This window comes from Mya arenaria, chromosome 15 (assembly GCF_026914265.1).
Source record: "Mya arenaria isolate MELC-2E11 chromosome 15, ASM2691426v1".
Classification (NCBI taxonomy): Eukaryota; Metazoa; Mollusca; class Bivalvia; order Myida; family Myidae; genus Mya; species Mya arenaria.
The window spans coordinates 19,269,911-19,341,999 of NC_069136.1; the positions used below are offsets into that span (position 1 = coordinate 19,269,911).

Genomic DNA, 72,089 nt, shown 5'->3' on the forward strand with positions numbered 1-72,089 from the left:
GTGACCCTCGTACGCAGTCCAGTACTGCTGATTACTAGGGACCGCTGCGGATTATGATTCTAAGTTTAAATACGTTTGTGACCTTTTGATGGATTGTGTACTTAGTGAACATTCTAGATGTTTTTAATTTTCGTGACATTGTGTACATTCGTGGTCGGGATAACATGTTTGGGCAAGCTACGTCCCCGTATCCCACTGTCCTTAAAAAAAAACGTGCACTCTTCTACCAACACATGAGATTAAACAACATTCATTTAAAGACATTATCAATGTGTTTAATGTTAATATTTAATTAGATAATTATATGCGCAGACTTTTATTACTTGATTGATAATATATTGTGGTGTATAAAGCTAATTTAATTAATTCATACTGTGGTGTAACGTGAACAGTTCAGCGTCTAGAAACCTAATCTGAAGCCGTTGGGCAAATCATATAACAGGTACCATTAACAGTAGGCAAAAGACGCCCGTCAATAATTTGAACTTGCATGATGTATGTCGATCAATTTGGTAACGGCTTTACGTAACTTGTTTGTGACCTACGCAAAATTTACCAAAATAATTGATGACGTCATTTGTGTTTCCTTTCCGAAACTCCCTCAAAGGGTAACACATAATTTCCTCCTCCAAAACTCACACCACCCGCCCAATGCCCCTAGAGTTAGTTTTATTTATAACATAACATACGGCGCAGGAGTGATATAACCCCATGCAATATTTTTCATATATCACTAGTGTAATAACTATGCAAATTAGGTAACAGGCATCATAATGCTAGGCATCACAGAAAAATGTATTCATACGTGCTGTCAAAAAATGTAAACAAACATTAGAAACGATGTTTCAAAAGAAATCATGTCGGTGTCAACAAACTCAATTCCACGAAGAAACAAATGGTGAATGAGGCTGGGCTAAATCCAAACAAACACCTCCCTGATCACAGCACCAGACAATATCTTGTCCAGAAATTTAATCATTATATGAATGACAACAATGTTTCTGCGAACCAGATTATGCAAACATCGGCACACAAGAACATTGCATGTATAAACGACGATAGCAACATAAATCCAAATTAACACAAGGAAATGTCTAGCATCCTGTACTCCAGTGAAAATTAACTGTCGTGCAAAATGCTCATTCTAGGCTGTTCAAGCAATTCTCAAGTTCACACACTGTCACAGTCATTGATTCAACATGAAATCCAACTTTTTCTGGTGGTTTTTACAACATTTATGTAGCTCGAATTCACGGAAGAAATGTCCTTGTGCACACCCGTTAAAATGACAAAAATCCATGCTGTAATCAGCTACAAAGCGCACTATTGAAAGCGACTGTGACGCTGGCTTATGTTCTTTACAAACTTCAACCGCCAAATGGCATGTACACACTCGCGTGATTACTTGTGACGTCACGCAGTCATGACATTGGTATCATTATTGATTTGTTTAATTTAAATGGTTTGAAATATGTATTTTAGTTGTTTTTAAGTGGAACCTTTGAAATTCGGTTTATAATTGTGACATGATTTATGTTTTATATTGCTAATAAAATGTTTTTATGTCGGGCTATTTTCTTTCCTGCGAATGAAGCATCCTAGTAACAACAATGTAAATTATTCTACATTCTTATTAGACAAGAGAAGTGTATTGAAGAAACTTTGACGAGACTTTAAAGATTTCACATAGTTAGGAAACCATCTTAAGCAGACCGGTACCACTGGTTACCAGAGTCCGATGTGGACGGTGATTCGTAGTTTAAATTTGTTTGTTACTTTGTGATTGGTTGTGTATTTCGTAAACATTCGTGACTTTGCGAATGTTTATGATTTATGAACTTCCGTGATAGGAATGACATGAATGGCCAAGCTATGACCCAATCTATCACTGTTCTTAAAACGCCGTGCCTGGTTTTGTCAACACTTGAATTAAATAACGTTCAAATATAGGCATTGTCAATTTGTGTAGATAGTTAATATGTGTAACCTTTTATAACTTAACTATTAAGAGATTGTTATGTGCAAAGTACAAGCTGTGGTGTTACATAAACATTCCTGATTCCTACAGTGTTCATTGTTTAACAACCTAATCTGCAGCCTTTGTCAAACCATATATCCGGGACAATCAATACCTCTGTATTTTAGTTTATATTTAGCTTGCTCGCAGACTTGTCCATTTAGAATCAGTGGCCAGAAAGCAGAACGCATGTTTCTACCAATGGCTTTCCGCAAAGAAGTTTTCACTATTCCAACAAGACGTTCATAAAAACTGCCCATCCACGGTGCGCGTTCGACTATGACATTCCACTTTATGTTTGTATTTGATGTATATCTTTGCACTTCGTCATTTGTTGTCACTGATTTCCACACTAGATCCAACACATATTTTGCACTTTTAAATTGTAATGCGTTATCACTGGTATTTTGTACAGGTGTATCGCGTTGAGACACATATCTTTTGAAACCTTTCAATGTGAATAGCCCGTGCCACGAGACAGGTACATCGGCACACCCACAGCGTTGTTGATTCACCTCTGTATTTGATGAACACGGGGCCAAAGTAATCCAGCCCTGTAAAATAGAACGTCTCGCAGATACACTTAATTCAGCATGTACAAGGCGACACGCACAGCGAAGTATTCCTTGTTCATCTAGGTATGATCCACTTGTCGTTGTAAATTTGTTGTTTGACCAGTTTTGATAGATTGAATCACGTCGGCATAGTGTTGGTTTTGCACGAACCTGACCCATATAGTTTCTTCTTTTTGATTTCTTCGCATCTCAAGGAACCTCTTCGGTTTTCAATTTTCCTCAAACATTAAATGAAACAAAGAACGTATGCGGTCACTCTTATAAGTGATTTAGAATCAGGGGCTGATATTTGGTGAAAGTTTTTAATTGCTTTTGATAAACGTTTGATTATTTTTCTTTTGAAATGCTTTAAACTATCTTTATGCAAAATAATCTATGTTATTTGGAGACTTGTTTTAGAAGCCAATCAGGCCAGTACCTTTGTTTACATATGGGCTATAACTATCTATGTACATAAAGCCCTGCATGTCTGAGAGCAGCACTCTGCAGCTGATATCCGCCTGATAAAAGCGCTTTACTCTCAGACCCAACTCAACATGATTTTTTACAACACTTAATGACATTTGGCAACCTAAATAACGCTACAAGAATAACTTAAAGAGAAGATCAACTTAATAAGAATACTACAAGCAGCAGCCTAGAAGAAGATAACTTACTACAAGCATCAGCCTAGAAGAAGATAAGTTACTACAAGCAGCAGCCTAGAAGAAGATAATTTAACTACAAGCAGCAGCCTAGAACAAGATAACTTTACTACAAGCAGCAGCTTAGAACAAGATAACTTTACTACAAGCAGCAGCCTAGAAGAAGGTAATTTACTACAAGCAGCAGCCTAGAACAAGATAACTTTACTACAAGCAGCAGCCTAGAAGAATATAATTTACTACAAGCAGCAGCCTAGAACAAGATAATTTAACTACAGGCAGCATCCTAGAACAAGATAATTTTACTACAAGCAGCAGCCTAGAACAAGATAATTTAACTAGAAGAATATAACTTTACCAGAAGAAAAACAACAACTAGGTCTTCAACAGCTTCCTGCTTCAGAACAATTATGTTTCAAATTGTCTACTATCGAGTGTTCTATTCGAGATCATTCCAGGTAGTCGTGTTCACCCAATTTGGTCAACGGTGGTACAGATGATCGATGACAAAAGTCTTAATATTAAACCCTTAACATCAGTAGAACACCAGTTTCAATAACGTCTAAAACTGCATAAGCATGTGGCACTTGGCATTGCACTGTCTTCATTTACATGTGTATGTCACTCTAGTTACATTTGGCTTGCTTAGTTTAGAGATTTACTGTCAATTACATCACATAGTTTTGTCTTAGTTTCATTTGCTGTTTTGAGAATCCATATTTATGATGTATATTTTTGACTCTTTTGAATAAATGAACAGTATATTTTAAAAAAAATCCATTGTTTTTCACTTTTAGGAATTTGTTTGTGTTCTCCCTGATTCTTTGGCCAGTCTTACTATATTGGGTCAGTAGGATGAAATATTAAGCAATGAATAAAGTAAAAGTTCAATTCCGCACTGTTACGCCGCATAACAGCATCGCCGCATAAACGAAATCGACCACGTTTATGCGGTGATTGTCAACATATAAACAGGACTTTCTTATGTGGCAAAAAGGAACACTTTTGCCGCATAAAAAACATTTGAAACACATACTAGTACAATAGTGGTTGATAAAGTTTCATCAAGATCGGCGTTTTTTGTGTCCACTTAACCAAGCTTTGAACTAGACTTTTTGGGATGTAAACAACATCGTCATTTGGGACAATCAGAAAATTGAATCGTCGTATGACGTAACATATATTCTCACCTTTTTGTCAGACTAAAAATATATACCCTTGACAATGCACACTTTCAACGTCACTTCAAACGTTTCTAGAAAAGTCAATTGTTTACGAAGGACAAACAACAGCAATCTAACAATCATAACAGCTCCAAATGTGCTCTTTATGCTCATATGAGCTAAGAATTATTTTAATGTCAAGAACCACTAGCTGGTAATTGTGCGATTGTGAATGTATTCCCGTCTAGCGTATATCTCTGGTTACCAGGGCAACGAAAGGAATACTTTTGAAATGATATTGTTTCCAAAAATGTCAACACATTAGTTTTGGGCACTTGAGGACTCAGATGACTGATATAGGGTCATCATGGACGTCTTTCTTTCATTGATTGTGTTTTAATGCACTAGTCATTGATGTCGCCGTGCGAATCAAAACGATTTCCTTTTAATTGGGTTTTGATTGTCGGAAAGATGGCAAAATCAAAAGGTGCTAAATCTGAGTAATATGGTGGGTGGGAAATTGTCTCGAATCCGAGGACCCCGTTCTCTTAACGTGTCGGCTGTGCAGTATGGGACGATGCCTTGTCCATAATTATGTAAAATACAGTTCTCGAGGGGAATGCCCGTCCTCTTTTTCTGAGAGCGTGCACAAGGTTTCGGCGGATTACCTATTCAAGTGATATAGACATTACGCCCCGCTCATGTGATACTATGTGTGACAAGAAACGATTCGTTAAAGGCTACCTACAAAATTACGTTAGATAAAAATATGGTATCACATACTTTAAAATAACACATAAGTTTTGTTCATTTAAATGTCATAATCGGTACATAAAGTGCTAAATATATAGTAATTTAATAGTGTTTACTTCATACATAAAGAAATATTTGAACAACATAGTCATATTTATATCAAACATATAACATTAAGTGGTGTTGAATATTACGATGGTACTAAAAGGATATTGACTGCGGTCTACTATATTTATAAGTGCCAATAATTTTAAAACAAAAAACAATATTTCTAATATAAAAAGCGTCGATGATGACAAAGATGAAACATAGTAAAATGTAATGACATTTTAAAAAATAAAAATATCTTTATAAAAACGTCGATAAGCTCCTCATTTTCAAAACCAGAGTTAAAATAGCTTACCCTGTTGCTGAAAGTTTCAGTATTCATGGTATCCTCTCTGTCGGGGACCCTCCAACACCCCAAAGGCGCGACTTCCGGTGTACACAGGCCCGGTTCGATGTATATGGACTCCTCGCCTGAGTTAGGATCAAGGAATAAGAACCCATCCTTCCCACCGCCTTGATTAAACCGGATGGCAACAAACACAGCTCCGATAGCTAACATACAACATAGCACAAATGTCCTATCCATTTTGTTTAAATGATGATAACTTAACAGTACTTTACCAGTCAGATATGTTCTTGATTGTTATTGGCTATAGGTTAACATAAAATAGCGATTATCCAAAACGCACAACTTTTTATCACCCTAAACTCTATAAACTCGCTAGCTACAAGTAAAATATCAACTCGATCCAGTTCAAGTATTCTAGATGTAAAATATTAGCTCAGCCATAACAATTATACAAAAAAGAAAATGGAGCATATCATGGGGTATGAAATAAAATATATAGAGTTTATACTTCTGTAGTGAAACATAACTTAAGTGAAGCATAACCGTCTCCGTTGCCTAGTGGCTAAGCGTCCGCCTACGGAGCGGGAGGTCGTGGGTTCGATCTCTGGCCGCGTCATACCAAAAGACGTTAAAAGTTGGTACAAGTAGCTCCCTTGCCTGGCGCTCGGCATTTAAAGGGTAGTGCTTGGAAAAGTGGTGTACTCAGTACTGGTTTAACCCAGGAAAGTAGTACCCCGTGTGTCGGTGCTTTACACCGAGCACGTAAAAGAACCAAGGGGTCTCTTCGAAAAAGAGCTAGAGTATCGCACCCGGACTTCATTGTAACCCACCACTGTCTCTTCAGCGTGCTATCCCTTCATCAAAAACAAAGGACCCCGTTGGAAATAAGTGCTTGCACTTTCACGGGTTATCCATGACCGCAAGGTCTAAAGAAATACATACATACATACATACATATATACATACAAACCTCACTTAGTTTGATGTATTGACTTTAATGTTCTTTAAAGACATTTGACAGTCATAATTGGGAGTAAAACGTTAACTGTTAACATGGCAGATGCATCAGAGTTTAAAGTTACGCGTTGATCGTAGTTATTCCCTTGGTATGTATCTCGTTTTAACGATTAGGTGTCTTGCTTTAACGGACTTTTGTCTCAATATAACGACTTCGTATCCCGTTTAACGATTATCGTTAACGCCTGTCAAGCAAACATCTCACGCCAATACCGTAGTACTAAACTATTTAACTCTCTCTCTCTCTCTCTCTACTGTGTTTGTTCTTAAACTTGTAGTTATTACTGTTCATTCGTTCCATCAGTTCATATATATATATATATACTCGCTAGTTGCTGGATTCTTGATGTTAACCCCCTTTTCTCTGCACCAACGGGTATTCGTTCAAACATCAAGTCGCAGGGTAATATCTTTTTTGTCTTACGAGGGATGCAATTGTAGGCAAACAATAATAAAGCTATGTACCTTTGTACCAGCCCTGTTTCTATTAAAGCTCTTATGTCCCTGTTATGTCAAGGAAGGTCATATTCATTTTCTTTGTCTGACAATCTATATTTGCTTATACATATCTCCCCTCTCTACTATCAAATTATTTAAATGCCTCCTCATTGCTATATCACCCCTATTCCTCCATTTCTCTCTTACTTGGACTGTCTCTGACTTCCCTTAACTTCTTCTGAGCTAGCGTCTGTCCAGGTTCTTATAATGTTTCTACTAGGTTGATGTTCATAATTGATCTCATTTGTGCTGTTCCGTATGACCTGTCTGATTCTTCAGCAAGCGTCTCCTCCTCCTTGTCTGTCTATGGATATCTGCTCAAGCTGTTCGGGTTCTTCCTTATGCCGATGTCAATATGTAGCTTGTCGAATCTGAATTTCCAAATCTAATTCTTCACAACCTTCATATGGTAAAGTATTGCCATCGACACATTATATTTAAAATATGTTACTAAGGGGCTAAATCTCTGTATCTGCTTAGTTGTCTTAGTTATCTGTTCATCAGCTCCACAACATGAATCTTGTTCCTAACTATGTTCACCTTCTTTAACTTGTTAAATTCCTATTATAATTCAAGTTCTAAGATAAAATCGTCATACACATTCATTTTGTCGAACTCAAATCTTGCCATATATCTGATCTCTTTCCTCAATTCACTTTATAATACATGTTGTAAAGTGTCTGTATCTGAAAATTAAAAACCTCCTAGCTGCAATAACTTTCTGAACAATAAATCAAACTTAAGTTTGGCTTATTGAGTAAACTGTTTTAAAATATATTCCCTCGACTCAGGACTTACAAAACAACTCTTAACTGTGTTCCAAATCTGTCGCAGAGTAGCTTTTGTTCCAAGTCTTCTTGAAGCATCATGTGCAGTGCCATTCACAGCCTTTAAAGCACCTACTTTAACCACATCCTGACTAAATTCTTTACAATTAAACAATATCTCCACATCAAATTTAAATGTGTCCCATCTCACTTCATCTTGTTCGCTATTCTCATAAAAGTGAAATCCGTGGGCAAAGATATATATTCCTACTCAAATTCACTAACTTCTGAATATTCGGCCATAACAACAAACACTTTTAACAGCACCACATCATATCACCATCTAATCATATACATTAAATCAACTCATTTTTTGATATCACTCTACACTCACAACCTCATACCAGTCATGCATATATCTTAAAGACTAGGATGTAAATCAGAAGCAAAATGTTCTGATATCAAGTCCAAATTTTTGTCCTCTTCAATTCACCCTCACTGTCTTAAAATGACACACATATTACTCAGATAAATATGAATTTCACAACGTCTGTAACACTGCAATTTGTTCATCCAAGGTCAAAATTATCAACCGAACTACATGTGTATTATATTGAGAAATTTAATCAGCATGTAAAATATACTGTATCTAAATCAATTCTTAAAGGGTCTGTACTCCGTATAATAAATAGCGGGAAAAAAAAGAAAATTGTCGAAACCTGACATAAACTTGGTATTTATATGAGTAATGCATTGAAACTTACTAACTGAAGTACCACATAGTTTACAATTAATTAAAAACAAATCGCAGTTTTTTGGTATTTTTTCTTTGAAAAGATTACTGGGTATGTCTACCTGGTAGAATTTATTCCTTATGCGTGATTGGCTAGTCGATGTTATCACGTGATATCATCAAGTTAGGTATGAATAACATCATGTATTTGCATCTAATAAATAAACCACATAAGTAATTGCACAACAACTTTATAAGCGTCAACAATTCACAGTACATGTATTGCAAATTATCTAAGTACCAACACTTTATTTGCATAAATATCTATGCAATCTAACTTTTTTCTATTGCACGTGTCACGATTCACTATAAACAGCTCAGTTAAGGTTCCGTTTTACTAGTAACTGCCCAAACAATAATAAGTCACCCAAAATCAGTTATCAATTTACAGCTTTTCATATACTCCCCAATCAACACAAGTATCAATTTCATGAATTGACATTCAAAGTTTCAAACTCCTCAAGTTCCTAATGGTAATTAAATACCAATACTGAATAAAAAATATAAATGAAAGAAAATGAAAGTTGCATTATTCGAGATATCTGACAGGTTAAATAAGATTCATTTTGAAAAAATCTTACCATATTTTCTATTTTTAAATACTTGAGTTTTAAGTCAAATTAGCTGTAAAAATTAAAATTGTTTTTAGAGTTTTTTGCAGTAAGCTTATGCTTTCAACAAAATTAAAAGGAGATTGTAAATGACAACTTCATTATTCACAGCTCTTTTCAAAGATATTCTAAGTTTAATTAGTTCAATGCACGACTAAATTTAGTTTTGCATAAGTTGTTCGTACGAATTACTCTTCTAAATATAACAAATACACTAAGCCACACATCTAGTATGCAGGTTAGGCCAAATGGCATTAATTCGTACTTATACCGTTCAGACGGAGTACTGAATGTCGTAAGTTATGACGACTGCTCATCATATTTGATTGACCAGTACGCATGTGTAACGCCAAGAACACTAAATTGTTGTGCACCGTCTAACCGACTAGTGGCGTCGTCAAATGTGCACATAGGTAAACGGGGTCATTTGATCGCCTCATTAAGGTGCTCGGGGTCTAGACACACCTGTATCTTGCCAGTTTTTGGCTTCTCAAATACAACTAAGGTATTACCCAAGTCACAATGCCCCCCCCCCCTTTCCATACGATCCAGTTCGGACATAGAATGCATTGACCAGGCATGGTGTCTATACCATTGCCATTTAAGACTGTTCGCTAGTCAATGTCATCCTTCTCAACAGAAAATGTCAGTTTGAAAAAACTACGGTCTGTGCATGAATTAAGACTTAACAATGGGGAAACGGGGCTGTCGACAACATTAAATTCTTTGTCAATTACTTTTTACTAGTTGTGGCATGCTAATTTGAGTTTACCCACTATTTGTAATATATTGCCAGTGTAGCTTGGGAGAGATTGCCCAGGTGCTTGATTTAAACATATTTTATTCAACATATACAAACAAACTACTCAGAATATGAACACACACACAAGTTGTGTATAATATTGAAATAGATTCGAACGAAAACATAGCTTATAAAGTTCTTTTTCCGTAGGAATAAAATTTAACTCATTTACCAGAAAAATGCGTTTAATTGGCGATGAGACGATATATATGTTTTATGCGATAAAATTTGTTACTAATGCTAAAAAATAGAACTAGGGAGTGTGTGTTTAGATATAGGTTTGATAGTTCAAACACGATATAAATTAGATACAATATAAGCACAAGTGATTGTATAAAGGATATATAAATAGGGTGTGGACAGATATTCAGGAAGAATAGAAGTTGGGTACATACCATACTGGGAAAATTTGCCAGTCAGGTAATGATTAGAAACGTTTCGAGTCTTGTATGAATTTATAAACAGTATCAAATATTTTGGAGTTGTTCTCGTTGTTTTGGGTTGGATTGCCATAGAGAATGAAACCAATGTTAATTTCTGTCCAAGTGCTTGCAATTTATGTTAAATACCAAGTTTCTTGAAACATGTCAGAAGAAAAACATTTACTACAGAACCAGTGTCGATTTTAAACTGGATGTTCAAATTTGATGGACCAATTTAAATATTAATAAAGGCACGATCTGGCAAAGCAATACTTACCACATCAACATTTTGTTAAATTTGATTTGCATTGTAACATGTATTATGGGCTGGATGCCTTTTATTGAATAAACTTTCGTTCGTTCGTTCATCAACACAAAAAATGGTCACTATAATCCGAGTCGTCCTGTTCTGCCATGGTAACGTTGTGCACCAGTTTCACGTTGCTAGCATCTGAAAGACAACTCTTGGCAAAGTGGTTAAGTTCTTTTGCATGAGTGACACGTTTTGCCGTGGGCAGGGCATTTGTCCTTTTGCCTGTCGTGTATTTCGCCACAGTTTGTACACGTCCGTGCTTGTGACTTCCACAAGGCTTGAGGCCGTTGTTGCTGTTTCTTGTCTTTTTCATTATCATACGTTCTGTTTGTTACAATACTCATGTGAAAAACTACAGAAACAAGCTCAGTAGCAAAACGTTTAAACATAAACCCGGTTCAATGGCACTGGGTAAATGCCAAAGACATATAACACAACAACAAAAATCACGAACAAGAAACATGAAAGAACAGCACAAAACTCCACAAACAGCACAGTGCATACATATGATATATATATATAAAAACTATGTATGTTAATCAAGGATTGTTAGGTACCGCCTTGGGACGGTCAGTAAAATATAAATTTACTAGGGTTTTACACCAGTTTACGTGCACAAACCTCACTTTTATCCCAACAATCCTAAATAAAGAAAAAAAACGTAAAAGATAAATCTTATCAAAGTATGCATTAACTTGAGGAAACTTAATAATAAATCAAATAATGATAAAACTTATAGGTAAACCCCAAGTACTTCAATGATTAGAGATCTCAACTCTATCTGCAGACAAGATTAATGTTCTGGCCCCAATTTCTCGAAACTTCTTAAGTCCCTTATAACAGGATTAAGCTAATCTCACTATTTTTGTTGTTCTATAAACTGTGTTATATTAACTTCTTCAAGATTTTTTTTAGAAATTATGTAGAAATAATCTGTATTATTATCAGAATAACCATTTTTCATTTATCAAAATCCATTTTCAGTATGCATTTTGGCTAAATGAAATAAGCGACTTAAGCCTGTTAAGCTTAAGAAGTTTCGAGAAATTAGGGCCTGGCTTTTATGCTCCATCGTCTGCATCTGCTGTCTATTGTATTCCTCAGATTAGGCAATTTGAATAGTCTTGTCATGGGTAAGTTGCTTTTCTTCATTGATCAATTTCCAACGTATTTTGGATGAATTGGTGCCAAACACCACCCTGTCTCTGATCATCCCATCAGTGTCTTGTTACTCGCAATCCCTTGCTATAAATCTCAGCCGTGTTAAAATTGATTCACAGTGCCATTTTCTTGTACTTGGTTTTAAAATTTGTAACTTGCGAATATCAAGTTGCATTTGGGTTGTTCATGATCTTTAAGCCGTTTCGTGTACGTCGCAAACTTGTTCCTTTCCTCAGCCGACAAAGTCCATGTTGCATGAACATCCCGGCCGATTTCTTCAACTCATATAATTAGATAACTGATTAGCTCTTCTTCAGATTTTACTTTAAAGCTGCACTCTCACAGATTGAACGTTTTGACAATTTTTTTTGTCTTGGAACGAGCCAATTTTAGCGAAAATCATAGGAAACCAGTTATTTAAGACTGCTGACAAAACATTAGATCGCAGATATTTATAGTTAAGTTCAAAAAATGATGTTATATGCATTTTTCATAAACCGTTAGTAACGGTTAAAGCGATAAAACATTAATTTTCGAACGGAGATGTGAACATCTGCGTTCTGATTTTTTGTCAGCAATCTTTTAGCATTGGTTTGTAGATATTTACGCAAAATTTGGCTTTAAGGGTCCAGTAAATATATGAAATTTACATGTCTTGCGAATTTCTCCAATGCATCAGCTGGGTTACTATCATCCCATCGCATAATGGGAGGTGCGATTCTCAATAATTCGCAGATGTATAATTTCAGATAAAATCACAATTGCCATATTTTTTTCTTCTGACACCATTTAATGATGATTGTAAAGTTATATAGTCATGTGACTATAAATTTACATCACAGATGAGGGGTTATAAATTCAATATAGAAATACTAGCTTTGTTGTGCTATCAAGAAAGGACTGTCTGCTAAGTCCATGCGGGCTGATATATATATATAAAAAAAAAAAAAATCGACAACGAATGAGAAAAATAGAGCCAAACATGTTCGAGCCAATGGGAATCGAATGTACATTGAATTGCTGCATGCATATCAATGTCATTGCAGCCATGCAGAAATTGTACTTACGACATGTAAAGTTGTGAACTTGAGAACTTGACATTAGGAATTCGCGTTCACAAATGAAGCCTCGACGGCATGTTCTAAAACCTGGCCTGGCCTGCTGACTCAGCATTTTATGCTGGGCCCTACCGGGCTAGGCCAGGCCATATTTTATGCATATTGAGAGCACAAACACTAAATATACTGGAACACAATGATATACATTGTCCACATTTCTTTGGAAATAAACTGCATGTTTAATGTAATGTATTTTGTGTGTGTGTTTTTAAAGAATGCATGGGGATAATGTTAATACTAATCGGATATTTTCTTGTTTTAAGTGCACAGAAATTAAGCCGGTTTACAAATCGAATCTTAAAATCAATGTGTTTAGACTCAAGTTTTACATACATAAATATTTTATTTTCTACATACATATGTATTTTATATGTGACATTTTTTATGTTTTGTCTTTATTTCAGATGTAGAAATTTTATCAAACAGTTTATTTTATCAAACTAGCCCGACACAAAATGCTGAGTCAGCAGGCCAGGCCAAGCCAGGTTTTTGAACATGCCAGCCTCGATGCCAGTTACAGAACAATATGTGACCGAACAACAACGGAAAACACTCCTTGCTTGTCAGCGTGGTGTTCCAGTTTTTAATTTAATGACAGTTTACGAATATATCGTGCAGCCTTCGGCCTTGACATATTAATTATTTTATCTGGCATGTTTGCGTGTACCATTTGGATCATTTAATACGGTTCAGATGTTTTCGGGTTAATATGCAATCGCTCCTTTTAAGCAAGGTTTATATGTTTAAACGAAAGGTTCTTGTGCAATTTGTACAAGTACATGTATGCTATCAAAAGATAATATAAAGTCAATGACTATCCGTTCGACGGTTTTTCAAACTGTGCAGGAGGTCAAATCCTTTCTCATCACTATTGTAACTGATAGGGCCATGAAACGAAAGCAATGATAAATTTAAATCTCGAACATTGAAGTTTTTGTTCAAAAGATGGTCCAAGACATTATGGTATAAAATTGAATGTGCAGCCAAAGCAGATTCTAAACTAATGACAAAAACTTAACACATGTCACATTTTAATCTGTTTGTTGTTGTTTTTTTTGTCTTTTCCATATGCCGTTTCCCCGATGGTTCATGCCCTTTAGGGTGATAGTGATGGATGGCTAGACGGCCATGGTTCAGAGCTGTGAATCATATGTGTACACGTATGTACTATGTATGGTATAAAAGGAATGATCAGGATTAAGAATTTCACCAGCCGACATCGTTGCTACTTTCCGTTTGACATCCACTGGTAAGATGAAATTTTATAATAGTTTTTGTATGTGTAAACACTATGTGGAATTTTGCGAGTGAATGGTTAAGTCTTTGAACGGTTGAACTTCAGAGTAATCTCTTTGATGTCATTTGTTTTTTCTAATTCACAAACTTGTGTTGCAATGTTTGCTTTTATCTCAGAAACAATGAAGGTCCTTGTACTGTGCGTTATTGTTGCTGCGGTTTTGGCGGGTATGTGTTTTGTATTCATTTAAATACAATAATAATAATAATAATAATAATAATAATAATAATAATAATAATAATTATGATAATTATGATAATTATTATGATAATAATAAAATAATATTAATAATAATAGTTATAATGAGGTGGCACTTAATGCTTAACAATGCTCGAAAAAGAATAGTAAATAGTGATACATTGCAAAAAAATACAGTGTTTTTTCTGTTTAATTTATAACATGTTTAAAACAGATGTCTCATTATAATATGAAAAATCATGCCGGCTAGATAGTTAGATTGATTTATTTCGGCAATGACTGCATAATATCTCACAAAGTTAAGTCTCAATTATACTTTCAAATTGTCTTTCGCAGGCATCAGTACAACAGTCAGTTTATTTTGTACTATTATTCCTTTATCAAATTATGAAGGAACATTCAATAGGGTTTGTTGTATTAGCTCGGAACAAAATGATAATTTTTCTCCGTCTACGTGAAAGAACTGGACACTTTCCAAGGAATATTCAGGTTACGCAAAATGCATAAAATAACACGTTTGATAATAATGATATTATATATAAACAAGCTTTACAAAAATAAATAAACATTTCTTTATCTGTATTGATTGACAGTTACCCAAGGCAGGAAAGAATGCGCATGTGCGCAAGTCTATGAGCCGGTTTGTGGGAGGAACGGAAAGAGCTATCCCAACGATTGTGTACGAAATTGCTCGTATGTACATGTAAACATCTTTATAAACTGCATATGTCTAAGTTGGACCTCCGGTGATATGGGATAATAAACATGTATACAGCTTTCTTCTTTTAAGAATACCCCTGGCAATACATCATATATTAATATGTTAGGGGCCGTTAAAATTCATTTTTTTTAATTTAATATATCATTCGATTCTATTCAGTTGCCCGAACCAGACTTTTCAATGATTGATAAAGCTCTAAATACCAGCGTGCACCTACCTTAGGGGTCAAAAACTATCGAATCGGGGCATTATTTAGCACCAGTTGGGACACTGCAAACATTTACATTAAGGCCGTATATTTAAGTTCATATTTTCAGAAATACACCAAAAAAATCTGACGGTCTGTGTCCAGAATGCGTTTGCATAATGAGTTATGACCCCGTATGTGGCAATGACGGGATCACCTATGGCAACGAGTGTATGATGAACTGCGTGTAAGTACCAAATGAAATTTAGTTTATATCCGGCCATAATATCACAAAATACTTCAGTAAAATCTCAATCTCAACTAATTGTTATCTAATATCAGCTTTAAAGTGATTCAAAATTCTATATGTTTCTCCCGTTATTAAAAGAGCATATTATACGAATATAGATTATTTTGATTAACATTTTTGGTCAATATATTATAGAAAGAAAAAAATATTTGAGAGCTAAAACTTTTCTTGAGTCAATGTAGTGTGTTTGAGTTTTACTCAAATACATTTGGTGCTATACAAATATTTCCTTTTAGAATATTGAGTAATGATTTTAATCAACATAATGCCCAAGAGAAAGAGCTTTAAAACTGCCCTCTCACAGATTGAACGTTTTGACAACTGTTGTTTGTTTTTTTGTCTTTGAACGAGCCAAGGTTTGCGAAAATCCATGGAAACCAGATACATAAGACTGCTGATAAAAACCCAGATCGCAGAGTTGTATATTTAAGTTAAAAAATAATGTTTTATGTATTTTTCTTAAACCGTTACTAACAGTTTAAGCCATAAAACATTAATTATGGAACGGAAATATGAAAATCTGATTTTTTTGTCAGCAATCTTATATCATTTGGTTTGCAGATATTAATGCAAAATTGTGTTCTTTCCAAGACAAAAATAAATAAATAAAAAGTTGTAAATATGGTATATCTGTGAGAGTGCAGCTTTAAACTAGTAAAACATGAGGCATTTTGAATAATGTCATACTGTAAAGTGGAAAACTGAGTAGAGAATAAGATTGAGATTTGACGTGAGTATTTTCGTGATATTTGGGCCGGGCTTATGTAATGATGTATACTCAGTAGTGAGTAATTCTTTACAATACATGCGTTATATGTGATGTAAGCTGTTATTTTACGATAAGTTATTCCGTATATTCTGTATTGTTTGAAGACTAATTTTTGAGAACTATTTAACCATATTTTCCCTATATAACTATGTTCGCTTCACTGGATTACTCCTAAGTTGGCAAAGAGCAATTGAGTATCTCTACTTTGTTCATTTATGATTAATTAAAGTCTTACTTAGTGGTGCATGCGAAGCAATGTATGCAAATATGCCACCAGATGATAGTCTAGTATATATATTAATACTGAAGGTTATTAATGAATCTACGAGCTGTTGATGTAATCAGTCATTGTTTCGCTTCCAGGGGAGTCGAGAAAGCCGGCGATGGAGAGTGTTAGTTATTGTTATTGAACGCCCTGATATGAACGCATAAAACTGAAATATATTAATAAAGTTTGAGCTTGAATCGCTGGACTTTTGTTTTCGTGGAATCATCAGTTAAAAAAGTTAAGCATCGTTTTCCCTGTCTCTGGGACAGTGGTAGAACTCACAGGCAACATTTTCACGGATTCAATTGGTGACCGTAAATTATTACAGAACCATTGAAATACAGTTGCTTAATTTACATGTACGACTTTGTCTTGGACAAACGTATATGCACATGCTAATTTGCTTATAGCATTACAATTCTATTCATCCATTTTCTCTCTGTCATTATCATCTATATACCCCAATTAGTAGACTTTTATTATAAGGACTTAGGCTTACAGAAATAAAAACCTGAAACATTCAAAATGTGAACAAAATGTGCTGATGGGAAATAGATATTACAGTGGTTTCAAAATACCGGAAAATACGCAGACTTATTGAGATCATTTAAAGCTTCCACGATATCTCAAACACTTGTTAATACTTTGAAATTAGGGTCTTTCACCGTGCAAATGTTGGTGAAAAGGCCAAACATTATAACGTTTTATGTTGTATTTAGTTATGATAAACTGTCATTTTCATAAACATACATTCATTGAAACATGTCTTGGGTTAATAAGGAGTTTACCAATTTTTAGGAAAGAAGATAATTATCAGATTTTGGATAAAAATTATTTTTTTTCGAAAATGTCCGTTAAATATTTGTTTGTATCAAACTGCACCGGATTAACCAGATCAACAATGCATTGCGGTTTACTGATGGTATATTTTCTAATAAGAAATATATCCAATGAAATAATGAACACCAGTGGAAAAAAACTCATTATAACGAAAATGCAAATATATTTCTTAAAATAGCTGCGATCACTACAGAACAACGAAACATCGTTAATCAGGTAGTGTTGACTATTTTTACACGAACACATATTCATTTTGTATAAAGATATTTTTTAAAAACTGTTTACGTTTTTTCATTCCAAAACTGATAAAATCTTCGTTTGATTTTTTTTGCTCAACTAATTAGTACACCAAAACAACAATGTATGTATTGTGCTTCATTACCAATAGCTTTAAACAACTTATGTTTTGGTGTTTCATTTATGTTTTGGTGTTTTAACGACATTTACACTCATGAAGGCCCTTAACGTAGGCACATTTTAGCACTTAACATTTGTAGCTTTACAAGTTTGTCAAATCCAAGACTATTTAACACTACTTTCAACGGCAGGCACCTTAGATTTGTCCGCGAACTAGACTATGACTTTTTGAAAAAAAAGTTTTATTGGTCAGAAAAAAACAGAATACAATAGTTTATAGCTTATGTTAAATGACATATATCTTATACTGTGTATAGGAGAGTGGCAACAATTTAAATTTGGTCAAATTAAGCGCTATATTATACTTTGTGCTTTTGAATATTTGATGCATGTTTCAATACACTTGTAGAAAAATTGTTAATCGGTAAATAATGCATCATCAGACTAAATGTATATAAATACAGAAAGACAACTGAGTAACAGACAAGCATGAGGAAATACACTTGGAATAAGAGTATAACAGCAATTGCAAACATTCGTTTTCTCTACCAAACACAGTTCATTATCGATACACTAGACCGACAATCCAATGGTCTATATGATCAATAAATTTTGCCATTTTTACTTTGCAAATCAGTCATAAACAAAATTTGATTACAAGCATTGCTGTTTGGCAAGTAATACATAACTCCATGGTGGCTAGTAGCGAAATAGATGAAGCCGGTAGCATAAATAAAAGTTTCACCTCTCTTCCCCTGGAAAAAAGGAAAACCGCTAAATTACGAACTAGAACACAAAAATATATTTTGACTGGAATCCGGCATATCATTTAATATACACATTGTGTAATACGGCCGAATATTGCTTGATGATTTTTATATTTTATTTTTGATAGCCCTCTAACCGTTTCCTCTTCAGATACCACCCATATTGAATCTGTATCGTATGTTTAACATTATTTATCAGACTATAAGTAATAGATACAGTACGAGTTTTTCTTCAAAAGTATCCTTTTACAGACGCAAGAAGTCGTTTTGCTAGGACGGACACCAATTTTGTCCGAGGCAAAAATGAAAGGAAGAAAACAACGAGTAACTGTATCTGACTTATACCACGATAAGTGTATTGCATATATTAGTTAAAAATAAATGCATTAATAAATAGATAAATACAGATTTATCTAATAGATAAATAGAAATATTTTTCCGAAAGGTAACATTAGATTAGTAGCATGGCCTTTCTAAATACCATGTGTCGGCTAAATGGAATATTTCCGTGCACAGTCCGCTTACAAGCGAAACAAGACACTTTTTCAATAGCTCTGCTTGGGTTATAGTCGTATAACTTTTAAATTCAGATGCTTCACAACAAAACTTTACTTAAGCTAAATGCAGACTATATCGTCAATGAGCTCCTATCATTTGACGACTTAAAGGGGCTGTAGTCCGTATGATAAAATAGCGAAAAAAAAAAAAGAAAATTGTCGAAAACTGACATAAACTTGGCATCGATGTGTACAATGCATTGAAACTTACTAACTGAAGTACCACATAGTTTACAATTTATTTACGTTTAGCAGTTATTTCGTATTTTTCCATAAAAAAAAAAGATTACTGGGTATGTATACCAGGTAGAATTCATTCCTTATGCGAGATTGGCTAGTCGGTGTTATCACGTGATATTACCGAGGTAGGTGTATAGCTTAAATATGTCACTCAATTAGAGTAAGCCGCCGTGGCACAGTGGAAACGACATTGGACTGCAATTTTGGCGATACGGTTTCAAACCCGGTCTCCGACACAATTTCTTTTTTACATTTTGGTACTTTTTTACAATTATGATATCAGAGCGTAACACATTTTATTAGATAATTGTCCTGAGATTCGTTACAGAAAAACACATTTTTGGTGCCAATCTGGTGTACAGTCCCTTTAAGGCACTGGCGACTCTGGATTGTTCAACGTTGTGTTCTTGTACAAGGGATTCTCTGCAAAAAGAAATAGAAAGGATCTAAAATTGTCTTTATCTCAAAACGTACCAATGCTACAATATCAGATCATTTAAGTTTCAATTACATTGAAGTTGTGATGTGTTTATTGTTCAGAGTTTTAAAACAGAAAAAGTCATTATTTTCAGTTGAATACACGTAAATATGGTGGGTATGCCAATTAAATAAACTTATAATTATACAGTCGAAAACTGTTATTTTAAATACTGGCTTGTTCTGTTCTTCCAAAGAGCTCCATTCAGATTGTAGTATACGTATATCCATGTCAAGAAGGTTAAACTGGACAAAGCAAACACGTTGCAGTAGATATTAACTAGTACATATGGGTCATCTACTCAACGAACGTACGACACACTAACGTAAGATCCCAAAATCCAGAAAGTGCGTGTCATAATTTAAATTGCACGTTTTAAAGATGCACTCTTACTCAATAAAAGATTTACCATATTTAATACAATTGTTTTAATATACGAAAAAGGAAGAATAAATGCCGAAATCAATGGTTTCTATAAAAGAATCCGATTTTAATTTGGAAGAAAGGTGCAGAAAGCACGGTATTTCTACTTTTGGAGACGATAGTAGATCACAGTAAATCTTTAAGCAGTCACCAATCTTTTAATATTTTTGAGTATTCAGCTATTAAACATACGTTGCAAATCTTGTTAAAGGTAATTTATATTTTCCATAAATGCATTATATAGGAAATAGTTAATGGTTTATTACTCATTACATGTGTATGTATAGATTTTGAATAAGAGTGTCACTCTTAACACAAAACCATATGTTCTTGGCCTAAACTGACCAATGGAGCTTTTTAATTTTTAAAGAAGTACCGAGATTTTTATTCGAAAACGCGATCGTACGATAACAAGTGATGTACCTCTGTTAACATACTCATAATAAGCATGTGACTTAGGATTGGAGTCCTCCAGCGGCATGTACACATGCGGATCCTCGTTTCTGAAGGGAATTCAAAACGTTGATAATGATCCATCTACGTAAAAGCTACTGAGCTTGTTTCTGTAGTTTTTCATATAAATTTTAATAAGATGTTAGTCAGCTAAAAATGATCTACTCAAATGGTTATATAGGTATTAGTGTTTTAACCAAGTTCTTAAGGTCTTATACTTTTGTATCTGTACTTTCTTACCCTTCCTTTCCATCCTCTGAAATCAAAGCAAATTACACATGAATTAATTGTTTCATGCTTCTGTTTATATTCTAATAAACCATAAATATACAGTTAAGACGTAAGCGTGCGATTGCAAATCCACATGAAACATGACTTTATTTAAAAATACAATTGTCTTTGACCGTGACCCTAACAACCCAAAACATAATTTTAAGATAGGTGCCATGTACTATTTCATTACAATACCTCGATAATTACTAAAGTGATAATCTTACTTTTCTGGTTACTTTTTCTATATTTAATTAATGTGACCAAAACTAAAGCAACTCCTTTTTTATTTATGAAATAAAAATGCTGCATCACTATATATTCCTTACACACGTTATTGAATTGACAACTCTTTTTAATTATAGAGTCCTTTATTTTGACACAGCGATCCAAACCGTAATCCAAAAGTACGTCTACTTAAAAGTATAAAACTGATACATACACATTTTCATAGGTAGAATCAATTCGAACCAAGACATTTCCTGGGGAACCATTCAAAATGTTCATTTAGAATAACACGTGTTTATAAAGTCTGGTTAAAAAGAAGAAATATTACTAACGTAAAGCATCGTAATCTGGCGTATCTTTTCTCGATGATACTACTTCGTACGTTACGGCAGCGTTATATCCCGGGTTGTCACCACCCTGGCTGAAAACACAATTGTTTTAATAATGCAAGTGTTGGATTCCCTGAAAACTTAAAATAATAATAATAATAATAATAATAATAATAATAATAATAATAATAATAATAATAATAATAATAATCATCGTCATCATCATAATAATCATACAAATAATACTACTTCTACTACTCCTACTACTACTCCTACTACTACTACTACTACTACTACTACTACTACTACTACTACTACTACTACTACTACTACTACTACTACTACTATACTACTACTACTACTACTACTACTACTACTACTACTACTACTACTACTACAACTACTACTACATATAGCGTTTGTGTAATTTAAGCAAATAAAGGTACATAACTCTGAAATGACTGCGTGGCTTGTTACCAAACTCGACCGATATATACTGCCGACGAACAGAGTGTCCAAGAGTGGTTATATTCGGACAAAAGCACACCTATTTCACAGCAGGACAACATAGAATGTGTATAATTTAAAATAATTCATTGTCAATTACTCTGTAACCTTGTCTACCTTGCTGGTTAACAACCAAGTGGCGCGGGCAGCTTGTCCGCTCTCAACAGGTGAATCCATTGTACATACCGTCTTAAAACGGTCGTACTAAAGATCTTACTCATGCAATTGGACATATTCAATGTTTAAATTATAATAATTATCGTCAAATCCTAGTATATCCACACATGAAAAAACACTTACCCAATGATACCCGAGTGTACATCTGAAAAGAAATTCAGAAAAGTGTTCAACAATTTATGTTGAAATTTCTCAGATATCAATTTGCCAAACGCAAGACTTTAAATAGACATTAACTGTGTTATTTGAACAATGTGTTTCTCTCGTTTATTGCATAAAAACCACGTCAATGGCTTGTCCCTGTAGTTTTCATTGCGTTTTAATTAGTACATGATTTCTCAAGGCTGTATTAAAGGTCGCTCTTACAAACAGTATTTTACCATAAGTTATTCATTTGAGATTCATTAAGTGGCATTATTGTAATGTCTAAGAACAATTACGAAACAAAAAATGTTGGAAAACGTTTGTCACCAACACATCATTGTTGTTTGAAACAAGGACCATACATGAAACAAACAATTCGAATTTCATTGTTGTACAATATATTTATTTAAAACGTGTTGTAAACGCGTTGCGTATTGCCATCGCAGTGGCTGGTTTATTTAACGACACAACAATATATATGCAAAAAGCTACAGAAACATGCTCAGTAGCAAAAAAATTAAACATAATCCCGGTTTAGTGGCAATGGGCAAACGCCAAAGCCATAGAGCACAAATTCACAAACAAGAAACATAGAACAGCACAAAACTCTACAAATAGCACAGTGCATAAATACTATATATATATATATATAAATAATTGGTATGTTTATCAAGAATTGTTAGGTACCGCCTTGGAACGGTCAGTAAAATGTTAATTTACTGGGGATTTAAACCAGTTTATGTGCACAAACCTCACTCTTATCCCAACAATTCTTAATAAAGATAAAACGCAAAAGGTAAATTTTATCAAAACACACATTAATACTGGGGCAACACAAGTATTACCTTTTTTCTTCGATAAAGAACAGTTCAATGTGTACTTTCGTCTCAGAATAATCACAATGACGATAACAGCAACAACAACTCCGAGACTTCCACCGACCACACCACCAATAACAGCAGCATGATTTGAAGTTAATATGTCTTCTGAAATAGAACGCCGTTATAACTTCTTACGTAAATTTATAATCGCTGAAAGTAAACAATCCCCACTATACATTAAGGTAATTTTAAGATTTTTGTTTTAATTTGTTAATATTATACATATGGTTGTAACTACAACTATGCATTTTACTAAAGAAAACTTGTATTTTATATTTTTGTTTGAAATTAAAAGGATATACATGTTTACTTTAAAAAAATATCTTTCGTCTTTTATATTGCATATCTACGCTACATATTTGATCTATATTTATCATACAATTCCTTTTTTTAAGATTTCTAAAGACAAAGTCTTGTGACTATAATTTTTTTTTACTTATGTAATTGAGTGCAAACTTTTCTTTTCCCATTTTTGAATAAGTGACCTTAACTCGGTGAAAACGAAATGAAAAAAAAAACAATTTGCGCCTCAAAGTGTGATTGTTACATACAAATTTTATCACTTTTCTTCACCAGCTAACTTGATTGTGCAGAAATCGTTTTATATTATTATTACTAGTAACGTTGACCTTAACCGCACATACCTGAAAACAATCCCAAAGTACGCCTGATGGTAGCATTACTATACGTTTTAACCAACTGAATGTATTGAGCGGGTTCAGTTTTGTAAAAATAAGAGACAGTGACTTTGACCTCACATACCCAAGTGCAATCCCAGTGTAAGTCTCAACGTAATCTTTTTCATTTCAAGTGCCATTACCTTGGGTCACTTCTAACCAAAGTTGATTTTATTTTTATGATAGTTACCTGAACCTTGACCCCACAAACCATAATTGTAGCCCAAGTGCGTTTCTTACATACACATTTATTGCATCCCAATACGTCACTTCAAATTTAAATTATTGGTTAGAAACCAGTGATCCGTATACATATCGGATATCACACGTTAAATGTTCATGCCAAATGTAACTTCTTTATTAACCATTAAGTGAAATAAGTATTAATTATTAATAATAATTATTAAGTAAATAAGAAAATCGGAAAAAAACATGTTATGTGTTGCCTTTTGGGATTATGGTCACTCACTTAGTTAGTTTAATTGTCAAGTTAATATAATTACAACAGGAGTTAACATTTTGACAATAACATAACAAATAAAGGACAAACATCAAATGCATAAATGCTTTAAACATTGCGGAGCTCGGCCATTTTGTGATATTGACCATAATGATCATAATTCCTCCGGCAACGCAAATGATCACGCAACGGTCCGGCTCTACCATTCATTAGTCTCTAAATAATGTCTTACCTTTTGTTGTAAATTCAAACAATCTCGTTTTTGAGCTTTCGCCACCTGCATTGACAGAAAACATCCGAAGGTAATACAAAGAGGCTGGAAGAAGTTCATCAATCGTCGTGTTTACCGGCGATGTGTCCTCAAGCGTCCCCTGAGGTAAGGAAAGCGTCGGCGTCCAACTGGTCCCATCTCGACTGGTTTCAACCTTGACAGTTTGATCAAATCCTCCATGGAAGCCCCTTGTCCATGTTATAAGGGCAGAACTCTTTGTGACGTAAGTAATTGATATGATATGTGGTGGGCTCGGTTCGCCTACAATTATATGTTGACAATTAAACGGTCATAACTCAAGAGTTGCCCAAGCGATCAAACAAGTTATCTGAATATGACAACGGTTAAGTAGGTTAGGTGAGTTTGAGCCAAGTAAAAGGGCATTCAAGGTCAATTTAGTCATATTATGATACTCAAACGATACTTAAGGAATCATATTGATTTTCTCACTTTTCCAAAATATCATGCCTATAAATATTACGACAAAGTCTGCTTCAGATGAGAAATGGAGCAATGGAGAGTGGGTAATATGTAACCACAACCACCTTCCCCTAATACGTCCGACTAGCCATCGTAAGCAATTGCACAAAACGACTCAATCCGTTTTAAGATCTCGTTTTTAAGATCGATTAGTAATGATACGGGTTGTAGAGATAATGTTAATATACTAATGTATGCATAAGTGTGTTGGCAATCGTGTATTCCTTGGCAAAGGTGAATATATGTATCAATATTATAAGTACAATCACTAACAAAGGTCCGATACTGGATGAGAAATACAACATACTTATACACACCTTATTTTTGAAACCAGAACAATTAAAAAATGTAGAATGACACACATCCATCCATCCATCCATCCACACATATAAAAAAATACTTTACACAAATTGCTTTACACTAATTTTTAAAGTACTTTTGACACAATGGCCATCTGTTACCGATGGCAAGTGTATGTAGTAAGTAAAAGTTTGATAATTCAAAGATTTATGTAATTCTCAAAAAAGTAAAATGCCTCATGATAAGAACATAGCATGTGCTCGTCCTGGGCAGATTATAGAATTTATTCTAATACAAGTTAATCAAGATTCTTTCATGATTTTAAGAGTAAAAGTTCACGCCTGAGAATTTAGGTATTTTTAATAATTCAAGTCTAATAATACATCTGGAGATACTGTCGCTATACACATGAAATATATTTTCACCGATAAATGGATTTGTTCCATACAGGTAATGACGGGGGGACCTGCTTTGTTTAAGTGTGTTTCTGACACAAATTAGAATAACCTTGCGCGTGCGTGCATCATTTGTTACATTGTGCTACATAGCAATGTTCAGAACTTACGTCTATTTAAGGGATGCAATTATAAAGTATTATGACTTCCTCTGGATGAACGACAACATATGATAAAGAATATGTTTGAACTTTTAAGTGCTCGCTACAACGTCCCGTAGCCAAGTTATGGACCATTATTTGGTCACTTTTACATAAGCGAAAGCAAAACATCTTAATGAGATATCTTAACCATTTCACATGATCTAAATTTACTACCAACTACCAGAGAATGTTCTTTAGAATACCCACCTTTCGGAACCAGATTAACTGCTCTCTTCTCGTATCCCACATCGTTTTCAATCACGATTTCATATATTCCTAAATCGTCTTGATCCATTACCATTATGTTAATCTTAGACATGAACCCCTCAGTCTGCACAGTTTTGCTAAACACTTCTACTCATATAATAGCTGGGGTAGTCGTCGTTGTGATTTGTGTAGATTTTGCCACTCTGTCTTTCGTTATTTTTTCAACGTTAATTGCGGTCCCAGGACTGTTTGAAACAAATTCCAATTCAATGGTCTTCACTTCACCAAGCTGCGCCGCCTTAAGAATCGTTTTGTTGCTGGTTGTTACAAAAGGACGTGCTGTAATGATGATTGAAATATATTAATCGATTTTGAACTGTAGCGCATTCCTTAAAACAAGACAATGCATTACTAACAAATATTAATTTGATTTTAAATATAAAGATCATGCTTACAAGTCATACAATGCCTAGCAGAAAAGGTCACATGCGACTGTACCATCCTTAAACCTAGATGATAGTTTATGGAGCTAGTTAAAACGTTTCATTAAATCAGTGCCTTGGTATTATTATACCCATAATGCAAAATGTTTTAAATGCCTTTAAAACACATTGTCGTTCTTTCAGTGATTCACTTGCATGAATGATTATTAAACGTCGAATAAAAATGTTTGTATATTAGATTCTATACCATGCAGTCTTTTGCCAATATTTATTATGAAAAAGGAAACTTATGTCAACTATAAAAACATGAAATATTTTTTTTTTGAAAAAGGCCTCTAAATCTAAGCCTAATATTTTAAATCTTCTACGAATACTACGTCATGAAGAGTAGGTTGACGTCAAAATGAGATATCAACAATAAACATATTAACTGCGAAGAGTCAAAACATAACAAAAGAAGTGTCGTCTAGGTTTTATAACCACACTTTATTTTGTAGAAAATTAATGAGTACGATTTTCGCAAGATCTATACACATCTTTAGCAATTTCAAAATATGCTAACTTTGATCAGTGTTCAAGTGTAGGCATGCAATATTTACCAATCAGACAGGTTTTAAGGCAATAAGAAATGGTTCTAAAACATAAATTACAACCATACACATGTAATTATCGATCAAAGCTCTTCATACAATGGGAAAAGGTGGCGTTCAATATCCAGTATTTCATTGAAATGTATAAAAAATCTTACAATATTTAGTAAGCGTTTAAATAATCTTCCTAACCATAGCCAGCAAAATTTCATATACCCACAACAAAGAGAAATTATGCGTAAGTGTTTTCGAGAGAACGTTGTTACTTTTATAGTTTTACAGACATGGCCTTATATATGAAATGTTGATGTATTGACAACCAAACGCCAATAATGAAGGCTTTTAGAATGCGAGCGGTCTTGTGACTCTGTAATGTTAACTACCGTCGGCAACCTGGTACATCAATAAATTATTACTGCAGTATTATTGTTGAAAAAATGACTGGTAAACTAACGAACTGAATTCGTTTATTAATGATAACGATAGTTCCCACTGATGCATAATTTTAAAAACAAGCAAGAAAAGATTACCTAGCTATACTAACATTTTACGACAAAGAAGCTCTGTCCCAAACCAGCACTTGGGTTCCTACTAAATTTCACGCCGTTTGTCACGCTGCACGTGTATATCCCGCTATGCTCGTACCTAAGATTACTCAATGTCAGAACCTCAGACCCCGGAAGTATCCTCAGAACATCACTAGATCCCGGCCACGTATGTTCCCAGGAGATGTAGGTGTAGGAGTCAGGTACACCATGTGGTACACAATGAAGCTCTGCTGTTGAGTTTTCCGTGGCGTTTTGAGCAATAATTGTCACATCTGGTTTGTCTTAAACATTTTAGAAATACTGTTACAACATAGAATTCGCTTAACATGTTGTTTTGTCTTGTGGCAATTGATAAAACAAGGGTCATACATTAAGTTTTTAAGACGTTATACGGCATTCCAAGTGCTAATTCACCATTAAAAAAAATAAAGTTGCACAATACAGATTCTTTTCTGGGGAACTAAGTGATGTTCAAATTGTCATGAAGACAAGCCTTATCACAAGGAAATTAAAGTTAACTCTTAAACAGACGACTTATTCGAAAAACGAAAATAATAGTACCAACGTAGTCTTGTTTAGATACCTTATAGACAGGTTTTCCTGGATTAACCAATGTAATGCGAACGGTTTGTGAGATTTAGGCAAAATATGTGTTAAACTATAGACGTTAAGTAAACAGGTCGTATATTCTTCCAATCTCCTTTCAATATTTTAGTTTTACCTATGGGCTTGGTACCGAACAAACAGCCACTTCTCATTTTATATGTACACAATTTATGTTTGTTATGCAGCTGCAAAGAATAACACGATTTAGAGGTCAAAATCTGAACGGTATTGGCCATTTCTACGTAGTCATTTTGAAATAGTGCCACCGTTTTACACTAATGTTCCTTGATTAACAAATGTAAAGCGAAAAATTGTATGGAATTTAAGTAAAAAAAATGAGTTGAAGTGTAAGTAACGTCAAAAGAAGAACATAAATACGGTTGATGTTTATTTGTACAATTCATTCATTTTATATGTTTTCATTCCTGAATAGTTTCTATCATGCTTCAGATATTCGTTGTGTGTATTGATACAAATGGCAATGAGCGAATATTAGTTTACTTTCATTAGACAACGGGATGGACGGTACAATAGTCATTACCCCCTAACCTCTATACATAATAACCAAAAAAGTTGACAACTAGATAGACGATACAAGAGTCGTCCCCTCTCATCGTGTTATTGACAAAATACCTGTAGGTCCCTCTATCAGATATAGATAAAGACAAACCAGACATTACAATGGACGAAACTAGAGTTATCACCTTCTATCACATTATTAGCTGTGGACTTGTACTTCCCTCTATCCCCTATCGATAATGTCAAGACAATACTTACAATGAATAACTAGCTGGACATAACGAAAGTCGTCCCTTCTTATCCCGTTATTAGCGGTACACTTGTGCGTCCTGATATCATCTATAAATAATATCACGACAATACTTACAATGAATAACTAGCTGGACATAACGAAAGTCGTCCCCTCTAATCCCGTTATAAGCGGTACACTTGTACGTCCCGATACTACCTATATATAATGACAAGAAAATACTTACAAAGAACTAACAACTGCATTGTACTGGAATTGTCTCCCCCAATCCCGTTATTGGCGGTACACTTATACGACCCGGCATCATCTCTGCTGACGGCTCGGAGGTGTAATTAAGGCTGTTGTTACCAGTCCCCTTTAGGACAAACATTTGTCCGTTATCAGTGCGGTACCATTCAATTGTAGCAGTTGGTTTGCCGGTTACCAAACATTGCAGTAAACCTGCCTCAGTTTCAGTTTCTAGTCTTGATACGATGGTGACCACGGGGGAATCTGCAAAAAAATATTCATAGAAGTACAAGAAAATTTCTGAATACATTTTTAATATAAAGACTCACCGTCTTGTATAAATATTTTCAATCAGAAAGGATACTTTTGTTAAAAGTCTTTTACATCAATTTTTTTTTAAATGTTCTCATTTTCATCTGATTTTGTCGAACATTCATACTGACCATAACGGTGATAATAAATTATAACAGAACCAGGTCAAGATTGTTATCAATATAAGCTTTAAACTACCATACCTTTCACTAACAATTACGTAGTCATTTGCATAGACAGTCTTAAGTGTTTAACTTATGTTCAGGGTTATATTTGATAAGGTGACAATATGTTCAATTAAAAATGCTAAGCAGCTAACGATACGTCTAGCAACTCATAATTATCGATGTTTTATGCATCCTGTTTGTAAAGAATTATAACAAAAACGAATAAAATAATAGTTTACTACTTAAATTTAAAGGGTTTACAAGTATAACCCGCATGACGTACATTTAACATCAAGAGACACCTGATGTTCCACATAACTACTCCCAGGCAGTCTGTTTCCTGCCCTACACTTGATCACGTGACCATCCATGCCTCTGGTAGGTGTTAGATTTAGCACCTGGGATATTACTTTCCCGCCAAACTGTCCATCACTTTCCTGGACTGGTTCACCACTGATGACTACTTGACCGTCTAGGTACTACGTAATGCTGGAGGCGGGGTTAGAGGACCCAGTAGTGCAGGTAAAAGTCACACTGTTTACACCGTTAGCAACTATGGATGGGTTTCCGGTTATCGTTGTGATTAATGTGGAAACTGAAAGAACGATTCAGTTTATAAATACATGTACGTTTATTTATCTATTATATATTAAAAACATATGGACAAAAGCTCTTCGTGATGTTAGTTTATATGTTTTAAGTATTACTTTTAATCTGTTGAGAATGTTAGTTAAAAAATATTAACGATCCAAAAGAGTTTAAACATTACATATTTTACAACCATTGTGAAGAAAGCTATGATAGCTTATACTTAGTCACTCTCGTTGGCACGATGTTGCGCGAAAGTGTGGTCTTGTGCTGTGGGGGAAACCGGAGTACCCGGAGAAAACCCACTTGTCCGGCTTGGTGACCACTAACCAAACTCACATGCGCCCAGGCCGGAAAACGAACCCGGGTCGCCTTGGTGAGAAGCGAGTGTGCTAACCGCTGCGTTAACCAGACAACCGACCCAAAGTAATGGCCGAATATGTCATTTTTAACCACAATTGACGGTGTTTTTCTAAAAGTTATTAATGATGTGTCACGGTGCTGACCATCAAAATGTATTTGCGTATATTTGTATTTTCCCTGCTTTTATCGAATCAAGTAATCGAAATACATTGCAAGAACAAGACGCGGCTTCGAATTGCGAAGTAGCATATACAGTATATACACCACAAAATCTGATATATGTAGTTTTCTTTCTTGTATGCAATAAACGCTCACTAAAAGAATAATTAATTTAGAGAAGCTTAAAACATAATGCAAAACAATACTTGAGAAAATGTAAAAAAAGATTCCCTAATACCGTAGCGCTTACCGTTCTCAACTAACAAAGTCGACAATTCAGTTCTTCCTTTTTGTCAGTAATCAATTCAGTGGTGTAGCAACATATAGGCCTTGTAAGCTTACAATTTTTTTGAGCGTATCAGTCTTTGGGGGAACTTTAGGAGAAAGGCAACATTTCAATTATTTGAGACTTTTAATGGACGATGCGCTCATATCAAGTATACAAATATAAATACGCGAGTGGATTCACTAATTATGACGTAACATTCCGAGAAAAGTTCAAAAACTGACAATCAGTTTAATAACTCTTTTTTAAACTTGAATAACGCTATATGAACTACCCTCCCCCCTTGAATGTTATGTGATGACTTAAAGGAATACCTTCTTGATTGAAATGTTTTAATACTGACACCTTAAATTTACAAAGCCAAAATATCAAATGTAAAAATTGTGCTACACTTTTTATAAATGCGACCACAACTGCTAGTATATTTTCCTTAGCTTCTAAATTCAGTGCAAAATGACAAAAACTTTTAATCCATTTAAGTCCATAGATGTAGTGGCATAACTTATAGAAATTTATATACTTTAATAAACAAAATAATTACATTATTAAGATGGCCTGGTTTGCCATTTTTTTCTTAAATGTGTGGCATTTTGATGGATAAAATCACAGAATATCAGTCAAATGCTTTTAACTATTCGTTCACTGCCTAGTCTGAACATTTAAATTATGTATATCCATCCATTCGTATCTAATAGAGGTTTGCTATGCAACATTGAATTTAAATTATATTAATGCATTCAATAACAACAGATTTCAACAATGTGTGTAAATCCATTTGGCAAAACAGGAATCGAAAAAAACGTTGATAGTCGAAAAGATTCAGAATAGTTTCGGGGAAACAAGTGTCTTGTGAACAATATTAGAAATATTTATTGCAAAATATTACTTAATGAGCTTTTCGTTCCTGGTCACTTATTAATTATCCAGATTTTTTTTGTTTAACATTACTTCAAGGTTGATGAACTAAATTAATTAACTTATGCCGTATAAACATCTAGTTGCACATATACTTTGTGCGGTGTTCATATGATTGAAATGATTTCTAGACACAACACTTGATATTTCATATCTCGATCTTCAAAAACAGTTCAGAAAATTGGCTACAGCACAGTGAAAGAACGTTAAATGTTTGGTGTCGACAAAATTGAAGAACTTGAAGATATAGAACGTATTTGTTCTAGATCTATTCTAGAATTTGATATTCTAGAACACGCCCAGCGTTTATACTACCTACAATTACAGATTAAAAATCGATTCCAAATATTTACTGTAAAACATTAAATCTATCAAATCTTAATTAAGTTTTATAATAGCGCAGAAATTATAATACGTTTTATTTGCCGGTTTCGTTGTAAAATGGATCTTCGACCGCAGGCCAAAACGAAGACAAGCCATATATGCGAAAGTTATGTTTGCAACCTTCGTTCGTATATCCTTATCATTACCGTCTACGATGTGCATGTCAGAAATTAATTAACAAACAAATCGACGTGACTTACATTGGACAATCAGTGTGACGGAAGCAGTTTTCGGTGAAGACAGAGTCTCGTGGTTGATGGAGCACGTTAGTAACTTCCCATTGTCCGCTCTACCTACTGACCGAGAGTACGTGTCGGATACAGAAAACGTGTTGGTTGTCATGTTCTCTTCCACTATCGGGTTGCTTACCGGCTCGTTCATACCTCTACCTAATGTCCAGCTGAGACTGATGGTCTTTGGCCGGAAGCCGGAAGATGTACACCGAACAATGTTTACTGAACTAGGGCTCTCATTAGGAATCCCCAGAGCAGTTACCGTCGGTGTAGATGGATGAACTGAAAATATACACGTAACGCATAACATACACAATATTGTCGAATTAATACGCTTTTAATTCTTGTCTGTTGGAGTTTTCGCGGAAAATGAGCGGAAAATGGAAAAGGAGCCAATCCGATTATGTAAATAAAAAAACACGTATTATACATTTTTTTTTTATTTAAATCTTTTATCACATCCAATTTCAACTACTGTCCTGTCGTTTGTCATTTTTGTAGCAAGACCAACACAGAAAAAAAAGATTCAATACAGAACTATTAAAAAATTCTTTAATGATTACACCTCAACTTACGAAAATCTATTTCATAGAGTTCAATTGTCAACATTACATTTGAGTAGGGTAAGATACATTGCTATTGAAACTTACAAACGTCTGTATAGTATCTCACCAGAATGTGTTCAAAACCTTGTAACTTTTAAGACATGCATTTTAATCTGAGATACGGAAACTATGTAGACGTTCCATCAGTAAGAACAAATAAATATGGGAAAAACTCTTTCCGCTTTGAGGCCAGTCCCAAAGGAAGTAAGGGTCTCCCAAAACAACCTGGAATTTAGAAGGCTGATCCGCACCTGGACAGGTCCCTCTTGTAAATGTTCATTGTGTAAATTATACATTTTTCCTTTAAAAAATAGAAGAAATTGAGAATTATAAGATGTTGCACTGAATATATTTTATCCTTTGTCTTAACGGAAAATGAGTTTTATTTTCAGTGGAATGGCTTACACCCACTGGACAAGATGTGGGATTCAAATACCAGAACAGATTTCAGCGGACTTCTTTGACTAAAATAACAACTCATTAAATTAAATTACATGAGCTAATATCTAATTATGATTGTTCAAATGTATACACCATCTGTCGAACACATACAACAACTTGTGTTTTTCTTTCGGCAAGTATTTTGTTTAGGTGTTACGACTTAACTTTTTCATTTTTTTTTTTCAATTAACATTATTTTACAGTGATAGGTGTAATATCAAAATAACAATCATGATACATATCATACCTCTTCCAAGCAATACTTGCAAAGTATTTTCCTATCATGCTAGATTAAGGTTTTTCCATGTACAAAGCTGCTATTCCCTGATATATTTTGCTACTTACAATTTTGCTACTTCAATATATATGATTACCCTTTAAGTAATACTGTTGAAACAACTAACCATTTAACAGTGGTTTATCAACTAGTGGAACCGTGCGCGCGTAGACTGGCATTACAGCCGGTAAAACTTGTTGGTGTTATCACTGTATACGATGCTCTAATCCTATTTTCCTATTTGTATTTGTATGCAGGCTCCAATATTTGTTCATTTTAACAAATATACTTTTATTTCCAGGTAACAAGCTCTTTGTTATTGTTATTTGATATGTTATGTATGTTTGTTATTCATGTCGGAAAATAGCTCATTGAGCTAATGTTTCTTGCTAACACATACCCGACTTTAAATAAAGAAGATTTTTGTATCTTGTAACGTGTATTTCCTCAGGAAGTTCAGAGCATATGAAGGGCGTTTATCTTATCTGCCGAAATTAACTTCAACTGCAAAAAATAGCATTTATTTTTATTTTCAGTTGTTATTATAAAACGAAAATATCCTGCTCTTTAAAGTCTAGTTTGTGGGATGTCATGCATATCATTCCCTGTTAATTTATTTCACAGGATGCCAAATTTCCAGTGTATTGTTAATAAACGAATAACAAAATAGAATAAATTCCACTTCTTGTATCTCATCAGTGCATTAACCCGGATTGGGGAAGTGGGACACTTTAAGAAGATATAAACTAGACCTTTAAGGATAAAGGGGCAATTTTCAAATTGACAAATTAAGGAGGAAAGAAAACATAGTTAAAATATGGCCGCTTCTTCAATATCATGAATGGGCTGACTGACCGCAGTGTATCAAACTGTGTATCAACGTCAGTTGGAGATTTTCAATCATGAAGTCATGGGTCTTTACCATAAACCGAAATAACCGCACAACATCGCAGTTACAAACTGTTATTATTATTGTATTTAAAGTATTTTAATAAATTTATTCTTCGAGCTTCGCTTTCATCCGATATGGTTTCCTTTGCCACGCATATAACAGGTCACCTACTTACACCGGAACTAATGATATCTGATTTTACAACTAAGATATTCACAATCTATTCTTCAAGCATTATTGAATAACTTACATTTATGGTTTTGATCAAAATCTGCCTACACTTACGTTTGAGAAACAATTTCACTTCCGTGTATCTAATGAGCTGCGGCTCTCCGCTGTATGAAGATTGGCAAATGTACGTTTTACCATCGTCCGAGCTGGTAGGTGTGAATGTATAGGATCTCGTGACATTATAGAGATCTCCGGACACTACTACGGGAGGACCAGCTCGCAAGGGCGTGGATGTGACACTTTCACGATACCAGTTCACCGTCTGCTGTGGGTAACCGCCCGCGGAAATGCATGTTAGCGTCAGCGGTGCGCCCTCTGTACCACTCACTGTTAGCTCGTTCTGTGAGCCAGTAATCGTGTTGTAAATGTGGGGAGGAGATGGAGGTACTAAAATGTAAATGTTTTGAGCATTACTAGCCTTTAGCCCTTAATTACCCTAACCCAAGAGCCAGAGTAAATTGGTTGCCCTTTCTACCACTTACAGTTACATGTAGCTCGTCCTGGGAGTGTTAAGCCATGTTGTAAATGGCCGCAAAAGCCGAGAGAACTTTATTGTCAATTTGTATTTTTAGAATAACTTCAATCTTGGATATAACCCTACTATGGAAACATTTAGTCCATTCAGTGAATCCCTCATAGCCATGATGTTTATGCTGGGGAAATCGATGCTGCCGAAATAAGGACATGTCAAACTGTGTCAAACACGATCAAACGTGTACGAGCATTCCGTTGAAATGGCCATTGTGTCCTTGTCATTAGGAAATATTTAATTGAAGTAAAGTTGGTGACGAATGTCAGTTCATAGAATCATCACAATACAGTTGGTTAAAATAACTCACTTATAAATGACAATAACCATGATTTCAAAGACCATATCAACAGTGATTGAAGGTAGTTTAATAGTAAATAATTGTTATTGTTTTGAACTTTTAATAGCATTTATATAACATTTATGAACACTTATTTTGCACGAACCTCTCACATAAAGTTCTACAGTCGACGTTCCCTGCCTTGCCGCACTACATGAGTAGTTTCCTTCATCCGTCCTTATTGCGGCACTGAAGCTAAGGTCTATCTTGTTATCCGCCCAGGTCATACGGAGGAGTTTATCCTCGCTCAGGTAGGGGTTAAACATGGGGCTTTGCTCGTAGTTGTAGAGGGTAGAACCGTCATTAACCATTGGAGGTCCTTTCCATGAAGGATAGTTGCCCTGTCCGATCGCGCATGGTATGATTACAGGGGCGTCGTTTTCAACTATTACTCCACCTACTGCGATAAAAAGCTGGAGTGCACCTACAACATAATGCAATTAATTAGGTATATTATTCTGCAAAAGGAACACTTTTATTGTTAAATTGTCAAACTATTTAGTGTAAAGATACAACAATATTAGGTTTAAAAATAAAAGAGATTCACATCTGGAAATTCGATTCTATTTAATAACTGGACTCAGGTGAAACATAACTCAACACTTCATTTCCATCTCTGAAATGTATATCATGATTTATTTTAAAGATAAAATTGCAAATATGTTTCCCTACTGAACGTTCTTTAATGAAAAGGACAATTTTGACATGACAGGTTCGACTGATTTCTTTTTATCTGTCTGTCTAGTCATTAAATTGGGATTTATGGACTTTTGCATACCTTAATACGTTAGAATATCATGAACAGGAAATAAGCTCCGTCTTCAACCTGAAGTCTACCCATCAATGTCCTAATCATATCAGATCGAACAATCAACAAATTGACCGATACTTTATGCATTAATTGTTTTATTACTACAATGATTGGAACCTTTTTTTCATTAAAGATTAAATTTAGTTTTATTTAAAACATATTAAATTAAATGTTCGAAATCTGGCCCTGGAGAGGGGGAAATGTATATTTGCTCCTATTGATTGCTGTTCAATAGCTGTTCCTATCATGATTATTTATTAAGAGTATAATAAAACTAAGAAGACCATTTATTAAGATTGTACATTGTATGTTGTATGTGTATTTAATCTTTACCTGTTTCCAGTAGGCAGGAAACCAGACTATGATAATATACTGTCTGTTAACTTCAGCTTTACATCATATTTTAACTTTAAAGCGTGGCACGTATGGTAGATTCAATATGTAGGTTATACTATAAATGTAAATGATGCTGTTACAAAGTTTTCGGAAAATCCGTAATTTTGTTAATTGTAAGTAGTAAATGGTATAAATTTTTGTTTAGTTTATATAAGAAAAATATTCTTCAACCGTTCAATTGAAATATTCGGTGTGATGAAAAATATTGCATCATAGTGAAGGTAGATCGCGTTAAAAATCAACCCTCGTAAAAGAAATATGGTTTTATTTTCGGGTTGCGAGTTTATGCGTCTACGCTGTATAGTGCATTTATTATTTTTTTTTTTCAAATACCACTCGAAACAATTGGAGGATGAAAACAGATATCCAACAGAGAATTTGAGGGGTATTTTCCTGTTAATTAACACTTAATTGGTCATTATAGTCCGAATATTATAGTCCGATATAAAGCATATATAAATTCAACAAAACAGGTCACAAGCGTTTGAAATAATCAAATGTATCAAGCGGATACAGTCATATCTGGTTACATACAGACAGCATCTAAGAACAATCTTTAGAAGTTAAAGCCGACTGTATTTTTGTTTGAATAAATGCCGTTTGATAATCTACATATGCGGTTAATTGTTTTATAGTACAAAACCTTTATACAGACAAGTAAAAATAAAATTAATTCGAAACGATATTTCAAGTTAATATTATTCGATATCATTGGCTTTTTTTTAAGTCATTCTTACACTTGTTATTATATTTTTCCCACCGCTCTTCTAAAGCACAACGTCTCAAATGGAATGCAAACACTCATGTATAATATTTGTACAGAAGTGTAAGTTTCAATATTTCATAAATAAACAATAGTGGCCTTACCTAGTGGAGATATAATCCACCAATTTAAAGTCATACTTCCTGACTGAGATGCTTTTATTAATGAAAATGCTAAGATCAATTAGGAAGTAATATTTAACGTGCAATGTTTACGTTAAGTAATATACACTTTCCTTAAACATATACTTAAGGAAGTTTAAGAAAGCTTCATTTGTCACTTTTCATAATCAAAGCACCGAGAGAGCTGATGAACGGTGGCCCCGAGAGTTTAAATAAAATAACTGATCATTTTCCTATATAATAAAAGAACATGTCAAAAATGAATTGATAGGTACTGGTAGGTTTCATTTCGTTCTAGTTATAAATATTAATCGACACACACGCACGCACGCACGCACCAGTTCAAGGCAACAAACTATGACTCCAATTATATTAATAGCTTTTGGAAGGATAAAGAAATTAATATTTTAATAACTATTGGGAGCAAATGGTCAAATTCATCATTGTCACGCTTTTTGAAGTTTGTTAATTGATAATAAAAGACAAAATGCAATGGCTGTAAATGTCTGGCAATAACATGCTGTCAAACTTGTATTTATTAGAAATGACATGTACAAACTGAACATAGGAGATGCAATGTTTCCAATAGTTTAACATTTTAAATGAATGTAAAAGATTTGTCAGATTTTAGATTTTACATGAGTTGATATAAACAGTATGTTATCGCAATTTTTAATTCAGGAAGCAAAAGAAGGTCATCTACTTTAAAACACATAGACACTTGTATACAATAAGAAGTATGATTTTGGTTTTCAAGTGATCCTTTTCGAAATGGTAATAAATATATGTTAATGTTGAGAAATTGATATGAAAATGACATATGCATGAAAGCAGAACATTGTAAATGAAAAGGCACTTAATTGAGAAGTAAGTTATACGTTTTGTACACAGTCAAAATCAACAGGTGGAAAAGAGAAATTCAGAAATTGTCTTTGAAATTGTAAAGAATTGTATGAGCAACCTATACCATCCACGTTGTTCTAATGAAATAGTAAATAAACGTTTTCATGGAGATGACAACAAATATATACATGTAGTTACATTTTCTATATATAAGTACTATAAATTATGCATGAAACACAACTGGTGTAACAATATGAACACAAGAGTTAAACACTACTGGCACAATGAGAATGAGCAAAATAACTTTAATAGTGCAGTAGGAAATGGCTTGTTATGCTTATAGATACATACCATTAAAATGTGTTGTGAATGTTTGCAATTTATTAAGAAGAATTTCCAAGGTATTGCACAAAAATGCTTTTAGCTATAGGGTAGCTTTAAATAGTCCGCTATCACAGTTTGTGTATACCACGTGATAAAATGAGTCTTAAATGCTACGTCGGAAGGCAATATTTTGCCTTGAATAAGACCTTTAAACCAAGATAACTTCTATCTTGCTTCACAATTTTTAATGAATCATAACGCAGTCTATGCTGCTTAGGGAGCCCAGTCCACGGTCTTTACCAGAGTTTGATTGAGAGTTTAGTTTCTGAAAACACTACACTTCGACAAAGCTTTTCATAATACAGCCGTCTGACGGAGCACTGTCAAAACATTTATTTGGAAACAGGTTTGTCGAAGTGTTTGATGAAACTAATCACCTTATCAAACTCCGAAAATAAAACGATGGCGGAGCTTTTTAAGCGACATAGACTACCCTTTGTTTCATTTAAAATTGTGCAGTCAAAGAAAAGTTATCTTTGATTTAAGTCTTCATTTTAGGCAAAATGATGCCTTCCGACATAGCATTAATGACGTAATTTAACACGTGTTATACACACACTGTGTCACGTGTATGGTTATAAAATACAAACTCAAAGCAGACTTAAGAGCGATGAAGTATTGTATACTTTCGTTTGATTTGCATTCATTGAAATGAGTGCTTGCTTGTTTTTTTTGAGCTTAAGAATCGAACAAAACCCAAACCATTATGACAAACTTGAAACAAATATCATTTATCTAAATGTATTGTCATTATATTTCCACAATTGGTGTACAGTTATATTAAGTTTATACATGCATTTGGAATAGTGATTTACATTTTTCTAAACATGTTATAACAATACCACGTCATATTAAGATTGTGCACATATGTTGAAATTCTGTAAATAATTATTTTCCTACATGTACACATAACCTCCCCACCACATTCTCTTATTCCATTCAACTTTCTCTCACGCGATTTTAGATCACTATCATACCACTATTTCCCCCCTCGCCATTATGATCAATCATTTATATGTAAATCAACGTATAAACTATTATGTGTGTATTTGAACTTATTATATTCAAATAAATATTGGTTAAACCAACAGGAAAGACAGTAAAATCTGCATTTTCATAAGTCCTCGATTCCTCTCATATACATTATGTTCAAAACTAGGATGATGTTCCCTTGACCAGATGTTTGTCATATGACATAGGTCCTCCAGTGTTAACAATCTGATGAAAAGTGAAATTAACATTTTATAATCATTAAAATTATGTATTGTATGTGAATTTCAGGGTCATCGTTTCTACAAATTCAACGATAGGTTTCATAATATTGCTAAAGCCTAATTTAAAGGTTGATATTCATTGTCACAATAAAGAAATGGATTTGTACAGTTAAACATGAATCTGACATGTTATTCATATAACTGTATACGTAATGCTATATAAATGCTATATAACGGTAAAAAATCCTACTCCGGTATTTTGTTTTTCAAACATGGGACGGAAGCAAACTGCATTTATATTTTTCCAGACTATATATGCTAGATATCACTGTGTTATGAAAACATGATGATCTCTGTGCCAAGCAGTGGTACTAACAATTTACAGAATCAGGTGACTACCGGTGTTTTTCGTTATATAAAAATGGGGGTCGGGCGACCAACCATACAGCTTATCTCGGTCCGAGTTCAGGATCGGGGTCAACTACGTGCCTAAACTGTTCAGGCTATTGTCTGCATTGCATTAGAATGCAACTCTGGCTGCATTAGCAGTGTTTTTCTGGCATAAAAAATGGGGGTCGGACGAACGACCGCACAACGTTTCTCGTTCCCAATTCGGGATCTTGGTCAACTGGTTGCGTAAACTGATCAGGTGATTGTCCGCATTGCTTTAGAATGCAATTCTTGCGGCTGCATTAGAGCTGTTTTCCGTCATAAAAAATTGAGGTCGATTGACCACAGGGTTTATCGGTCCAAATTTAGGATCAGGGACACTTGCGTACATAAACTGTTAAGGTGTTTGTCAGCATTGCTTTAGAATACAAGTCTGGCTGCATTAACAGTATTTTTCGGCATTACAATGGAGGTCGGGCGAACCACCGCACAGCGTAACTCGGTGCCAATTCAGGAGTGGGGTCAACGGCGTGCCTTATCTGTTCAGTTGATTGTCCGCATTGCTTAAGAATGCAACTCTGGCTGCAATTGCAGTGTTTCGCAAATAAGACTTTAGGGGTCAGGCGACCCATCGCATAGCGTATCTCAGTCCAAATTAAGGATCGGGGTCAACTGTGTGCCTATACGTTTCATGTGATTGTCTGCAGCAGTTTTTTAAATGTGACTCTGGCTGCATAAGCAATGTTATCCGGCATAAGATGGTGGTTGAGCGACCAACCACACAGCATATCTCGGTCCGAATTCAGGATCGGGGTCAACTACGTGCCTAAACTGTTCAGGCGATTGTCCGCATTGCTTTATAATGCAATTCTGGCTGCATTAGGAGTTTTTTCCTGGCCTAAAAATTAAGGGGTCGGGCGAACCACCGCACAGCTTATATCGGTCCCAATTCTGTTTTTACCGGTATAATAAATTTGGGGGTCTGGCAACCCACCGCACAGCGTATTTCAATCCCAGTTTAGAATCGGGGTCAACTGCATGCCTAAACTGTTCAGGTGATTGTCTTGTCCGGCGTTTCAATGCAACACTGGTTGCATTAGCATTGTTGTCAGGCATAAATGTATTCAACCTTTGAGACAATAACTAGTCTAAATATTGTATGTTGAGTCCGTCCTCTTTAATTTTTGTTAACGTTTGCAAGCTTAAACGCAGGACTTTAAATGATGGTGTGCCTAAAATGGAGTACATTTTGTACCTTAAACTTTACCAACAACAGTGTTCTAGTTAGAGAATGAACATGCATATCAAATGATATATACTACAAATCTGCTTGGGCGTAATACAATAATTCTTTTCGGTTTCCGTACATACCGTATTTTCATCTAACCAAAACGGTTATTAAAAGCAGACAATTAATTCTTGAACCTTATTTTTTGTCATTTTGGGACATTTTTGGCACGGTACCCAGGCTGGATTTCAGGTTGAAAATATATATAAAGACACAACTTTACCAGGTACAAAACAGCCGCCCTAAATTTTTGGCAATGCAATCTGTGTAAACACAAATTGCTTAATGTTCATTTCTTTTTATGGCAATTTTCTAAACCTCTGTTACATTTATTGGCATAACATAATCCACTTAAATGATTGTTTTCATCATAAAAGGTAAAATCCATACAATGGATAATGGAATGCAATCTTTATCAAATATGTTTGAACTTCGTATAAATAAAAAATGCTGCGTTAAGAAAAATACCAAGCCATGGGGGATCCAGGATTTGAAATTAGAGAGGGCGTAACTTATGGACGTTACCTTTTGACCCTTCCTCATCACCGAAATTAATTTCGTTCAAAATGTTTGCATGGGTGTTTGTGGTACTCCCCACGAACTTAATGTCCAAAATGATGCATTTCGGGCGTATTTCATTTCGTTTCCTCTTATTTTGAAAATAAAGTAAACTAAGACGAGAAAAGGGGGTGGGTGGCACCGCGTGTGACCCCCCCTTGATCCGCTAATGCAAGTATCTAAAATACTAAAGCAGTTGTTATATGTAGCTCGTTTACATAAACATGTATATGACCCGATGGCAATCATAGCAAATACCTGCCTTTATACCTGTCGGTACAGATTAGATATGAATGAGTACATGATCGTGTTATCATATCTAAGCAGTACAAATTTAGTGTGTCATGCACTTTCTGATTCAAAACTTCGACGGCTAAATTGAATGTGACGCAAGGTTTGTGAACTCTTTTACCGATATTTTGATTATATATTGTTGTTTTATTAATAAGCATAATCGTTATATTGTTGTTTTTACAATTAAATATACTGGGGGGTTTTAAACTCGATTTTGAATACTGGTGTAAGCAGATATAAATCACTCAATTTCATCTCAATTTCCAATACATCTTTGCCTTTTGAGAGGCCGAGAGAAAAAAAAACTTCTGGTAGTGATCGAACCCAACACCTTTTGAGAGACGGTTAGAAATACCGCTAGACAACTCTCATCAAGGTAGTGATCAAAACCACACATTGTTGAATGAGAGACAATCAACAATACCAGTAGACCTCTCCCATCATGGTTGAAATGGAACCCATTACCTGTTGGATGTTGGACGGTCACAAATACCACTAGACCCTTCCCATCCTGGTGGAGATGGAGCCCAGAACCCGTTAGGTGAGGGACGGTCATTAATACCACAAGATCCCTCTCATCCTGGTTGTGATCGAACCCGCAGCCTGTTGGTAGAGAGACGGTCACCAATACAACTACACCCCTCTCATCCTGGTGGTGACCAGACACCAATGCAAGAAGATCACTCTTATACTGGTTGTGATCGAACCCACGACCTGTTTGATAAGAAGCTGTCACCAATTAACATTGACCATTTCCAGCCTAATTGAGTCGAGCCAACAACTTCTTGTGTGAGAGACGTTCCCAAATACCCAAACCACTTGCTCCTATTTAAATAGCATGGGCGCCTTTATCATACGTCGTAGTACATAAATCTATATGGTCAGCCTTTCATCATTAGTTACAAAAGTTTATACTGACAGGCAAACAAATTTTTTATTTCTAGATGATACTTATATGGTAACATTAAAAAGCACAATAAATAGATCACAGTTTTGCTAACTCAAGCCAGTGGGTCAAGTCCCGGACAAGAAACGGAACGCAGGTGCCTTTGGACGCGCCCTTCTGTCAGGCCTGTTCCCAGGTAGGGGAAACGCTTCCAGCGCCTGCAAGGATTATATGTGATCCATCTGTGTAAGCGTTCATAAGAAGCAAAGAATGACAAAGTCCCATACTCTTCTTGACCAGATGCTTACTACCTTACTACTTACATTGTTCAGTTCTGGATCATCGCTTTTGTAAACAGCAGATAATTTCGGAATTGCTAAAGCCTTCAAAGAGGGCAAGGGTAATGAATAAATCAAACAAGTTATTGTCCAATTACTGAGAGAAACTGATACCTGTGCGTCTGATATTAAAGAAACTTAAAAACTCGTAGAAGACCTTGGCGAACATGTGATTGCCAAGATAAGGAATTAGCGACACATACCTTTTTTGGAATCACAGAGGTTTGAGCGAGCAGATTCCAAAGGCGACAAGAATACTATGATTTCTGATGATCCTACCCAAGTACAAGCAGGTTGTGACGAGAACTACACAGCCGTTAATTTTTACCCGATCTTATTCAATCGAACCCCGTTGGTTCGAAATCACAAGGACATGCGAAAATATATATAGCCTAGAAAGTTTGAGCCAAGCGGCATTATTTATATAATGTTTAAACTTATTTATTTTACAACGATTGTAAACAAGTTATTACAACATTTTGTAAGGTCTTGTGTTTTGGAGGGAACTCACTTTTCCTGCTTGTTTACTACACACTAAACTCACCTGCGCCCAGGCCGGGAATCAAACACGGGTCGCTAAGGTAAGAAGCGAGTGCATTAACCACTGCGCCAAGCGGGAATGCTTTCCTTCAGTAGAGAGAAATCAGTCCTTTACGTCCAGTTCGAGCAAACGGGACATCGAGCCAAGCAAGTTCGATGCAACGGGGTTTGACGGTATTGTGGTAAATATTATTGAATAAGCCCAAGACTATTATTCTTTAGTGCTAAATGGATAGTTTTCGGTTGGCACCTAGAAATTTTAATCCCAAATTGACTTTTTGTTCTCACCAATTTTGGAATCAATTTTCAATACAACAGCCATAACATATATTAATGTTTAACCACAATTAAAGTTAATTGAAAGGAATTTTCTTGAACCATTTTGCAAGTTGCTCTATATCTTAAGTATGGGGAAAACACTTCCATGCCATTCTTTCTCAAAAATTATTAAATTATTTAAAGCTGAGCGCCTTTTTTATATAATTGTTGTCATACTGCATTCTTCGTTTGAGAAGTTCTGAGACTCTCGAAAGCAAATTATCTTTATGAACACCACAATTTACAAGATAAATAAAGTATTTTTGCTAAATGAAATAAGCTACTTTCGTCTGGCCAAGATTGCTCTCGATTTATTTTATTGTGTTGATTTTGGAAAAAGTGTGAATTCATTTGAAGCTCATCTTCATAAATCCTGGAGAGATCCTGAAAGAATGCGAAGTCAACTCTTTGAAACTGGCGAGGTTAAGCTGCTTTTCTTTCCCTACACAATGAAACCAAGGCTCAATTGCAACCATCGATCATGGCAATTCGTTGCTAATCGTGAATGTTCGTCGCCCTTTTCAAAGATGATTGCGTATATGCAGTCGAGAATGACCTATGTTCTAGTCCCTCCTATAACGTATACAATACACAGATTTACGATCTATGTACAATTAATAACGATACTCATTTACAATTGGACAGGATTGTGCAACGAATAATAGCGGAGCTAATATTGTTTGTGACGTTAGAAATACGCAAGCATCACACCTATATCGTTGGTTCCACAACAATGCTAAGAGCAATACAACGAGTACTTGAAATGAATTACATACAAAATCATTTGTCCTTTGGTAATATTTGTTTTATATTTCTTCGAAAGCTCGGCAAAGTACTAAGGATTCAGCCGCTATTTCTCGTTTAAGTTCTGTCAAGTTTAACCTTAAAATACAAAGAACCTACATATTTATGATGGGTTTTATGTATTTAATTAATACGAAACGTGTGAAGTCTTGGTACCACTTAAGTCATCGTGATCGTTCGTACTAAAATTTTACTAAAAGCACGAGTGAATGTAAAAAAATCGCTTGTACTTATAAAATTAGTTAAAGTTTGTTTTTTAAACCACAGACCTGAGATGTGAGGCAGCAATTTCCACAAAAAAGACAAAATCAGCATGACTACTACAAAACCAAACCATGGTAAATCTGTTTGTCTTTTGAAAAGAATACATAGAATTGATATATTAATAGATAATTAATTGTCTTATAATCAATATTAGTTATTCAACTTGTTTTCCAATCCATTAATCATCATATTCATGTTTTGTACCTATTGTCTGTAAAATTTTGTAATAAGATATTGTTTAAACTAAATGCGTTTCCATAAAAACCGGTCCTTCAAGGACCCTCATAGGATTAAAATTCATTACCCCTCTCTAAATGGGGTTGCTAGCATCAGCGGTTGAGTCGACTGGTACGAGCAAATGACATCGTATTTATATCTTATAAAGGTTTCCCACGAAATTGACCCTCGCGATTTAGTATAGCTCTGTAGGAGATCGTGGGTACATCTTCAACCTTTCTACTTTTTCTCACTCTAATTTGTACGTTGCTTCTACATCTAAAGTATGGACGCAAATCACCCAGGCCACAATTATTAAAAAAAAACTGAAATTCCTTATAACATGGTCAATCTAAGCGCAATGTTTTTTATTTGTATAATAAGTGTAACATTATCTTTTGAAGGAGTTCTGAGATTTTCAGAAGAGATTTTCTTTATAATAACCACAGTTTTCAAGCCTTATTAAGTGTATTTGCAAAAATGTATAAACAACTTCAGCTCGACTAAGATTGACCTCGGTTGATATAATCGTGGTGATTCTGGACAAATTGTGAATTCGTTCGAAGCTCATGTTTATAAACCTTGGACTGTGGACAGTGATCCCGGAAAATCGCGAAGTAAACTCTTTAAAACTGCCTTGGTGTAGCTAACATTGGAATCATAGAAGTAGTCTTGTACACATTAGCAAAACAATCGACCACAATACAAGTGCCAAATTTATACAAGACTTGACATGTATTATTGTATGAAATAAAACATATATTTTGCTAGTAGGTTTTTCTGTTGGATTATATCACTTTACATTTACTGGTCTGAAGCGATATGGACTTGACGCAACAGACTGGCGGAGATACAATCACACAAATCAATCAACTTAAAGAATAATCACTATTAAGTATTAACATGAAATAAAGATATTGCAATATGTTACCTAGAGCAGTATCAGCATGTTCCTAAAAATATAAATAAAGAATAACATGGAAAAGGGAAAACATGAACACCATACATGTCACTATATGCACATGTATATTCAATATGGTAAAAAAACTCATATTTTAGAAAGTGTTTACATTGTTGAGGTTAATGGTTACATGGTTATTATATTTGCAGCAAAGCAGACCATACTCAGTACTGACCTGACCAGAATGAAGTACACCCCAGCCCAAGACATCCTTGTCAAGTCACCGTCTAACTTTAACAAATGCTGGCTGAACAGCTTGCTTCTTCTGCCTGGGGATCGGCTGCTACTAGCTGACTCTAACAACGATAAAGTGAAACTTGTAGACCTCAGCACCAGCACACTAGTGGCTGAAGTCAGTGTTATAACTGGGCCATGGGGTATGTGTCTTCTCCCTGGGGACAGGGTGGCTGTTTGTTTGACTGGCAGTATTCAGTTCCTGGAGACACGTGGACAATTATCCCTAGGAGAGAGCATCGGAGTGAACGGTAATTGTTATGGTGTTGTCTACGACAACAATTTCTTAATAGTTTCATTCCAGAGTGGGGTATTGCAGAAGATGGATATGGAAGGGAATGTGTTGAAAGTAACAAACGACAGCGCGTTCAAGACACCTTTCTACCTTACAATAGTCAGTGAAGGTCCGACAAAGGCCATTTATGTTTCAGACGAACACACGAACACAATCACCAAACTGGACATGAATCTAAACATTCTCCAGACATTTCAGGACCATGCACTGAAAGGACCAAGAGACATCACTGCTGTGGGAAACCAGTTGCTTATCTGCGGATGGAATAGTCACAACATAATGTGCCTGGACCTGCCGAGTGGTGAGATGACCCAGCTACTTGGCGCGAACGAAGGGATAGCGTCGCCAAGAAATGCCTGCTACAGTCAGCAGCAGAACAAGATGTACGTTTGCGACCACACATATGGGCATGCAAAGAATTATGTCAAGGTGTATTCCTTGAATTAGCAATCTTGGTCAAATTAACCATTTGGGCTAAATTTCTACCACAAAGCAGACTTTTTTTGTCTTCGTTTGTTTATGTATCCGGTGATTGTTGTGAAGAACATAATTTCACCTGTTTATATTTCATAGGTTAAGACATCGAGAAATAAATATTTATGTTCATGTAAATATGATAATAGAACATCTTATAACGTTTAATTAAAAGCTCTATTGTACACAACAAAATATGACAAAATCTTGCTTTGATTTGCATAAAAGCGTTAGTAACACCTAGAATTCTGGAATACTATATATGTTGTGATACATACGATTGTTACATAATCATATAGTTGTTTTTTGATATAGTTGTGCTTACAATCTTTCATTGTTGATAGCATGTTTCTGTTTTGTTGTTATTTTTTATTCTTTTCTGCAACATTTGAATCTGTATAGCCGTTTTCCATTGCAGTCAATCGTATATCTGCTTTGGTTTCCCATATATAGTGGGACTTAGAATGTACCAAATAAAAGTTGGAAAAATGAAGTGAATGTTTATATAAAAAAATAAGTAAAATAACCCCATTTGAAAACATTTAAACAATGTATGTTGCCAATATCAAAAACGTAGCGTCAAAATATACGGCTGAATTCGAAAATCCTTACTCTCTGTTTATACTAATTACTGCACTAAACAACCAAAATGCGTTGTCGTCATTAACGATATTCGAGCGTTACACTTTTTAGCCATTGAATCATTTAAAGCTGCACTCTCACAGAATTACATTTCTTCCATTTTTATTTTTTTTTGTCTTGGAATAAGCAAATTTTTGCGTAAATATCTGCAAACCAATGATATAAGATTGCTGACAAAAGATCAGATCGCAGATTATCATATTTCCATTCCAAATTTAATGTTTTATGGCCTAAACCGTTACTACGACATCAATTTTGAAGAGGAAATACGAAAATCTGCGATCTGATCTTTTGTCATCAGTCTTTTATCACTGGTTTTCAGATATTTACGCAAAAATCTGCTCGTTCCAAGACAAAAAAATAAAAAAAGTTGTCAAAACGTTCAATCTGTGAGAGTGCAGCTTTAAGGATCTTAGTAGTAACACCAATTGTCCTAAATCCGTATAAATGTCAGAAATGACAACACGTTCATTTTTATGCTTGACAAGAGATAGGAATTTAAGTTTATTAGAAAACGTTAATGTATTTCCCCTGTGAATATTAGATATTAGGACACTCTCGTGGCTAAGAGCGCAACATACATTCTCAGCCATTGAAATTGCAGATAGGCATTTATTTAGTACTTCGGTTAATCATTAGGAATTTCAACTTTCGCGGGTGTTTAAAGGTCCGCCCACTATCAATCATCCGATACACCCAATATTTGAAGAATGGACAATCATTATTTAAATGATGGACAGTCAGTAGAAATGGTAAGTATGGTGTGATTAACATAATGTAGAATCAAAACGTATGCTTACATCTTGTTTCTCTTGTAAATGCTATCAACATTTTGTAAAACAAGGACTTATTTGAAGAAAAACTGTTAAATGTTTTAAACCCTTTTTATATTTAGATTTAATGAATATTTATTTTTTTATATAAAATTCCGATTATTAGGTTATAACAACGAATGTATGATTGAAGTTTGCTCATCCATTAGGGAAAAGGAATAAGTTTATTTGGTGTATGTCCTAAGCCAATTAAGCGAATAATGCACAAAAATAACACATTTTGCACTTGTGATATATCCATAAAAGTTTAATTTTAAACATGATTATTTTAAATCACAACCCAAATTATTTTTTACAATTCATATGCATAAAGGAAAATTATTGTGATATGTCTAAGAGATTTACATGATTAGTACCATTTTAATGGTTGTGAAAGTGTCTAAAACGTTGCCAATAGCGCCAGGAAATTCATGATTAGGACCTCATGGTTTACATGTTTAAAGTAAGTGAAATTGAAGGCAGCCGATGGCATGGGATGGTATATAAACCATGGTTTGATTCACTGTCATATGTAAGTAAAAATGCCAAGTATTCTAAATGCGTTTGTTTCGCTAAAAATTGACAATTGTGGACGATGGTACGTTAATTAATTTTATGTGGGATTTAAATATTGTCACTATTTTTATTTAACTAGTGGCATAAAACGATGAAGTTTCTCTCAAAATCGTAATCAGGTGATAATTTGTCTTAATTTTCTGATGAATAAAATGTTGTGGTCAGACGCGGAAAACATTTTTACTATTAAGAATCGACTCCTCATGCTCTATGTAATCTCGCGATATTTGAACGCGGGGTCGCATACTTCATCGGGCAAACATGGCTCTGTGTGTAAATACAAACCTGTCGCCATTCATAACCAAAATTTCAAATCATTCCATCGTTTTATTTTTTCAATGTTTTTTAACCATATTCAACGTAATAACAAAACAAATTCAAATTGAATGTAAACACTTTAAAGAACTAGTGTTTGTGGAACCCCAACTCCCTTTTGCGTGTTCCATCCGTGACTTATATATAAATATTATTCATCAACACAATCGACAATTATATGATACTAATTATTATATTATACTGATATCAATATTGAGTGCTTATCAAATGTTTACTATGTTTATTTCAGAGTGCGCCGGGGACGTTTTGACGACCTGAGCCCGTTCTTCCCACAGTGTCTCGTACATTTATATAACAGCACTGGTTTGCTTTTTTGGTATAATTATTTTGATACTTTTCAAGGAAACTCTTTTGAAGATAAAGAATGATAAACTATTGTGTGATTTTGGTAAAACCAAGTAATTCGGATACTTGAACCAGTTGCGCTTATGGTTTCTCCAAAGAATGGGGCATGATAGTTTTCCATTACAATAACATGATAAATATAATACCTCCTCTAAGCAATACTTTCCAAAGATTTTCCTATCAAGCTATAATAATTATCAAGTTTTTAACCAATTACACATCGATGTACAAAACTGTTATTCACTTGTGTATGTTGCTACTTACAGTTTTGTTATTTCAATGTACAGGTATATATGATTTAAATTATACTTTTGAAAGGACTAACCATTTTACAGTGGTATATAAAATAGTGGAACCGTGCACGTGTAGACTGGTCGCTAAGCCGGGAAAAATTGTTGATGTTATCACTGTTTTCGATATTCTAATCCATTTTTACTATTTGATTTTTTTATGCATGAATATAATAACGAACGGCTTTTGTAAGTACTTGCTCTAATATGTGTTCATTTTAACTCTTATTCAAAATCCATATATACACATGTATAACAAACATAAATTTTAAGGGATTAACCTTTAACTACTTCCTAAATAATGCATTTGTGGAAAATATTTATAACTGATAAAAAGATTGTAATCATATTTATTAAATAGCTGAATACCATGAATACGTAAAATATTGTTTGATTGGAGAATGCTAAAAGATTAACTGCAATCTTCTATCGTCTCATAAGGTAGATATACCATGTTTACTGTACCTTTCTGCCATATTAACCTTGGAAACAAGAGATTGTCACTTGTGTAACTGATGTTGGGTAATCCGTGAGTGGGTGCAGCTTTTTACTCTTCTTAGTTGTATGGGGAAATTGTTTACTTGCGTAATAAATAATGGACTAAAACATTATGTCGAATCTAATAATATTATATATGAATGTCAGGCAGGTTTTAGAGCTGGTTTTACGACATCAGATCACATGTTTGTCATAAACCACATCATTCAATATTTGAACAGTAACAAAAAAGCTATTCTGCGCGTCTATTGATCTTAAACAAGCTTTTGACACTATCTGGCGAGAAGGGCTTTGGGTGAAACTTTAAAAATGCAATATAAACGTCAAATGTTTAACTCTAATAAAAGATTTGTACATCAATAACAAATCATGTGTCACACTTAACTCAGAATTGTCAAATTATTTCCCAAGTAATATAGGTGTCAGACAGGGGGGAAATCTGTCTCCACTTTTGTTTTCCATGTTTCTTAACGATTTACATGAGTATTTTATAAGTAACAATATAGACAGCAGTGTACAATTACCAAATCCGAACCATATTCAAAATTTGCAAAATTTCATAAAAATATTCTATATGCTGATGATACAGTTATAATGTCTAAAACTCCAACAGGTTTACAAAATGCACTTGATGCATACGCACAATACTGCGATTTCTGGAAACTAACAGTTAATTTTGCAAATTCAAAAATACTAGTATTTGGAAAGGGAAGACCGGTTACATTTATTTTCTCATTTCAAGCAAGCCAACTCGATATAGTTAATGAATATAAATACCTCGGTATATACTTAAGTAGAACCGGTTCTTTTCAAAAATGCAAAGTTCATATTGCAAATCAGGCTACAAGAGCAATGTACAGTTTATAACGGAACGCAAATCGCCTTTCTTTACGTATAGACTTACAAATTCAAATCTTTGATCAAACTGTGAAACCAATACTTCTTTATGGAGCTGAAATTTGGGGCTATGGAAAAAACGATGATTGAGAGAGAGTTCAACTTCATTCCTACAGAAAATTTTAAAGCAAAAGCGATCTACTCCAAATTATATGGTCTATGGTGAAACCGGTGTAATGCCGCTTTCGGTTGATATTGAAGATAAAATGATTGCCTTCTGGACAAAAACAAATACTAGTACTTAAAAAAAATATTAACAAATACTGATAAAAATATTACTAAACTCTCGTCTTTGATACATAAGAGTATTTGCAATTACTCAATCAACTACAGTAAACAAGTATTTTTTTTCTATGGATTTACCATCTAACATGTATTTTAAGTAAATTTGGATAAAAAATATATGGGAAGGCCAATAGCTTGTGAATAAAAAAATGGTTGAAGGCAACGTTTAAGCAAAAGTTAAAAGATCTCTTTATTAATAAATGGTTTAGTGTTACTGAAACATCCAATACAGCAACGTTTTACAAAATATTTAAAACAAAATTCGGCATTGAGCCATACATTTTAGATCAACCGACTAAAAACTAACATTTTATAGTTAAATTCAGAACAATTGAAACTGGTAGCTGGAACAGAACGCCTCTAAATGAAAGAGTGTGTACAAATGGCGATAAATTAGGCGATAAATTTCATTATCATTTCGAATGTAATATATTTCATGAAGAACGGAAGAAATATTTGAAACCCTACTTTTACAGACACCCAAATATTTTCAAACTAGAGAAACTAGGAATAAAATACAGATGTTTAACTTAATACTGTTTGTTAAAGCAATTTTATAGAAATCATAATAGTTGAAGGACATGCCTGTTGACATATACAGAATTTGAGCCATTTTGTTTTAATTGCTACGACATTTTATTGACACCTCATGTATTTATCCACTAATGTATGTGACAATAATTTAATCAAATTGATTACACTGGTAATTTACTATTTATAATATGCATTGTCATACATTTGTAATATAAGAAATCAAATCTTTATATGTACCCATTTCACTCGTTTGCCTTTGTGACATTTATCATTTGATATTACCTCATCTATCCATGTTTGTATTGAAATGAGTGAAATAAAGGAAACTTGAAAGGAATGTCATAACCAAGCACAATGGTACAATAGTATTGAAGAGTATTGCACTGTTTTACAAAAATGTGTTCATCCCTAAAAAAGTTTCAAAACGCCATGTGCTGTATCATTAGACTAATGACATGGGAGAAATACCTACCGAGGAAATTTCGCAGCATGTGGATAGAAATATGCATCGGTCAATTGTACCCCACCCCTCCCCAGGTCCTTGCGGGGACTTTGATTTCTGTCCAGCTAATCCCAGGTTAAATCTCCGCACTGCCGAGACAAACTGCTGGTAGAATCCCCGCCAAATGCCCTGCGTACTAGGTAAGGCCACGCCTGGCCCATTCTCCGTTTTTTTGAGGCGCGAAAATAAATCCACCGTATTCACTCGGCACTCCGTGGCCACTTTGAAGGTAAAAACACGGCCCATTTCCCCGCTTTCCCCGGTATACCCTCGGACGTGGGGCGTGTTTATTATTGACTGGTGCAGTACAGAATAACCATAAAACAAGATCAACTCTGAATCCCAAACTACCAGCTGGTTGGTAGTTATAACGAATAACCATATGAAAATGATTGAATATTGGCAAATGTAGGAAAAATATTCCAATAAAACAGTTTTTGTCACAAAATAACATTTGGCTTCAGACTAATTCACATGTGTACCTTTCAATTATAAAACAGGACAATATCTTAATCCCCAATTTGCAAATGGTCGGTAGTTTGATATTCTCATATAACATTTTAATATGAGCACTAATATCTAACTACTATGTAGTTGATAATTCAAACCCCAAACTGGCTAAAAGCAGGTAGTTGAATATCCGAATACCCAACTACAAACTACTAGGTAGTTGCATATCCGAATAGCCAACTAGAAACTAGTACTAGGTAGTTGCATATTCGAATACCCAACTTAATAACGTTGAGCTTTTCCGTCATGTGCGTTTTTTCCCTTCATATCCGACTTGAAATAAATATGCTTGTATCTGGTATCTTAAGAGCCGAGGTTGCAGGCATTCCACGTGCTTTCCGTCGTAGCAAATGTTTTCGGTTCCTGCAACCACAACCTAAATTGTACAAAATGAAAAACTTGTTATGTCTTTGTTTGTATCGAGAGGTCCATGTTTTGCTCCAGACATCCCAGTCTCACTAGCGGCTCCAAAGTACACGGACAATGCGACCCAACGAACATTTCGGCCCAGTTACCACTTCGGCCCTTTTGTGAATTATGAACGGTAGTTATACATGTTGATGTAAGGAATAACTTTGAGCAATTTCAAGGCAGACAACATGAGTTAGCCTTTGTTAATAGTTGAATTATACGGTTAGACGATTTTACTGACTTATGATTATGCTAGTGGCATTAAACGAACTATTCTCTACTTCAAACAAAACTCTTTTAACATTCTTATCTATATGTGCAAAACTGTACTACTAGAACAGTACACAAGACCATTGTGGGTCACCTTAGAAGGGTTTTCTTCGGCTACATGTACTAGTATGCCTCCGAAATTTAGTCTAAACAAATAGATACAAGATACAAGAATTTTGATCTAAAGTCGGGTACATTATTACACAGTGATTTGGTGGGAATGAGCTGAACTTTTGACCTTTACAAAATTTAGTGACATTTAACCTAAAATAACCTAAAATATATATTTTTTTCTTCAGATTCATCAAAGGGGTCACTCCTACCAACTTTCTGGCATAAATAACTATGAATTACTGCACTTTTACAAAGTCAGAAAATCTCGAATAGTACTCTATTCAGACAAATTTTCACTAAATTTTGTAAAGGTCAAAATTCAGCTCATTCCCACCAAATCACTGTGCATTATTACAATAATCACTAGCTCAATGAGCTATTTTTAGAAATGAATAACACACAAACATATCGATGATGATGATGATGATGATGATGATGATGATGATGATGATGATGATGATGATGATGATGATGATGATGAAACATGATGATGATGATGATGATGATGATGATGATGATGATCCAGCCGAACCAAACTATTTCTTCATGACGATCGGAACGAGACGACCAATATGACGAACAATCGCAAATGGACGAATCGATTCGGAAAATAAAATTCAGAGCCAGGCTGTTGGTAAACAAACAGATTAGTGGCAGAATTTAAAAACAAACAAACAAAAACGTTTCAATTAAACAGTTAAAGAAAGTATCTACTTAAAAGGTAAAACATATTGATTGGAAACTAACTAAATGTTTTATTGCTGCAATAAAGTTACACCTCTATTTACGGTTTTACCTTCGTCTGATTAATTTTAAAGTTTAAAACGAAATTCACGTGCATTCTAACTTCTAAGGAAATAGGTAGCCAAAAGCACAGGCGGCAGTAAAAATACGTTGACATGACCCACCCTGTTTGCCACGTGCCCCGCCCCCCCCCCCCCCCCTGCCCCCAAAAATCAAAAACAATTGTCAAGTTAAAAATGTTATTGGAAAATGATCATAAAACATCAATATCAACCAAAAACTCCACAATTTAAGAAAAAATAATCTTTATATATTACATCATTACTTATTTAAGGTTGACATTAAAGCCCTCAAAGGACAATGCTGTTTCATTTTTTTATGTATTTAAAAATAAATGGGTGGGGTGGGGGGGATGGCAAATAAGGTGGGTCCTGTCAACATAACTACCGCCTATTTCAAAAGTAAGTAACATACTCAGACATGATATTTAACAGATATTATTAACGTTCTAGGGGTCAAAGTAAGAAGTTTACAAGTGAATGCTTTTATGTCAATATTGGAGAAAAAAATGGATGGAATAAATTCACCAGAATGCACACTTCAGACAAGATATAGCCAACAGTTTCTCAGGTGAGAACCTCATTACCTCTGTCATTTATGTTTTTCAGTAATGAGGTACGCATCACATGTCTGAAGTTGCAACAATTTGTTACCCCAGATTCTAGATCTGTGAGGACCCAACCGTGACTGCTTATCAAGAACTTGTCAACATAAACCAGAGAAAACAACACCTCAACATGAAATCTTAACATGACCAGGTCAACATGAACCAGCTGATACAATTGCAAACTCTCAGGATATGAGAAGGTAAAAAATAATTTTGTTTATAATAATCAATTTTAAGTGACTCGCTCATCTTTTGTAAATTGCACTTTTTTAATAACGAAAAAAAGTGTGGCAAATCATAAGGAGTGTTAAAACAAAAATACCCAAAGCTGTAACCCTTCAGAAAATTATTATATTTGATCAAATATCGTCTTTGAAGACCGCAATTTTCATATGTGTTTATAACACCATTGAAAATTTATTACGGCTGTGGTGTTGCCTGATTGTTTGATTGACATAATCACCCGGCCCCAATTTCTCGAAACTTCTTAAGTCCCTTATAACAGGATAATAAGCTAAGCTCACTATTTTTGTTCTTCTATAAAATAGAGTTTTTCGATTTTTTATAGGAATAATCTGTATGATAATCACAATAAACCATTTTTATTTATCAAAATCTAGTTTAAAGTATGTATTTTGGCTAATTGAAATAAGCGACTTAAGCCTGTTCAGCTTAAAAAGTTTCGAGAAAGTGGGGCCTGATGTTATCAATCAGTTTGTATCCATAAGAGGTCAATATTTCTGCAACTGTTGTTAAAGTCTGGGTGGCCGTGTGGACTAGCCAGCTGTTTTCTATTTTTTTCTTGACTTAACCGGCGTGGATTTGAACCCCACTAAAACCATACTTGATAATGCAATAACTGTTGTTTTTTTCTGCAATTTCGATATCATAGAATAAATTCATGCTAAAAAAGTGTTTTCAGATGCATTACCGCGAAAAAGGTTTTTGGTCCAAAAACATGAGCGAGTCACTTTAAATCAAACATTTCAGATACATTGTTAAGTTAGAGGCCCCATCTTATCAAAGAGCATAAGAGAAAGGTTAAACTTGATCATTGAAGTTCTCTTACCAGTCAATTGTTTAAAAAATATCATTATTACTGATGATTATGAATGTAAAAACAATTGTACACTACGTAGGCTTATAGTACATAAGATCTGGATAGTTAAGTTTAGTTTAAACTTATTTAATTTTACAACAATTGTGAAACAAGTTAGGTCTTGTGTTGAGGGAGGGAAACCGGAGTACCCAGAGGAAACCAACTTGTCCAATTGATGACTACAAACCAAACTCACATACGCCCAAGCCGGTAATCGAAACCGGGTCACCTAGGTGAGAAGCGAGTGCACTAACCACTGCCCTTACCGGACAATAAAATGTGTGACAATTTAGGTGCAGAATGCATAACCCTTAGAATGGACATTGCGAAAACTAAATTTGTATTTGGATAAGTCCAGTTGACCAACAGTTTTCACATCCAGACTTAAAAAAACAATGAAGATTTGATCATAATCAAAACTGCTTACGAATCTTATGTCATATTAAGTAGTGTAGATGTCGGGAAGTCAAACACTATGCAGCATTTGCCTCCCTTTGCAATACATAACTAAATAGTGTATATTTCCGTGTATATATTACATGATGTAAATTTTGTCGTGAACATTGGAATGTTAGGATAGTTGCAAATGTTCAAAAGAAATCTTATCCTTTGGAACATGTTATTTGATTCGGGAATCGGTACCAGTATGGTCTAAAAAATACACATTGCCAACAAATTGACCAATCAAATTTTTTATTACGTGCGAGTGTCAAAAAATGTTGTAAAATTTTATTTTGGAGCAAAACCTGGCAAAATGACTGGTTAATATCTTGTTACCTTTTTATTTTCTATCAATGTACATGTTAAACTTACTAAGCAACAATTTAGTCTTTGAAAAAGCAATTTTTCATACAAAAAATGTCAGACCGGCATGTTTTCTTTTGTGCTGACAAAATATCTTAGCCTGTTGGTCCGAATGATCAACGTTTTTTCTGAACCTTCTGAACCTTGAAAAATTCATTGATTTTAAGAAATTCTGAACAATCGCAACACTTTAAATTTATTTTATAGGGAATCTTTTTTATCCATTTATATTTAAATGACAGGTTTCTGGATGTACTGTTATAACAATGGGCTAACGCATTTCCTCAACATGATCTGGTCAACGTGATGGTGGGAACAACATGAACCACTCCTGAGCACAGAACTGTGGTCAACATGAACATTTGCCATATTCCTGTAACAAAAGTAAAGTAAATAGTTGTTTAAGTGATTTGAAAGTTTGCAATATGTGATAATTGTATGGTTTAAGGGATTAGACACCATATGGTCTCAAAATGGGCAAATACGGTGTGCGTTTTTTAAAACAAGCCTTGAAAAATTAATACAAGCTACATGTAGTAAAAAATTGAGGCTGATAACAAATTAAAATAATATTTTATCGCTGTCTTAGCTGAATTTACCCATTTAAAAATAGCGCATACTGGTTTCCTAGTTTATAAGTGTTTTTATTTAACGTGAAGGTCACATGATTAGTACAGATAATTTACTGGGATTTATGTGGTAGTCAAACCCAGTAAATTTTGCATCTGAACAATATGCAAAAAACTGCAACGATTCATGTGTCATAAGCCATGTGATACACCAGTAAGTAAAATTCAATACGTTGTACACAACAATATAAATTCTGTGAAAGTTTTTACAATTTTTCTTTTTCTTGCAAAGTTATCATCTGGTGTCTAGTCCTTTCTAGTCCCAGTTTGTTTTACAATTTCCCTCAAAGTGCACAAGTCAATGAGTTAAAAAAAATAAGTTCCAAGTTATCGATGCCCCTTCATATTTTGCACAAGTCGTGCAAGAGCATTAAACTTGACCAATCATTCAAGATATTCACATGAAACTTTGTTCACATGCTCATAGGAACATAATTATGCTTACATGTAGGATGGCCAATATCTATGGGTTTAATAATTGTAATAATGAGCTTTATCAGTATAGCAACCTGATGCCCCCAATTATAATGTACTTACTCCTTCAATATATAACCATAGGAACCTGATGCCCCCCCCATTGTAATTTACTTACTTCTTTAAGATATAACCATTGAAACCTGGTGCAACCCAATAGTAATTCACATACTCACTCAAGATATAACCATAATACCTAATGCCTCAAACAGTAATTTACATACCCCTTCAAGATATAACAATTGGAACCTGATGCCCCCAATAGTAATTTACATACTCCTTCAAGATATTACCATAGGAACCTGATGCCACCCATAGTAATTCACATAATTCTTCAATATAATACCATTGGAACCTGGTGTCCCCCAAAAGTAATTTACTTACTCCTTCAAGATATAACCATTGGAACCTGATGCCCCCAATAGTAATTTACATACTCTTCAAGATATAACCATAGGAACTTGGTGCCACCCAAGAGTAATTTACATACCCCATCAAGATATTACCATAGGAACCTGATTCCCCCAATGGTAATTTACATATTTTTTCAATAAATAATCATTGGAAACTGGTGCTACCCAATAGTATTTAACATACACCTTCATGATATAACCATGGGAACCTGATGTCCCCCAATAGTAATATATCTACTCAGTCAAGATATTACCATAGGATCCTGATGCACCAAAAAGTAATTTACATATTCCTTCAAGATAAAATAATAGGAACCTGGTGTCCCCCAAATGTATTTTACTTACTCCTTCAAGATATAACCATTGGAGCCTGATGTCCCCACTTGTAATTTACATACCCCCTCAAGATATAACCATTGGAACATGATACACCCAATAGTAATTTACATTGTCCCTCAAGATATATCCATAAGTTCTTGATGCCCCCAATTGCAATATACCTACTCCCTCAAGATATAACTATAGCAACCTAATGCTCCCCAATTGAAATTTACTAACTCACTCAAGACTTAAACATAGAAGCCTGATGCACCCAATAGTAATTCACTTACTTTTTCAAGATATAACCATAGGAACCTGATGCCCCAACTCCCTCAAGATATAAACATAGGAACCTGATCCCCCCAATTGCAATTAACATACTCCCTCAAGATATAACCATAGGAACCTGATGCCCTCAATGGTAATTTACATAATTGCAATTTACATACTCCCTCAATATTTAACCATAGGAACCTGATGCCCCCAATTGCAATTTACATACTCCCTCAAGATATAAACATAGGAACCTGATGCCCCTAATTACAATTTACATACTCCCTCAAGATAAAAACATAGGAACCTGATCCCCCCCAATTACAATTTACATACTCCCTCAAGATAAAAACATAGGAACCTGATGGCCCAAATAGTAATTAACGTAGTCTCATTCTCTCTCTGTGTAATAAAAGGTACCTGATGTTACTCAGTCCTTCAATACCCTAATAATCATAGGTACCTGATTGCTCCATCAGCAATCTACTTGGTCCTTAAAATCATAAAAACATAAGAACCTGCTGTCCCCAAACATCAATTTAATCACTCCTTCAATATTTAAAGAAACATTGTAACCTGATACCCTCACCAATAATTTACTCAGTCCTTCAGGATTACAATATCAAGATAAACCTATAGGAGCCTGATGCCAACAATTTACTCAGTCCTTCAAGATATAACCATAGGAACCTGATGCCAACAATTTACTCAGTCCTTCAAGATATACTCATAGGAACCTGATGCCCACAAACAACAATTTACTCAGTCCTTCAAGATATAATCATAGGAACCTGATGCCCACAAACAACAATTTACTCAGTCCTTCAAGATATAACCATAGGAACCTGATGCCCACAAATGACAATTTACTCAGTCCTTCAAGATATAACCATAGGAACCTGATGCCCACAAACAACAATTTACTCAGTCCTTCAAGATATAATCATAGGAACCTGATGCCCACAAACAACAATTTACTCAGTCCTTCAAGATATAACCATAGGAACCTGATGCCCACAAATGACAATTTACTCAATCCTTCAAGATATAACCATAGGAACCTGATGCCCACAAACAACAATTTACTCAATCCATCAAGATATAACCATAGGAACCTGATGCCCACAAATGACAATTTACTCAGTCCTTCAAGATATAACCATATGAACCTGATGCCCACAAATGACAATTTACTCAGTCCTTCAAGATATAACCATAGGAACCTGATGCCCACAAACAACAATTTACTCAGTCCTTCAAGATATAACCATAGTAACCTGATGCTCACAAACAACAATTTACTCAATCCTTCAAGATATAACCATAGGAACCTGATGCCCACAAACAACAATTTACTCAGTCCTTCAAGATATAACCATAGGAACCTGATGCCCACAAATGACAATTTACTCAATCCTTCAAGATATAACCATAGGAACCTGATGCCCACAAATGACAATTTACTCAGTCCTTCAAGATATAACCATAGGAACCTGATGCCCACAAATGACAATTTACTCAATCCTTCAAGATATAACCATAGGAACTTGATGCCCACAAATGACAATTTATTCAATCCTTCAAGATATAACCATAGGAACCTGATGCCCACAAATGACAATTTACTCAGTCCTTCAGGATCATATAAACATATGAACCTCATTTCAAATATTCAGTCCTTGAAGATCATAAGAGGAATATGATACTCCTTATGACAGTTTATTCAGTCCTTCAATATTTTTTACCTAATGAACCTCCTGCCCACCAACAACAACTAACTCAGTCCTTTTACCATAGGAACCTGATCCCCAAAACAACAATTTACGCTGTCCTTCAAGATCATTGTTGCCCTCAGGATCCTGATTCACCGCCAACAACAATTTACTCAAGCCTTCAAAATTTAACCATTTGTACCTGATCATCCGAAGTTCCTAACAAGAACAATTTACCTAGTCCTTCAAAATCATATTAACCATAAAAACCTTATCAACCAAACAGCACTTTACCCAGTCTTGAGCCTGATGCTCCCAGCAACAATATGCTCAATCCCTCAAGATCATAATAAACATAGGAAACTGATGCCCTCAGAAACAGCAATATACTCAATATTCAAGATCATAATAAACATAGGAACCTGATGCCCCCTTAAACAGCAATTCACTCAATATTCAAGATCATAATACACATAGGAACCTGATGCCCCCTCAAACAGCAATTTACTTAATATTCAAGATCATAATAAACATAGGAACCTGATGCCCCCCTGACAGCAATTCACTCAATATTCAAGATCATAATAAACATAGATACCTGATGCCCCCCTGACAGCAATTCACTTAATATTCAAGATCATAATACACCTAGGAACCTGATGCCCCCTAAAACAGCAATTTACTCAATATTCAAGATCATAATAAACCTAGGAACCTGATGCCCCCTAAAACAGCAATTTACTCAATATTCAAGATCATAATAAACCTAGGAACCTGATGCCCCCTAAAACAGCAATTCACTCAAAATTCAAGATCATAATAAACATAGGAACCTGATGCCCCCTAAAACAGCAATTCACTCAAAATTCAAGATCATAATAAACATAGGAACCTGATGCCCCCTAAAACAGCAATTCACTCAAAATTCAAGATCATAATAAACATAGGAACCTGATGCCCGCTTAAACAGCAATTTACTCAATAATCAAGATCATAATAAACCTAGGCACCTGATGCCCCCTAAAACAGCAATTCACTCAATATTTAAGATCATAATAAACATAGGAACCTGATGCCCCCTAAAACAGCAATTCACTCAATATTCAAGATCATAATAAACATAGGAACCTGATGCCCCCTAAAACAGCAATTCACTCAAAATTCAAGATCATAATAAACATAGGAACCTGATGCCACCTAAAACAGCAATTTACTCAATATTCAAGATCATAATAAACCTAGGCACCTGATGCCCCCTAAAACAGCAATTTACTCAATATTCAAGATCATAATAAACCTAGGCACCTGATGCCCCCTGAAACAGCAATTCAATATATTACACAAGTTATTTGATGCCAGCTGACAACAATTTTCTCCATTTTTCCAGAATAAAGCACACTATTTTCCTGCCAAAAGCATTTTTTTTGTCTTCCCCAGAATAACTAACACCCTTGTGACTTCCAACACAAACTTTCCCTGTCATAAACAAAAAAGGCACCTGAAGCCGGCAAACAGCAATTTCTATTTCCCTACCTGGTATAACAACACATGCCTCTATTTTATGTTTATTATTGTATATATGAACTACAGCAGACAGCAAAGTGTTCCATGTCAATGTTAAAATCACATCAATAAATGCTAATTGGTGAGTAATATTTCATAAAATGAAACTGAGGACCTTACACTGCCATGGACCTTAAAAACACATCACACAATCACCAACACCATTCTGTTTAAGTCACATGAAACTATGACATCATATTTACTGCAAAGCCTAATTCTACTTGTTTTAGGATGATGCAAATTTGTGCTTACATTGAAGCAGTCAATGACATTATTTAAGAAAGGATGTATAACAGTTGACACAATTTTCATTTAAAGAGAGAGAGAGATAATTTCATTGCCATTATCTATTTATGTGGCTTTTAGCCATTCTGTTGTATCCACATTTTAGCTTGTCTGTTTTTTAATGACAAGTGCTTTATTGTTATAGCTTAGGTATCTTCTTTGGCGTCTTTGTGCGAACCTTAAACCTAAGCAATCTCTCATAAACACTTAAGATATTCAAATGAAACTTAGTACACATGTTGTGAGATAAAATACACCAATGTTCAATAAGTTCCATATTTGGACTTTAAAAATTATTCGGAACAAAATCATGCACAAACTTTATTTCGGCCAAAACTTTATAACCATTCATCGATTAACATAAAAATGTGTGCAGATTTCACTTGATATAAGACGCACTTGTTTAGCAAGGCCCATTACTCTGGATTTGAAAAATGTTGAGTTATGTCCCTTGACAGTTAAAAAAAGTGATGCAAAAACCTGAACATGGCCGTTACCTCAAATTCATTAAATATATACAGATGAAACCTTGACCACATGTTACAAATGACAAAATGCACATGTGTAGCAATGCTCATAACCTTTTATGAAAATCAATTACTGCCCTTTGATAGTTTGAAAAAGACATGCAAAAACTTTATTTAAGGAATAAGTTGAAAACCATTTCAGGTGTTAACGTGAAACATTTAATTAACATTATTGATATAATAAGTACGAAATGTTGAGTTTTGCCCCGTATTAATAAAAAAGGATGAGCGTTCTCTTTTTGTAGATAGCAATGACCTGATAATTGTTTTATTAAGATTTTTGTATCCTCTTTGTAACTACCTTGGTTTCTTTTTTATTCTTTTTTCTGACAGCCACTGTCTTCTTATACAAAACTGTATTTTGGTTTTTGAACTAGTTGTTGTTATGTTTGCAATTTTTGCATAGTTTGAAAACTTGAATTACTGATAGCTGTTACCATAAGTTTTTTAAGGACAGAAAATGGAGTGATAGGAAGAAGAGGCCTGACATGGACATTAGACAGGGTTATTTTACATCATGACAACCTACCCGTGCACTAGGCAAGATACACCTAGCAGGAGATAGCTAGGTCTTCATGTATTTGAGCTACAGGATCAGGAATGTTTTTCCCAGGCAAACTATTTACAGAGGACATCACAGATCATTGTTCGCATATTTGAAAAAGCGTTATATAAAGAAACGTTACGGATGAAAAGGCACATGGATGTGGATAACATGAAGCTGTGTCTACTTCAAGAGGATGCACGTGCTGCTACAGGATGATAGTGTTCAACATCATAGTGACCTCCTGCCAGTGCTTCCTGATGTCTTTGGTTACATTTGTTGTTTGTATATCTTTGAAATGTTATATTTGTATTTTTTCTATATTTATTTTTTGTAAAGCAACATTTATTGTGATGATTTTTGTTTGTACCTTTCCTTTTCTTAGTAAAATGTACTCCCTAGAACCGCTTGTGTATATAAAATTACTTTTAAACATGCAACTATTGCTATGACCTGGGATTGTTTTAAGCTGTTTGCTATTTATTAAGTAACTTCTTACTAGTATATTGTTTTAACTAAATTTGTTTTAAGCTTTTGCTGGCAGCCATGATCTGTGTATTAAGTGACTTTTAACCATTGTCGTGTTAGCCATTATCTATGTATTATGTTATTTTAAACCAGTTTAATGTAACCTAAAGTAGTATTTGGCTCTTTTTGAGGCAGCCATGATTTTTGTATCAAGTTATAGTCAAACCTGTATTAAGTGGCCACACGTGGGAAATGATCAAAGTGGCTGCTTAAGACAGGTGGCCACTTAATCCAGGTTTGACATTTCCGCCACTTTAGCTATATTCAGAGATGGAGTATGTATCTTAACCACCACCTCACACCAAAATCAGTAACATCTGTATCAATATTATCGAAGAAAGTTGAATACAAATACATTTGTATAGATAAAATAACTTCAACTTTAATACTTCAAATTTATAAATAAAATACATAATTAGTTAAATGTCGATACAAGGCATAAACAAAACACACCACATATCAGTCTACACATGTACACAACTACACGTACATACGCATGTTTAAGTTCATTTTTTAAAATAGTCCGTACATTATATAAATGTTGATGCAAAGCATAAACGAAACACACCACAGATCAGTCTACACATTTACACAACTACATGTAGATACACTTTTTAGTTAACTTTTTCCGATCTTTCGCAGTCAAATTCCTTGGGAACACTTCTTGCATTACGGCCGTTTTCTAATAACTTGGCCGTGGCCGCGTTAGACAGTTGGCCGCTTAATGCACGTAAACTATATTATATAGTAAAAACGTACGGGGGGAATTTGGAGTGGCCCGTTAAGGCAGGTGGCCATTTAAAGCAGGTGACCGTTCAACCAGGTTTGACTGTATTATTGAAATGTTTTGTTGTAACCTTTGTTTAATTTTGGCTCCATGATCTGTGTATTATGCAATTATTGAACAGGTATATTGTTACCTCAGTTTGCATTTGGCTCTTTTTGTGGCAGCCATGATCTGTGTATTATGTCATTATTGAACAGGTATATTGTTACCTCAGTTTGCATTTGGCTCTTTTTGTGGCAGCCATGATCTGTGTATTATGCAATTATTGAACAGGTATATTGTTACCTCAGTTTGCATTTGGCTCTTTTTGTGGCAGCCATGATCTGTGTATTATGCCATTATTGAACAGGTATATTGTTACCTCAGTTTATATTTGGCTCTATTGTGTGGCAGAAATGATTAGTGCGTTATGTCATTATTAAACAGGTATATTGGTACTTCAGTTTGTATTTGGCTCTTTTTGTGGCAGCCATGATCTGTGTATTATGCCATTATTAAACAGGTATATTGTTACCTCAGTTTGTATTTGGCTCTTTTTTTTGTTGCAGCTATGATCTGTGTTTTATATCATTATTGAACAGGTATATTGGTACTTTACTTTGTATATGTCTCTTATTGTGGCCGCCATGATCTGTGTATTATGTCGTTATTAAACAAGTATATTTGTACCTCAGTTTGTATTTGGGTCTTTTTGTGGCAGCCATGAACTGTGTGTTATGTCATAATTAAATAGATATATTGGTACCTCAGTTGGTATTTGGCTCTTTTTGTGACAGCCATGATCTGTGTATTATGTCATTATTGAACAAGTATATTGGTACCTTAATTTGTATTTGGCTCTATTGTGTGGCAGATATGATTAGTGTGTTATGTTATTAATGAACAGGTATATTGTTACCTCAGTTTGTATTTGGCTCTTTTTGTGGCAGCCATGATCTGTGTATTATGTCATTGAACAGGTATATTGTTACCTCATTTTGTAATTTGCTCTTTTTGTGCCAGCCATGGTCTGTGTATTATGCCATTATTGAACAGGTATATTGGAATCTAAGTTTGTATTTGGCTCTATTGTGTGACAAAACTGATTAGTGTATGTCATTATTGAACAGGTATATTGGTACCTCATTTTGTGTTTGGCTCTTTTTGTGACAGCCATGATCTGTATATTATGTCATTATTGAACAGGTATATTGGTACCTCATTTTGTGTTTGGCTCTTTTTGTGACAGCCATGATCTGTGTATTATGTCATTATTGAACAAGTATATTGGTACCTTAATTTGTATTAGGCTCTATTGTGTGGCAGATATGATTAGTGTGTTATGTTATTAATGAACAGGTATATTGTTACCTCAGTTTGTATTTGGCTCTTTTTGTGGCAGCCATGATCAGTGTATTATGTCATTGAACAAGTATATTGTTACCTCATTTTGTAATTTGCTCTTTTTGTGACAGCCATGATCTGTGTATTATGTCATTATTGAACAGGTATATTGGAATCTCAGTTTGTATTTGGCTTTTTTGTGACAAAACTGATTAGTGTATGTCATTATTGAACAGGTATATTGGTACCTCATTTTGTGTTTGGCTCTTTTTGTGACAGCCATGATCTGTGTGTTATGTCATTATTGAACAAGTATATTGGTACCTTAATTTGTATTTGGCTCTATTGTGTGGCAGATATGATAAGTGTGTTATGTTATTAATGAACAGGTATATTGGTACCTCATTTTGTGTTTGGCTCTTTTTGTGACAGTCATGATCTGTGTATTTTGTCATTATTGAACAGGTATATTGGTACCTCATTTTGTGTTTGGCTCTTTTTGTGACAGCCATGATCTGTATATTATGTTATTATTGAACAGGTATATAACTACCTCAGTTTTGCATTTGGATCTTTTTTAGTGGCAGCCATGATCTGTGTATAATGTCATTATTGAACAGGTCTATTGGTACTTTATTTTGTATACGGCTCTTATTGTGGCAGCCATGATCTGTGTATTATGTCATTATTGAACAGGTATATTGGAACTTCAGTTAGTATTTGGCTATTTTTGTGGCAGCCATGGTCTGTGTATTAGGTAATTATTAAACAGGTATATTGTTACCTCAGTTTGTATTTAGCTCGTATTTGTGGCAGCCATGATTTGTGTATTATTTCATTATTGAATAGGTAAATTGGTACTTTATTTTGTATGTGGCTCTTATTGTGACAGCCATGATCAGTGTATTATGTCATTATTGAACAGGTATATTTGTACCTCAGTTTGTATTTGGGTCTTTTTGTGGGAGCCATGAACTGTGTGTTATGTCATTATTAAATAGATATATTGTTACCTCAGTTTGTATTTGGCTCTTTTTATGACAGCCATGATCTGTGTATTATGTCATTATTGAACAAGTATAATTGGTACCTTAATTTGTATTTGGCTCTATTGTGTGGCAGATATGATAAGTGTGTTATGTTATTAATGAACAGGTATATTGGTACCTCAGATTGTATTTGGTTCTTTTTGTGACAGCCATAACCTGTGTATTATGTCATTATTGAACAGGTATATTGGTACCTCAGTTTCTATTTTGCTCTTTTTGTGGCAGCCATGATCTGTGTATTATGCCATTATTGAACAGGTATATTGGAATCTCAGTTTGTATTTGGCTTTTTTTGTGACAAAACTGATTAGTGTATGTCATTATTGAACAGGTATATTGGTACCTCATTTTGTGTTTGGCTCTTTATGTGACAGCCATGATCTGTGTATTATGTCATTATTGAACAAGTATATTGGTACCTTAATTTGTATTTGGCTCTATTGTGTGGCAGATATGATAAGTGTGTTATGTTATTAATGAACAGGTATATTGGTACCTCATTTTGTGTTTGGCTCTTTTTGTGACAGCCATGATCTGTGTATTTTTTCATTATTGAACAGGTATATTGGTACCTCATTTTGTGTTTGGCTCTTTTTTTGACAGCCATGATCTGTATATTTTGTCATTATTGAACAGGTATATAACTACCTTAGTTTTGCATTTGGATCTTTTTTAGTGGCAGCCATGATCTGTGTATAATGCCATTATTGAACAGTTCTATTGGTACTTTAATTTGTATACGGCTCTTATTGTGGCAGCCATGATCTGTGTATTATGTCATTATTGAACAGGTATATTGGAACTTCAGTTAGTATTTGGCTATTTTTGTGGCAGCCATGGTCTGTGTATTAGGTAATTATTAAACAGGTATATTGTTACCTCAGTTTGTATTTAGCTCGTATTTGTGGCAGCCATGATTTGTGTATTATTTCATTATTGAATAGGTAAATTGGTACTTTATTTTGTATGTGGCTCTTATTGTGACAGCCATGATCAGTGTATTATGTCATTATTGAACAGGTATATTTGTACCTCAGTTTGTATTTGGGTCTTTTTGTGGGAGCCATGAACTGTGTGTTATGTCATTATTAAATAGATATATTGTTACCTCAGTTTGTATTTGGCTCTTTTTATGACAGCCATGATCTGTGTATTATGTCATTATTGAACAAGTATTATTGGTACCTTAATTTGTATTTGGCTCTATTGTGTGGCAGATATGATTAGTGTGTTATGTTATGAATGAACAGGTATATTGGTACCTCAGATTGTATTTGGTTCTTTTTGTGACAGCCATAACCTGTGTATTATGTCATTATTGAACAGGTACCTCAGTTTCTATTTTGCTCTTTTTGTGGCAGCCATGATCTGTGTATTATGCCATTATTGAACAGGTATATTGGAATCTTAGTTTGTATTTGCCTTTTTTTTGTGACAAAACTGATTAGTGTATGTCATTATTGAACAGGTATATTGGTACCTCATTTTGTGTTTGGCTCTTTTTGTGACAGCCATGATCTGTGTATTATGTCATTATTGAACAAGTATATTGGTACCTTAATTTGTATTTGGCTCTATTGTGTGGCAGATATGATAAGTGTGTTATGTTATTAATGAACAGGTATATTGGTACCTCATTTTGTGTTTGGCTCTTTTTGTGACAGCCGTGATCTGTGTATTTTGTCATTATTGAACAGGTATATTGGTACCTCATTTTGTGTTTGGCTCTTTTTGTGACAGCCATGATCTGTATATTTTGTCATTATTGAACAGGTATATAACTACCTCAGTTTTGCATTTGGATCTTTTTTAGTGGCAGCCATGATCTGTGTATAATGTCATTATTGAACAGTTCTATTGGTACTTTATTTTGTATACGGCTCTTATTGTGGCAGCCATGATCTGTGTATTATGTCATTATTGAACAGGTATGTTGGAACTTCAGTTAGTATTTGGCTATTTTTGTGGCAGCCATGGTCTGTGTATTAGGTAATTATTAAACAGGTATATTGTTACCTCAGTTTGTATTTAGCTCGTATTTGTGGCAGCCATGATTTGTGTATTTTTTCATTATTGAATAGGTAAATTGGTACTTTATTTTGTATGTGGCTCTTATTGTGACAGCCATGATCAGTGTATTATGTCATTATTGAACAGTTATATTTGTACCTCAGTTTGTATTTGGGTCTTTTTGTGGGAGCCATGAACTGTGTGTTATGTCATTATTAAATAGATATATTGTTACCTCAGTTTGTATTTGGCTCTTTTTATGACAGCCATGATCTGTGTATTATGTCATTATTGAACAAGTATTATTGGTACCTTAATTTGTATTTGGCTCTATTGTGTGGCAGATATGATAAGTGTGTTATGTTATTAATGAACAGGTATATTGGTACCTCAGATTGTATTTGGTTCTTTTTGTGACAGCCATAACCTGTGTATTATGTCATTATTGAACAGGTATGTTGGAACTTCAGTTAGTATTTGGCTATTTTTGTGGCAGCCATGGTCTGTGTATTAGGTAATTATTAAACAGGTATATTGTTACCTCAGTTTGTATTTAGCTCGTATTTGTGGC

General features: G+C 34.6%; 3 protein-coding genes across 7 annotated transcripts; 2 read left to right on the forward strand and 1 right to left on the reverse strand.

Annotated features, from left to right (window-relative positions):
• Positions 1-14,275: 14,275 nt before the first annotated feature.
• On the forward strand, positions 14,276-16,984 carry LOC128219562 (serine protease inhibitor dipetalogastin-like). Its single transcript, XM_052927385.1, has 5 exons — positions 14,276-14,300; positions 14,465-14,515; positions 15,140-15,239; positions 15,585-15,701; positions 16,897-16,984. The coding sequence occupies exons 2-5, from the start codon at positions 14,470-14,472 to the stop codon at positions 16,928-16,930; spliced, it is 297 nt and encodes a 98-aa protein (XP_052783345.1). The 5' UTR covers positions 14,276-14,300; positions 14,465-14,469; the 3' UTR covers positions 16,931-16,984.
• A 998-nt stretch (positions 16,985-17,982) lies between these two features.
• On the reverse strand, positions 17,983-38,537 carry LOC128219529 (immunoglobulin kappa light chain-like). 4 transcript variants are annotated; one of them, XM_052927343.1, is made up of 11 exons: positions 30,392-30,577; positions 29,628-29,893; positions 28,023-28,307; positions 26,446-26,784; positions 24,822-25,121; positions 23,417-23,557; positions 22,551-22,572; positions 21,747-21,835; positions 20,887-20,966; positions 19,626-19,985; positions 17,983-18,753 (listed from the first exon to the last, which is right to left on the reverse strand). In XM_052927343.1, exons 4-10 carry the CDS (start codon positions 26,555-26,557, stop codon positions 19,956-19,958), a joined length of 774 nt encoding a protein of 257 aa, XP_052783303.1. In that variant the 5' UTR covers positions 26,558-26,784; positions 28,023-28,307; positions 29,628-29,893; positions 30,392-30,577; the 3' UTR covers positions 17,983-18,753; positions 19,626-19,955. The 4 variants fall into 4 exon arrangements, with proteins under 4 accessions (XP_052783303.1, XP_052783304.1, XP_052783302.1 ...); XM_052927344.1 differs by lacking the exon at positions 17,983-18,753 and having other exon boundaries at positions 19,548-19,985; positions 23,417-23,554; XM_052927342.1 differs by lacking the exon at positions 17,983-18,753 and having other exon boundaries at positions 19,548-19,985.
• Positions 38,538-43,434: 4,897 nt separating this feature from the next.
• On the forward strand, positions 43,435-48,978 carry LOC128220632 (uncharacterized). 2 transcript variants are annotated; one of them, XM_052929106.1, is made up of 3 exons: positions 43,435-43,514; positions 46,568-46,638; positions 47,891-48,978. In XM_052929106.1, exons 2-3 carry the CDS (start codon positions 46,614-46,616, stop codon positions 48,715-48,717), a joined length of 852 nt encoding a protein of 283 aa, XP_052785066.1. In that variant the 5' UTR covers positions 43,435-43,514; positions 46,568-46,613; the 3' UTR covers positions 48,718-48,978. The 2 variants fall into 2 exon arrangements, with proteins under 2 accessions (XP_052785066.1, XP_052785068.1); XM_052929108.1 differs by lacking the exon at positions 43,435-43,514 and adding an exon at positions 46,269-46,290.
• Positions 48,979-72,089: the final 23,111 nt, after the last annotated feature.

What these genes read in the sequence shown, in the direction of transcription:
- LOC128219562 (XM_052927385.1), top strand. Translation starts at nt 14,470, where the DNA reads ATGAAGGTCCTTGTACTGTGCGTTATTGTTGCTGCGGTTTTGGCGG. An exon ending in GATTGTGTACGAAATTGCTC is followed by an intron (nt 15,240 to 15,584) that starts GTATGTACATGT and finishes TCATATTTTCAG; the next exon opens with AAATACACCAAAAAAATCTG. An exon ending in GAGTGTATGATGAACTGCGT is followed by an intron (nt 15,702 to 16,896) that starts GTAAGTACCAAA and finishes TTTCGCTTCCAG; the next exon opens with GGGAGTCGAGAAAGCCGGCG.
- LOC128219529 (XM_052927341.1), bottom strand. Translation starts at nt 38,459, where the DNA reads ATGACTTTAAATTGGTGGATTATATCTCCACTAG. An exon ending in AGTGAAATTGTTTCTCAAAC is followed by an intron (nt 33,319 to 35,536) that starts GTAAGTGTAGGC and finishes GTATATTTTCAG; the next exon opens with TTCATCCATCTACACCGACG. An exon ending in CGTCACACTGATTGTCCAAT is followed by an intron (nt 30,704 to 33,003) that starts GTAAGTCACGTC and finishes TCGTTCTTTCAG; the next exon opens with TTTCCACATTAATCACAACG.
- LOC128220632 (XM_052929106.1), top strand. Translation starts at nt 46,614, where the DNA reads ATGACTACTACAAAACCAAACCATG. An exon ending in TACTACAAAACCAAACCATG is followed by an intron (nt 46,639 to 47,890) that starts GTAAATCTGTTT and finishes TTATATTTGCAG; the next exon opens with CAAAGCAGACCATACTCAGT.